The sequence below is a fragment of the Peromyscus eremicus genome, chromosome 5 (genome assembly GCF_949786415.1).
Source record: "Peromyscus eremicus chromosome 5, PerEre_H2_v1, whole genome shotgun sequence".
Classification (NCBI taxonomy): Eukaryota; Metazoa; Chordata; class Mammalia; order Rodentia; family Cricetidae; genus Peromyscus; species Peromyscus eremicus.
Window position 1 is genome coordinate 126258064 of NC_081420.1, and position 72089 is coordinate 126330152.

A 72089-nucleotide genomic window follows, 5' to 3' on the forward strand; every position below is an offset into this window, starting at 1 on the left:
CAGGGTGTGATTTTGTGTGTGTGTGTGTGTGTGTGTGTGTGTGTGTGTGTCTGAAAGCCTAGCCAGAGAAAGACTCAAGGCTGCACTGGTGTCACGAACGCCCAGTGTAGTCAACCTCTAGTAAAGACTTCCTGCTGGCTTGAATTAGTGTCTGAGTAGTCTTCGCAGCTGGGTACTTCACAACACCCCTTCTCACTGTGTTGTTTTGCCCGCCCCCATGTACACTTGTTAGAATATGAATGCTAAGGGCTTGTCTTAAGGAAGAAACGCAACCGACCAGAGAGACGTAGAAGGGACAGGCAGAGGGCAGTAAGAAGAGAGACTGAATGAGGACAAAGAAGAAGGACAAGCACATGGGAGTGTCATATGAAGCACATAATTTTGTATACTGCTCTAAAATTTAATTTAAAAACTTTATTATAACTTGGTGCTTTAGGAAACTGTTTCTCATTTCAAAGCTCAAGGTGTCTCCTCAAAAGAGTAGAATTTGGCAATTTTACAGAAATTTTATTAAATTGTTCCAACTATTGTTGGGTAAGATTATCTCTATTATCTATCTATCTATCTATCTATCTATCTATCTATCTATCTATCTATCTATCTATCTATCTAATATATATCATAAGCGAATAGATCTAGGCTTGTATACAAAGTTGAATATAACTGTTAAGTGGGGCTAGATTCTGCGCTAGAATCCCGGTCACAAAAATCCAAGTGAACCTGTTATTATTCATTTAATAACCGGTTGGGTCCATCCGCTGTCACTCTAGCTCTGGACATGAGGTTCTGTCCAATCAGAGGCAATAGTGTGAGGATTGTCCAATCAGTAGCAAAGACAACTTCTGCTGGGCACATTATTGTCTCAGACCAGCCATCTTGGGACCTGTCGCCCGGTACTATCCCCTCTCCGGAGGCCCTTCCTGGACACTTAGTGCTGGCCGCTGTGGCCTGGTGCATCTGTGGTGCGGTGAGAGCCATAGTGAGGACTCGTGATTCCCAGGAAGCTGGAGATGGTGAGTGAGGTGCATGCAGAGCGGGAGGGCAGCTGTGCACTCCGTCGCCTGCGGTTGTGGGGTCGGGGCTGGAGGCTGGACAGCGGGCCTCCTCCCGGGCTTGAGCCCTGCTGCAGCCTTCTCTGCGAGCTCTGCCTGGAGTGTGTGGCGGCTGACCCGGGAGGGCAGCTGTAACTGGTCGGAAAGCGCCACTGTCCCGGCCAGGACCGCGGTGGGACGGCAGGCCAGTGGAGCCGCCACGCGGGAGTCTGGAGCCAGTGTCCCACAGGAGGACTCAGAGCGCTCTCGAGCTGCCGCAAGTGCGGACTGCTGTGTCTGCACCGGGTACCCAGGTCAGAGCCCCTAGTTCCTACTCAACCTTCGCAGCATCAGGCGGGGGATTCCTTCCCCTGCAGCTCTCTGAACCTAAGGGACTGTTGTCATCTGCAGCAGTGACAGCCACCCGGCTCTCCACCCCCTAGAACTCCACTCGTGTTCAGGTAGTTTCCCGGACTCTCACTACCACCGGGTCCCATCCGCAGCTGTAGCTCGGCCTCTGCCTGGGTTTGTGTCTCTCTGATTGTCCCTCTGAATCTCCGAGATCTCTCATCTCTGAGCTGCTGTGACTGCCGCTCTGACAGTTTTGAATCTAGTCCTGTATGTCACATACCTCTTTGGCTTGTTCGTCTGGCCCATCTTCCTCTGGGTCTCTCAACACCTCTTCTGCAGGATGCGTTTTCTTGAAAAACTGTGTCACTAGGACAAGAGTTCAAATCCAGGTGACAATATTCTTACTGCTTGATGCCGATCACCCCCTCTATCAGCTACTCTGTGTGTGTGTGTGTGTGTGTGTGTGTGTGTGTGTGTGTGTGTGTGTGTGTTACTGAGGCTCAACCAAGGGATTTGCTAGGAAAGTGTTTTGCCAAGAGTCACTTTCCCAGTGTTGTTTGTTTTAGTTGTTGTTGTTGTTGTCTGTTCTGTTTGGGTTTTTTGTTTGTTTGTCTGTTTTTTGAGAGAGAATCTTACAGGGAGCCCAGAGTGGCCTTGAACTTGGACCCCCTGCATTGTTCTTCAGAGGAGTTGAGATCAAAGGCTGGAGTCCTCAGGACTCTGTCCTTTTTTGTGGAGGTAAACAGTGGAGCCCAGGTCAGGAACTGTCATTTTTCAAGCCTCCAGGTACTAACTGCCCTTCTCTCCACAGGCCCCAATTACACACGGGCCTCCTGCACATATGTCCAGGGGCAGATCTGAGGCCAGCTGGAGATACACAAAAGCCATGAATGGGTCTGCCCTTCAGGATCCCTAGACCTTGCCAAGAGCCCTCTGCATACAAGGTGATGCCTAAGGAATCCCAGATGCAGTAGCAAAAGATACGTGTAGACAAGTGCGGAGATGGCAATCCCCCCAAAAATGCGAAGAGCACTGATAGATCAGTTGGCTACTATTAGAGCCCCAGAGCCAAGCACTGGGGGGTGAGGGTGGGATTCTTCAGTTCTACTTCTCACACGTGGACAGTCATGACCGTAGTGAGCAGACACTGTTGGGGGGGGGGGGGGGATATGACTCAGAAGCCCAGGAGCTGTGGCATCTACAACAGGCACACTCCTCCAGTCTGAAAAAGGCCACTGCTGAGGTCCTGGTGTGCCAGTCAAAGGAGGCAGAGGGGAGAGATAAAAGAGGCTAGCTAAGAAAAACACAGGAACTGCACTCAAAACCCAGCCAGGGGACACACGGCTTCTCTGTCTCGGTCTCCTGTATGTCTGCAAATGCGTTCCCACAGCCCTTTCCCTGCCCTTTCTGATTGTATTCTTCAAACAGGCTCTCACTCTGTAGACAAGCAGGGTCTGGAACTCTATGTAGCTCAGGCTGGCCTCAAGCTAGAAGCAATGCTCTTCCATCTTCCAAGCACAGGGATTCATACACATGTACCAGCAGCCCATGGGTCCCTGTTCCTTTCCGTCTCTCCATCTCTGTGTGTGTCTGTCTCCTTGGGTAACTTATGTCTGAGTGAGTGAGGAGCCCTCATCAGGGACTGCACATGGACCAAGTGGTTACCTACAGTGAATGAAGGATGGCAGGAGCTCTGTGCAGAACCCTGATCCTCCTTGTTTGTCTAGCTGTCCCCACTCAGTACAGTCTTGAAGTGAAACAAAGGAGGGACCTATATGTGGGTTTTCAAACCTGCTTCCAAGTCAGGAGTGGTTGTGCAGGTTACAATTCTTGATACCTGGGAGGGTGAAGCAGGCGGAACTAGCAGAAGCTCCAGACCATTGTGAGCTACAGTTCAAGTTGGAGGTGACCCTGGACAACTTAGGCATTATGTCAAAAAGCAAAAGTATGTGGGAGTACAGTGCAGTGGTAGAGTACTCGCCTGGCATGTGCAGGACTCTGCCTTCTGTTCCCAATGACCTTGATTCTGTAGAACCTCAGAGAAGCCAGTTTCCTTCTGGAGAATCAGAGTGTTCCTCTGGACAGTGGGGCACTGTCACTCCTGGCTGGCATTGTGCTGGGACCACAGTCAGGGAAGAATGAAACTGCCTCTGAGTGGTGAGCAGTGCATCACATCTCACCAGACCTCTAATGTGGGCCCTGGAAGCAGGAGGTGGTGTGGGGTTGGGAGAACTGTCCACTGCACAATGGAAAGCCAAAGCTGGGGACAGGGCCAGAGGTGGGTCTCCCCTCCACTGTCTGCCACACTGGCCTGGGGAAGGTGTCTCTGCTGTACGCTCAAGGAAGCTTCAGGTGGCTGGGATGGTTCTGATGGACCTGTCAATGAAGATAGACGAGGAACAAAAGGGTCCGAGAGGGGAGTAGCTGTGGGATGACTAGTGAGAAGCGCAGGGAAGACCGGCCCATCACGTGCTGTAGGACCTCAGGATCATCATGTACAAGAAGGGCACTATCAACGTGTGGGCATGTGTGGTGGTCTGAATGACAGTGGCTCCCATAGTCTCATAATATTTGAATGCTTGGTTCCCACTTGAGGGACTGTTTAGCAAGGATGAGTAGGTGTGGCCTTGTTGGAGGAGGTGTGACCTTGGAGAAGATATGTCGTTCTGTGTGGCCTTTGAGGTTTCAAAAGCCCACACCAGGCCCCATCTGGATCCATCTGCCTCCACCTGTGGGTCAGATGTGAGCTCTCAACTACTGCTTCAGAGAGACATGGCTGCCTGCCTGCCACCACGATGGCTGTGGACTCACCCTCTGAAACTGTATGCAAGCCCTCCACCGAAGTTCTTCTTCTGTAAATTGCCTTAGTCATGGTGTCTCTTCACAGCAATAGAACAGTGATTAAGACAGCATGGCAGTGCATCCCTGTAATCCCAGCACTTGGGAGGCAGGAGGATTGTGGGTATTTAGGGTCAGCATGAGCTACAGAGTAAGACTACATCTCCAAAGAAGTACACAATTGTTTGGACCTGAACTCCAGTGTAACACTTCCCAGCTGTGCAGTCCAGGTTAGTGGTTTATTCCCTTGGAACTGGTTTTCCTCTCCCATAAAATGGAGCCAAATCCATGTTTCATGGGGTGTTGTAAGGGTCAGGATTAGTTCCATCCTGTCAGCACAGGCCTGGCAGAGCATAATCTCTCAGAATAAAACGGGCCTCTGTGGCACACTCCTGTAATCCTACCCCCTTGAGAGGCACAGGCAGGAGGAACAGATGTTTGAAACTGGTTAAAAGTACATAGGAAACCTTGTCAGAGAGACAGAGGGAGAGAGACGGAGGGGACAGGGAAGGTTGTTGTTCAGAGGCAGAATCCTTGCTTAGCATCTGCAAGGCCATCATGGGCTCTACTCCAATCACACAAACAAATAACCGTTCTCAAAAATCCCAAACACCCTGACCCTGTCTGATAAAAAAGAAAAGAAGGACTTTCAGGATGTGGAAGGTATTCTTTTAAATGAGTAATCCTTACAATAGCGTTCAGCTATACCTACCACAAAAAGGACTGCTCCCATTCTCCTTCAAGGAAGGATTTGTGGTCCAATTGCCAGGGGTGTAGATCGATGACATTGTCCAATAGTTGCTGTTTGGAAGTCCCTTGGACTGGGAGCTGAAGAGCTGTCAGGCTATGGCTGGGATAGTAGAGTCTGTCTGTCCCATGCTCTACGGACTCCTTGAGAGGAGGCATCTGTCATAGCTGATTGTCCTTCCATCTGTTTCTGCCTCCTGTCTTTCCTTAGATGGTACACTCACCAGCCTTTTGTCGCCTCAGGGCCACATTCATGCTGGCTTTGAGAGGACAAACTGCCACCCAGGCTGCGGAGGCTTGGCTGTCTGGCACCTGATCTTTCAGGGCCTTGGGTCCCCTGTGGTTATCTGCATAGTGACCGTATTAAAATAGCACAGCTGGGAGTTTAGATTGGCATGTCAGCCTCTGTCACAGCCACCTGGGAGAGTATTAGCCTCCACACAGCTCTCCATCCTACTGGGTAAAGATCCAGGGCTCAGGCACCTGCTCTGTTCGCTCTGGCAAGGGAGCCTGTACAGTGCCCCAGCCTGTCTTAGAGCTTTCCTGGAAGGTGGGTTTCCTTCCTGAGAAGGGCATGGCAAGGTCCCGCAAAACGGGTCCTGGAGGGGCCTGGCGGTCTTCCTCACTGCGACAGTGAAAAGCCAGCTGGTGTCATGGCACCGTTGCAGTGATAAGTGAGCAGCACCTGTGTGACCAGCACCTAGGCCCCAGGGAGGCTGACAAAAGGAAGGTGCTTGGGCTGAGAGACAATTGCATTCCCTTAGAAGGTCATTGCTTCTAGGATGTATCGTATGTGTGAGGAAGGGTAGCCCACAGACCTTGCTACTCCAGTCAGCCACAGAGAAAAGAGAAAGCACAAAAAAGAGGATCCTAGTCCCCATCCACCCATCCTCATGTCCCCATGCACTTGTCATCCTAGCACTGAGGAGGTGGATTCTGGAGTACTGTTTTGAGTTGGAGGGCAACATGGGCTACCTAGAAAGACCCTATCTTCTACCCTCACAAACAGCAATAGAGATTATGGATAGGGCACACTTTTTTTTTTTTTTTTTTTTTTTTTGGCTTTTCAAGACAAAGTTTCTCTGTGTAGTTTTGGTGCCTGTCCTGGATCTCCCTCTGTAGCCCAGGCTGGCCTCCAACTCACAGAGATCCACCTGGCTCTGCCTCCTGAGTGCTGGGATTAAAAGCATGCACCACCACCGCCCAGCTTAGCACATTTTTAATTCTACCTCTTGGGAACTGAGGCAGGTGGATTATGACTTTGATGCCAGCCTGGGCTCCACTTGAAACCTTGTGGATGGAGGGAGGCCAGAGAAACAGGTAGGCAGGTAGACACAGGATGATGCATGCCTGTCGTTCCAGCACCTGAGAGATGGCAGCAGGAAGAACGGGCGCTGTGAGTTCTCTAGTCCTGTGAGGAAAGGCATGCTCACTGCAGGCATGCTCACTGCAGCATTCGGTTCCTACTGGGAGCAATCAGCAAATGAAAGGTCAGAAGAGGTGCCTTGCTTGGCTTGAGCGCTGAAAGACAGAGTTCTCAGGGGACACCACATCTGAATGCCACTTGCTTTCTCAGAAAGACAATTCCAGCACAGTAATTTAATTCTGTATGTGTAGAGCATCAAAGACAATGCATACCAAAGGGAATGGTGTGAGGTTCTCTGCAAGCACTACAGCCAACAGAGGAACCATCTGTGAGTGCCAAGAAGGAAATCTGGTTCCGCACAATTTTATTAGCCAGACTGCTTCAAGCTTCTGGAGTCTGACCCGAGCTGTTTTGACAATAACAAGCACAGTACAGTTTTGGAAAACAGGTATACATTCCCTTCCATCGAGGAGAAAAGCCTGCATTTCTAACTTTCCAGTTTCTCTAGTGCTATCTGTGCTCTTCTACATCTCCCTGTTTCTGTTTTCAAAGAAAAAATAGTGGCTATTATAGAGCCCATGTGAAAGCATTGTCTCTATGGCTAGTCTAATTAATATAGGCAAGCATAAGAGAATTATAAGAATAGGTAGCAGAAGACCAAGAGAAAACCACCTTAATCATGATGGCCATTCAAAGGTCACTTAAGAGATTTTGTCTATCTCTTTATGCAAATCATTAATTTGACCATCAGTAGTATAAGAAAAATCTAACACATTAAAGCAACATATGCCAGGGAATTGTTGACAAACAAGATTATGCTTGAGCAACAATTAATCTATAGTAGCTCTATTTTGTAAAACTATGGTTCTCAATTCACCATCTCTTGATTAATTTCTGCTAATGTTTGCTGTGATATTATTAGTTTTACTAATCACGCATGCCATCTTTGAGACCTCTCTTTGTATTCCAGTAACTATTCCTAGGATAGGCAATAACAAAGCCATTGAGACTGCAACCATTACAACAGGATCTAATATGTGCAAAGAATCATCACAATTCTCAGGGTGAGTTCCCTCTCTCTCTGGTTTTTCTAGACAGGGTTTCTCTGTGTAGCCTTAACTGTACTTAATTCTATTGATTGCAAAGGTTTACTGAGCAAAATGGGTATAACATGGCCTAGCCTACATAAACCTTTATAACTTTCAGGAAGGGCAGTGTAAGTAGCATTTTCAGCGCCCCCCCCCCCCCACTGGTTGGGGTCCACAGAGGTTTCCTAGTGATATCTGAGCTTACTTTACACAGCAGGACTGCATAAGGGGATGGATTGACCACGTGCATGGTTACCAGGTGTTTGGAAGGGTCTGCACTTGGCTGTGCAAGGGGGAGGACTTTTGCTCACCCCTTGGCATATCTATAAAAAGCCGTTTAGCAGAGACAGAAGGGGATGGTGTGTTTTTACCCAGGCCCTCCCAAGGCTATCCTATGTTTCTATCTGTCTCTCCTCTATATTTCTATCTAAATATTTCTCACTTCTCAAGAGTACCCTGGGGGAAAAGTAAGAGCAGGTCTCCCACCTTCCCCATACAAAAATGTCCATCCCAAATGCAGTTGTTTACCAGAGGGTATGGTATGATTAGAGGTAAAATTGCAATAAAGAGAGATATAAGTACATTTAAAGCATAAACAATGTGATAGAAAAATACCATAGATTGGAATATCAGAGGAAGCCTTGTGTATATGGGTGTGAATGGATTCTATTTTGTCCCCCATGATTTGTGTATAATGCATATGAGTGATCCCTATGCCATATAAATTTATTTTTAAGAGCCAAGGAATAGATGGGTCTCCTCTGACACAAAAGGATTGTGTCTGTTGACTGCCATGTGCCAAATGAAGCCAGAGGTTATTGTCTAAACCATTGGCAATAGATAGAAATATTCTAGGTATAATAATACCAACTTTGGTAAGCAATACACCAGATATTCCTTTTTTCATCTTCATACAACTATAGTTTCCACCATCATGGCTTTCTTAAGAGTACTTAATTATGCTAAAATCCATATTATTGCATTTGGACTGATCCCATTAGATTAGTCTGACCAAAATGTCCCCCATTCATGGTACTAAATATTTTTATACCATCTTTTATCCAGACAACTGGTCCTAAAAGATAAAAATAATCCTTAGCATGGCAAAACAATCATATTGTCTTCTATTACAGGTATGCATTTTATTCCCCCTGAAAAAAGACATTTGGATTCTGCATTGACATGCTGAGAGTTAGCATGTAATACAGTCTGTAAATATAACAGTAATATTTTTGGGTCAGTAGTATTGTATCCCTGCTGTTTCCCTAAAATCTCAGCTTGATGAGTCTTGATGTCTCCCCAAGTTATCAACTTCCTCATCCGCTTGGAGTGTCTCCTCTTGATGAGTTTACCATCTATCCTCAGATGCTTCATTTGTCTAGGGGTCTCCAGAATGCTGTCCTGGTTGAATTCATCAAAGCATGAACCATCTGGGACTTCATTCATTTTCTGGAAAAACATAAGCATACCCATTCCCTGATGTTAGAAGAACATCAGTTGCTTTTCATTGATTAGTCTCTAGATCTCCCCATTTAACACATACTCTAGGCTGTGCTTCCTTTAGGGCATCAGAAGAAGCATTATCCTTTACAGTGAAAAATTTTAAACTTAACATAGCTAAATGTAGCATAGTATATGGGGATTTAGGTGGGTGTATATACCCTTTTCTTTTAAAAATTTGACATTTAAATATTTGATGGTACCATTCCACTATAGATTGTAAGGGACTCTAGTAACATGATTAATATTCCATAAACTGCAAAATTCTCAAAAATGTGGTCACCCCTGAAAACTTAATACAAAAAAGAGATATTACATAGACTGAGCAGGTTGTCTTTATATATGTAGATATATTTAAGAACACATATTTATATATACACTCATATATGTAACAACAATTAAAGAAAAAGAGGCCATCCATTTGAAAGCGAGCAAAGAGGGATACATGGGAGAATTTGAATGGAGAAAAGGGAAGGGAGAAATGATTTAATTATAGTATAATCTCAAAAGATGTTTAAGAAAAGAAAAAGCAAAATGATTGACATTTATTTTTTATCTATTTTTTTACTTTTTATTAAGAAAATATTTTCATTCATTTTACACACCAATGAAAGATCCCCCTCTTCCCTCCTCCTGCCCCCAGCCTCCCCCTCCCAACCTACCCCCTACTCCCCCCCCCCACAAGAAGGCAAGGCCTCCCATAGGGAGGCACATCCAGTAGAGGCAAGACCAAGCCCTTCCCCCTGCCTCAAGGCTGCATGAGGTGTCCCATCATAGGTAGTGGGCTCCAAAAAGCCCCTCATGTACCAGGGATGAATTCTGATCCTATCACCAGGGGGCCCCCCAAGCAAATCAAGCTAGACAGTTGTCTCACCATGCAGAGGGCCTAGTCCAGTCCCATGCAGACTCCACAGCCATTTTTGATCCAACTTTCATGAGTTCCCACTAGTTTGGTTTAGTCGTCTCTGCAGGTTTCCCCATCATGGTCTTGATGCACTTGCTCATAGAATCCCGCTTCTCTCTCTTTGACTGGACTCCTGGAGCTCTGCCTGGTGTTTGGCTGTGGATCTCTGCATCTGCTTCCATCAGTCACTGGAGAAAAGCTCTGTGATGACAGTTAGGGTATTCACTGATCTGATCACTGGGGTAAGCCAGTTCAGTTCAGGCACCCTCTCCACTATTGCTAGTAGTCCAAGCTGGTGGGTCATCCTTGGGGATTCCTGGCAACTTACCTAGCAACGGGTTTCTCTCTATCCCCATGATGCCTCCCACTATCATGGTATCTCTTTCATTGTTTTCCCACTCCATCCCTGTTCCAGCTTGACCATCCCATTCCCTTACCCCTATCCCCTACCCTCTATTGCCCACCCAACCTACAGAATGGGAAAAGATCTTCACCAACCCCACATCTGACAGAGGGCTGATCTCCAAAATATATAAAGAACTCAAGAAACTAGACATCAAAATAATGAACAATCCAATTAAAAAATGGGCTATAGAGCTTAACAGAATTCTCAAAGGAAGAATTTAAAATGGCTGAAAGACATTTTAGACATCAGGGAAATGCAAATCAAAATGACTCTGAGACACCATCTTACACCTGTCAGAATGGCTAAGATCAAAAGCACTGCAGACAGCTTATGTTGGAGAGGATGTGGAGCAAGGGGAACACTCCTACATTGTTGGTGGGAGTGCAAACTTGTATAGTCACTTTGGAAATCAGTGTGGCAGTTTCTCAGAAAATTGGGAATCAATCTTCCTCAAGACCCAGCTATACCACTCTTGGGCATATACCCAAGAAATGCTCAATCATACCACAGGGACAAATGCTCAACTATGTTCATAGCAGCACTATTTGTAATAGCCAGAACATGGAAACAACCTAGATGCCCCTTACCTGAAGAATGGATAAAGAAAATGTGGTACATATACACAATGGAGTACTACTCAGCAGAGAAAATCAATGACATCATGATGTTTGCAGGCAAATGGATGGAACTAGGAAATATCATCCTAAGTGAAGTAACCCAGACTCAGAAGGACAAACATGGTATGTACCCACTCATAAGTGGATACTAGATATAAAACAAAGGATAACCGGACATCAACCCACAACTCCAAAGAAGCTAGCTAAGAAGGAAGACCCAAAAAGAGATGCATGGATCGTCCAGGGAGGGGAAAATAGATGAGATCTCCATGAGTAAACTGGGGATGATTAACACTTATTTTTAAATTACATGTAGGTGTGTCTATGAGTTAGCATGTGCACATGAGTGCAGTACCAGTGGAGGCCAAAAGAGGGCATCAGCTCTCCTGGAGCTGGCATCACAGGCTGCTGTGGTCTGCCCTATGTGGGTATTGGGAACTGGACTCAGGTCCTCTGCAAGAGTAGGAAGCACTCCTAACGACTGGGCATCTCTCCAGTCCTAGTGTGTTTTTCAGTCATAAAAGTCACATTTCAGGGTTGGAGAGATGGCTCAGTGGCTAAGTGCCACTAGCTGCTCTTCTAGAGGACCTGAGTTCGATTCCCAACACCCACATGGCAGCTCACACCTGCTGTGACTCCAGTTCCAGGGGATTCAACATGCTCACACAGATGTACATGCAGGTCAAACCAATGCACATAAAAGAAAAATAAATAAATCATTAAAAGTCACATTTCTACTCAAAACCCACATGTGAATAAATAAAAAAAAAAAAAAAGGAAATATTTTTTTTAAAGACCAGAGAGGTGACTCAGCAGATAAAGGTGTTTTCTGCCAGGCCTGATGACTTGAGTTCAATCCCTGGTATCCAAATGTAAAGAAAGAACCAACTCAAGCCTCAAGTTGTTCTCTGACCTACACACACACACACACACACACACACATACACACACACACATGTGCACACAGCCCCTATCCCTGCCACATATAATTAAATGTCATTTATGTATTTCTTAAAAAGAACTTATAAAACACACCCACATGTCTAGTAGCTGCTTATAGGACTACACAGGTAAGGTGCATTATTTTGGAACGTTCTCTTGGACAGCAAGCTCCCCCCTAGAGCAAGCCTTTTTACTGCATAGGAAATGCAGCAAAGCTCCAGATGGCAAGGGCTCCTTCAGACTGCCTCTATGCATAAGTTCCATGGAGAGGTCCCTGTTGACTCTGAAGGATGTGTTGGGACGTGTTGGGATGTGTTGGGTAAGTGAGAAGACAGCTTCCATAGCGTCAGACCCACAGAAACTTCAAGTCTGTCACACAGGCTTCATCTGCAGTGTGCCCACTGAAGATCTCAGACCTTCCTACACCATCTGCTGTGATTTGGACAGCAGAGTTCAAGTTTGATCTCTGAGATCAGTATTTAGGGGGTGATGGGAAAGCAGAGCTTAGCTGGGGTTCTTTGGGGGTCACTGTCCTTGAAAAGAACTAAGGTAGGACTCATGGGATGCTGGTGAGGTCTTACCAGTATAGACTGTAAAAGAATAAGCCTGGTGGATGGAGAGATGGCTCAGTGCTTAAAAGCACTGGCTGCTTTTGGAGAAAACCTGAATTCAGTTCCCAGCATTCACTCTGGGTGGCTCATAACCACATAAAAACTCCAGCTCCAGGGAATCTGATGCCTTCTTCTGGCTTCCACCAGCACTGAGCCCATATGGACCTAGAATGTTGAACCTAGAAGTCTGGCTTAGTCCCCAGGGGGCACTATTGGGAAGTATGGGAGCCTCCAGAGGTGAGGCCAAGAGGAAATTGGTTTATGGGGAGTTCTTCTTTCAGGGTTCAAAGCTTTGGAGATGCTTGATTGCTGCATGGACCTTCCAAAGCCCGAGACACAGGAAACTTTGGCTTATCTCATGTATTATATCAACCTTGGCTGGCGAACACACCTGCTTCAGGAGTTTTGTTATGTGTGGAGAACTAAGTCCACATCTATATATAAATAGCTGCCTTTACCTTGGCTCCTATACATTTCCAGTTTTCAACATCTCTGGTTTTTTGTTTAGGGAACCAAGGATTAAATTTTACAGTTGCTTGTACAAAATTACAGAGTTCTTGAGCGCTCTGAATATTTTGCTCCATAAGATTTTAACAAATATTTCAATAATTGTGTAAAATGCTTTATCTCAGAGAACTGGGAAGAATCCATATTAATTCCACTCTCTCACTTGTTGTTGTGAACCCTTGAATAAGAGGACCAAATTCCTGCCCCTAATTTCTATTTAAAGAAAAACTTTCTTACTTAGTCACTGTTCTATTGCTGTGAAGAGACGCCGTGACCATGGCACTTCTTATAAAGAAAGCATTTAATTGGGGTCTTTCTTACAGTTCAGAGGTTTAGTTCATTACGGTCATGGCAGGGAGCATGGCAGCACACAGGCAGACATGGTGCTGGAGAATTAGCTAAGAGTTCTACATCTGGATCCACAGGCAGCAGGGAGAGAAACTCTGGGCTTGGAATGGGCTTTTGAAACTCAAAGCCCACCCCCAGTGACACTTCCTCCAACAAGGCCACACCTTCCAACCCTTTCAAGTAGACCACTCCCTGCTGACCGAGTAGTCAAAGCTATGGGCCTATGGGGGCCATTCTCACTCAAACCACCACACTTACCTTCTCCAAGGGTTGAACCCCTCACATTGACTAGTTGTGGGGGCTCCTGCAGATGCTTCAGCCACACCAGTAGAGGAACTATCTGTAAGAGCTAAGAAGAAAATCTGGTTCATATGAGTTAGTTAGGTAGCCAGGCTGGTTCAAACTTCTGACCCAAAGCAGTTTATTTTTAACATATTTAAACACAGTACAATTTCAGAAAAGTTTCCTCATGACATTTATCACAATAAAGTTTAAGGCATGACTACATCAAACTCCTTTGCAAAGTACATGGGACCTCTCATGAGAATGGGCTCTATTGACTGAGAAACAGTTCTCAGGAGTCTGGGGAGTTTGGGTGAGACCTGGTTCTACACAGTAGCGAAGATCACCAGGCTATAAACAACACTCACAACCTTCTCGGTGGGAAAACGGTGTACATTCCTTCTGTTGAAGAGAAAAGCCTGCTTGTACAACATTCCTGGTGTCTCTAGTGCTATGTGAGCACCAGGACCTTGTGCCTTTCTACAGAATGGAATTAATTTGTATGCAGCTCTTAGGGCCCTAGGTGACCCCAGGACTTAAAAGCACATACTGCTAGCCTGTGGTGGCAGGGTACGCCTTTAATCCTAGCACTAGGGAGGCAGAGATAGGTGGATCTCTGTGAGTTCCAGGCCAACCTGAAACTACACCGAGAAACATGGTCTCAAACAAAGAAAGCATGTACTGCTCTTGCAGAGGGTTTGAGCCCCATTCCCAGCATCCATGTGGGGAGGCTTACAACTGCCTGTACCTTGCAGCGCCAAGAGATTCAAACTCTCTCCTGACAGCTCTTCTGGCAGCAATGGGCTACTACACTCACATACACAAGCACATACACGTGCACTATATTAAAAATAAAATAAATCTTTAAAACACATACACAAAATCACAGCTGTTACTTCAGCAAGGACAAGAGTTTATTTTGAAACCAAATATGAGTGATCATGATTTTGGAACACTGACTTACTAATTACCCCAAATTCCATGTTTCAATATGGTAACAATTTCATGAAGCTTTTGTAGTAAAACCAAACCAATGGGTGGAAGCACTTGAAATACATTGGTGGAAACATCAGGTAGGCAGTTTTCAGGCAAGCAGGGAAGACCTCAAGTATGGATCTCAGACATCATCTGATAAATTCTTAGCCTTTGGTTGCTAGAAGCTTTTGCTCTGGTACATGAATATATTACCAAGGTGTCATTTGGAAGTCATAAGGCTATCAAGTCAGACACAGAGACTGGCAATGACTGGATATTAGGGGAGGGAATGATACCCAAGGAGATTTGTAGTTGGACTGTGGAACTGCACCATTCAAACCTTTCCACAATCCAAATTAAAGTTCTAATCAGCCAATCAGTTTTCATAGAGGGCAAGGTGTAGCCTGGGAGTGGTGGCTAATGCCTTTAATCCCAGCACTTGGGAGGCAGAGGCAAGTCAATCATATGTACACACTGTTAGTATTTAGGCATCTTTATTGGCCTGCCCTTAGGATCCTAACAGGACATATCCTCAGCTGCAGCCACTAAGAGCACACCCTGTGCGCATGCCCTATGTTTCCTTATAAAAGGCCAGCTCTGTACACTTGCCCTCTCTCTCTTTCTCTTCCTTCACTCTTCTCCCAAAGGCATCTGCCCCCTTCTTTGCCCCTTCTCTCCCTCCCTTCAATAAAACTCCTACATGGGTCCTGTTGTATGGTGTAACTCCTTCCTGCCTTTTTAAAATACAACACATGCACCACATTCATGTCATGCCTGGTGCCTGGGGAGGTCAGAATAGGGTGTTGGATCACCTGGACCAGATGCTACAGGTGGTTGTGGGCCACTGTGTGATTGTTGAAACCAAACCAGGGTCCTCTGAAGGCCAAAGAAGTGCCCTTAACTGCTGAGCCTTCTCTTCAGCCCCAAGGATCCATATTTCAAGAGCATTATCTAGTCTGCAATAGATGCTAGGAACAGATCTCACAGCAGTGCAACTCTGGGCATAGATTCTATTATAATGCTGTGCCACCAGCCTGAGTATTTGTATTTTCATCAAGGTTTATGCTTTCACAGATTTGATACTATTTTTATATGGCTGGGCTTATAAATGTCTTCCACTTGAACTTAATAACACAAACCTTACACACATGAATATTATTCCTTGGATTTTGTTTCCATTTGAACTGCATGGAAAAATCTACAGTCCTAATTTCTTGAATCACTGCATAAATACAGAATATATTTGTATTGATTTTTTTCTTTCTCAAAAATACAGACTGTGTTTTCTTTTCTTTTTCTTTTTTTTTTTTTTTTTTTGTGGGCAACTTGACACAAGCTATAGTCATCAGGGAAAGGGAACCTCAATTGGGAAAATGCCTCCATCAGGCTGTCCTGTGACAAATCTGTGGGGCCTTTTCTTGACCGATGATTGGTGTGGGAAGGTCCAGCCCATTGTGGGTGGAGCCACTCCTGGGCAAGTGGTCTTGGGTTGCACAAAAGAAGCAAACTGCACATACCATAGAGAGGCCAATAACCAGAGCTCTCTGCTTCAGTTCCGGCCATGGTTCCAGCCTTGGCTTCCCTTGATGGTGGACTGTCACCTCTAAGCCAAACAAACCCTTTCCTCCCCAGGTTGTTTTTGGCCAGTTTGTTGTTTGGTTTTATTTTCCTACAGTAATAGAGAAGCTAACTAAGCCAGAATACAAATTGAGCTGCACCTTCTATAAGATGCTGTTTAAGTGCACGTCACAGTGAAGACTGAGGTGTCACTTTCTGTTCCCAAGACTTCATGGTGCTTGGGTTGAAGAGACATCTGTCATTACAGGGATCAGTGTCCTTTGAGGATGTAGTGGTGGACTTCACCTGGCAGGAGTGGCAGGACCTGGATGCTGCTCAGAGGACCCTCTACAGGGATGTGATGCTGGAGAACTACAGCAGCCTGGTGTTCGTGGGTGAGTCTGACCCCTCTGTAAATCTATTAGCAACTCCTTTCTGCTTGGTTGAGAACTAAGAGAATATGGCTAACTGTTGGTAGTAGCTCAATAGACACTTTAGGAGAGAAACTTCCATGCATATTTATGTAGGACAGTGTGTCTTTGCAATACATTTACTGAGGTGCAATGATTATCTGATGGTAGTTGGTGAGGCTGTGAGCTCAGGTATTCTTTGTATGTAGATCATTTAAAATTTCTCTGACAGCTATTATGAAATACTCAGGTAATTTACCAACCATAAATTCACTGCTGAGCTGCTGAACATTACAGGGTTTTCATTCCTTCCAAAGGCACCCAGTGGCTATATATATATATATATATATATATATATATATATATATATATATATATATATATATATATATTCTGTGTCTTTGTCCTGTATCTTTTCCACACTCTAGCAACCAGTACTTTACAGCTTTGAGTTAAATTATAGCTTGTAAGCATGATGGGAACATGCCAGGTTTTGTTCCTGTGCCTGTCACATTTTACTTATGTCTTCTGACATTGCTGGGGAGACAGAATAAAAGTTCCATGCATTTTCATCTCTCCTGATGAATGAATGAGTTTCCTGCAATAGAGAGCAAAGATGAATCTCAAGCAGCTCTCACTGAAAACTGCACCTAAGGCAGTGTTTACATCTTTATGCCACAGGAGGATAAGCAGACACATTTCCTCATTGGAATCTGTTGAGTGATTGTGTGAGTCCTGTGAGGGAATGTTACCAGCCCCTTTACCTTCCTGGGAGCCCTAGATATCTGCTCTCTAGTTCTCTTTACCTCATTACCATGACTGCTGGTTAAGGCCTCCTACAGCTCAGCATCACAGCTGCAGCTCATCTCAAACTATTCCATCATTTAAAAAAATCCCCCCAGCTGTATCCATGTCACTGTTCATGTGGTTGTGTATACATGCCACATTCTCTTTACCATTTTTCTGTTTTTTATTACCCACTTGATTATATATCCTGGGTTTTATGGACAGTCCTACAGCAATGATGGCAGTGCAAATTTCCCTGCAAAATGTTTCTATAATCTAAATGTATATACTTATACACACACATACTCAAAAGTGGGAGAGTATTGCTCTTTAGTATTTCTACATTTTGTTTTGTTTGTTTGAGATAGATCTTGTGTTTGCCACACTGAGTTTGGATTGCGTATCTAGCAGACTTTGAATTTCTGATCTCGGAACCCAGTATGTGAGACCACTGCTGGCTTATTTGGTTCTTGGGATTGAAACCAGGGCTACTTGAAAACTAGGCAATGCCCCACCAATGAGCTAAATCTCTATTCCCTGGATCTATTTTTTAAAGAAACATAAACTACATCTCTTTTTTCTCTTTTGGGTAGGTATTGGGGGTGTTCAAGACAGGTTTTTTCTGTGTAGTCCTGGCTGTCTTGGAACTTGCTTTGTAGACCAGTCTGGCCTTGAGCTTACAGAGATCCACCTGCCTCTGCCTCTCATGCATTTCTTATTATCAATACTAATTTATATTTATGCCATCAGTTTCCTAAATTTCCAATTGATTTTTTGTTTTGTTAAGAACTTGTGAACCTTTGTTTACTGGGGACTCAGCAGCTTAACATTATCATTGTCTGTAGAAGTAACCATCTTGTTCAATAAGAAACACAGAACCAATGCAAAGAAGAAAGCCAAGAGGTCAGAGCTAAGAGCTAAAAACCTTACCGTTCCTCTCGCAGTGGTCATACCTCTCCGAAAGAGACCTACTTCTTGTGTGTCTGTCTTTATAAAGACTTTCTGTTCTGCCTTCTCATTGGTTGTAAACCCAACCACATGACCACCTCGTCACTGCCTGTCTGTACAGACCTCCAGGTCTTCTATGGTTGGTATTGAGATTAAAGGCATGTGTCTCCAATGCTGGATGTATCCTTGAACACACAGAGATTTACCTAGCTCTGCCTACCAAGTGCTGGGATTAAAGACGTGCACCACCACCGCCCAGCTTCTGCGATGGCTTGCTATTAGCTCTGACCCCCGGGCAACTTTATTTATTAACATACAAATAAAATCATGTTTCAGTACAAATAAAATATCACCATAATTGTCTGGGTTAACTTTTACAGTCATTCTAGTAGCCATGTACAAGGTCACAGTTGAGAACTCCAGGAAAATTTATGGCTGGTTCTTTTTAAGGCCACTTTCCATGTCTAGGATGCCCTAAGTAGCATTTAGTTCAGTTTTTTTGTTTGTTTCTTTTTGTTTTTTTTTTGTTTGTTTGTTTTTACTGTTATGTTAACCAGCCACCCAGCTCCCAAATAATCACATGAGACTTATTCTTACTTATGAATGCCCAGCCTTAGCTTGACTTACTTCTACCTAGCTTTTCTTAACTTAAATTATCCTGTCTACCTTTTGCCTTTATTTATTCTACATTCTTTTCTTTCCTTCTTACTCCTTGGCTGGTTGTGTGGATGGGTAGTGGTCCCTGACATCCTACTCTTCTTCTCCTACTCTCACTCTTCTCTTTTCTGTCTTTTCAGCCTAAATTTCTCCTCCTATTTATTCTCCCTGAATGCCAGCCCTGCCTATCCTTTTTACTGCCTAGCTATTGACTGTTCAGCTCTTTATTAGATCAATCAGGTGTTTTAGGTAAGCAAAGTAAAACAGTTTCACAGAGTTAAACAAATGCAACATAAAAAAATGCAACACATCTTTGCATCATTAAACAAATATTCTACAGCATAAACAAATATAACATATGTTAAATAATATTCAACAACAACGTTGTCTTTCCAATTTCTTCTCTTTGTCTCTTCTTGTCATCTGCTTATTGAAATTTTAAAAATTATTTTGTGTAATTTATTGTGCCACTTGAGAGTAATATTCCAAAGAGTGAAGAACATGAGTGTAAACTAACAAATTTGAATGCACCTACCATAGCCCAAATCAACAATGGGACTGTCTTTCTTCAGTGGACTTGGCACCACTTAATGATGAAACTTAATCATTTCTCTATGATTCCCCATTTGCAGGGCACTGTACAAACAAACCTGAGTTGATCTTCAAGTTGGAGCATGGATTTGGGCCTTGGAGTAAAGCAGAAGCCTCAGTCTGGAATTTTCCAGGTCTGTGAATGTATACTGGGCAAAGAAGACGAACCAGAAGAGAGGTCACTGGGTGTTGGTCATAGTGTGCTGTTTTCACCAGTCCTGAAGACAGCTGGTAATATGAACCAGATACACAGCATTTGTGGTCCTTGGAGAGTCTCCCTGTCAAGCCACTTTGCTGATTCTGTTTTTGTTTTTATTTTTGTTTGATGGTTTGGTTTGTTGGTTGGTTTTTCAGGACAGTATTTCATTGGGTAACAACCCTACCTGTCCTGGATCTCACTCTGTAGACCAGGCTGACCTTGAACTCCCAGAGATCTGCCTGCCTCTGACTCCTGAGTGCTAGGTTTAAAGGCATGCACCACCACTGCTCAGTGAAATATATATACATTTTTTTTGACAAAAATCCCATCCTTGTTTATATCTTAGGCAAATTTTGTTACTTTAAGCAATTCTCAGTTGTGCTTCCTCATTGTTTTTGTAATAGGTTTTCTTTTTACTGTTAACAAAGTAGATTTTTATTATGTGTTTGTTTACATATTCATTAGATGCTTGGATTTCCCACACCTGTTAGCAGCTGTCAATGTAATCATGGTAACACCAAGGGTAATGGCACCAGTACATCTTTACAGAGCTCTGACTCAGAAGAGAAGAGTGAAGACAGTTAGAGTCTGTCATGATTTACCATATTAATGAGCTCAGATCAATGATGAAGTAAGTGCTTTCAAGGATGTTTACCAGGAAGAGATTAAAAAATACTTGTGGAGGACTGTGGGAGTTCAGCTCCCACTCTCCCCACCACCTTCTAGGGTTATTAGGAGGAGGAGAGAGAGATAAAAAAAAATATTAGGTAGAAAGAGAGACCTAGCTGTCGAGAAGAAAGACAGAAATATAGGATAGCTTTGGGAGGGTGTGGATCAATACCCAGTAGCCTCAAAGGTTTATTCAAAGGCTTTTTATAACATGCCAAGGGGAGAGGCAAAAGATCTCCCCCTTGCAAAATCAATGCACACTGTACAACCAAATGTAGACCCTTCCAAAAACCTGGTAAACATGCCCGTGGCCAAATCATCTTTTTACGCAGCTCAGATTCTCTGACCCTGAGTAATTTGGGCCTCCACAAATTCTCCCTTCTTAATAATACAGAGCTTAACTCTACGCAGCTCTGAATCAGGTTTTCCACTAAGAACTTTCAAACAGCTGGAATAATTATAACAATACTCTTGCTCCTTATGGCTACTATGCCTCCTAGTAAAGGAATAGAGGATGATAAAGATGGAATAACCTTTTTGAAATGGTATAAGATGTCTATAGCATTCTTAGCTACAGCAAGCCCTTTATTTAAAATCAATAAACTCTGTATGCAGCCTCATCAAATAAATCAATAAACTCCTGATGCAACTGCACCAAAACTAAAGACTCCTTAGCATCACCAAACCATTGTTCATCAATATCAACAGCTTAACATAATTCTGGCATAAACATTCCTATACATAATTACAATTCTCACAAACTTACATCTAAAAGCAAACTCTAAATAGAGTTATTTACAGTTTACAAACTTTACCAAACATCCAAAAGCAATTTTTAATAGAACTATACAAAACATAGGGTACATTAGCATAAGTTAACATTAATCTACTAAAGTGTCAAGAAAATACATTTTTTTCAAAATTAAAGAGACTGAGGAATATTAACTCCCCATTTTCTCTATAATTTTTTAAACTGCATCTTGAGCTTGGTTAGAAAAAAAACCTGAACTTCTCAATTTCTACACAAAACCAGTTCCATTTTTTACACAAACAGTTCCATTTCTACACAAACTCAGTTCGTGAATCACCACAGTTAATAAAATATGTATGCATACACAAAGCAGTTCATAAGTCATAACAGCTGATAGAATCTATATGCATATGTAAAGTCAAAATTGACCCATTGCAATTGAATCACTCCTGTCCATCTCATTTCTTAAGTCTAAAAAGTTCAAAAAGACAGTTCTGGTACCAGTCTTAAAGTTCCATTGAAAGCTTTCTGATACCAGTCTTAAAGTTCCAAATATGAAGAAACCCACAACCAAAATTTTTTGCAGTTGCCCTGAATGCAGCAATTCAGTTCAAACCAGCATCTCTGTAACTTTCACTCTCAGCTACAGCTGTACTTTGCAGTCCATAGCCTTCCCTTAGGAAATTTTGATCCAAGGCTAAACCTGTTTGCTCCACAATAGCTGGCTGGTGCAGAGTGCTCTCAAAAGAGACCTTCTTATAGCCAGCAAACAGGAACTGCACAGCTTTGGCTGCTTGCTCAAATAGCAGCAAAGCCTTTGTCCCAATTTGCTTTTTTTTTTTTTTTTTTATTTACAGTCCTGGTCCTAGGGCTGAGGGCTCTCAACTGCCTCTTGCCTCTGAGGCTAAGGTTTCCCCAGATGCTATGAGTTACCACTCTCATTCAGCAACCTGGTCTGGGGAGGAAACCCAGCCATGCCTAGTCACAGCTGATGCACCCAGCTGTGTTACCTGCTTTGCCAAGGGTCTTGCTCTGTGCAATGCTTACATGCTGCTGCTAGAGTCTCAATCCCTGTACATTTCATTGTGGGGAGGATTTCAATACCTCTGCTGCTCTTTTCACACCAGGGCTCATTCCACCCTGGCGTTCTGTCAGCCAGCATCTTCCCTTGGGTCCTGCACCAGCTTCTGCCAGTTATACCCTTAGGGATGCTGCCTGGCCTCTGCAGGGACTCTGCTGTCCTTGGAACACTCTCAAACTTGAAGATGCCTGCTCCCTGGCCCTCCTGGTGCATGCCCTGCATCTTTCTCTGGAGGCTTTGTCTTTCACACAGCTGCCACAGCACCCTGTGCTCTCATTCTCTAGCTACCCATGTGGCTCTGCTATAGTCACTGGGGCCTGAAGTCTCTGCTTCACTCTCCAAGCCACAGCCACTGCCTGCTGTTGGCCTCTCCCACAAAGTCTCTGCTGGACTTGTCAAGGTTGCACATAACATCAGGCCATGTCTGACTGGCTGGCTCATGGCACTCTCCTCCATGGCTCTTTTGCAGTGGAAAGTGTGCAGAACCCTGCTGCTTGTTGCTTACAATGGAGGCTTCTGAAGCTACTCAGACTGCTAAGTTTACTGTGGCTGCTAGTTCTTGGATGCTGCTTTCTGCACCCCAGGTCTTGTCCGTACTCAGGGAGGGGGAACTACTCCCTTAATATAAGTTACTTTATATTAAATCTTCACCATATTCCTAGACCTAAAGCCTATATTCTCCCCCAATATACCTAAGTCTACACAATATCCTTATAAGCCTATATTACCCTAATATACCTAAGCCTACATTTCTCAAACTAAACTTGTGACTTACTTTATTAGAGAGAAAGACACAGAAACAGAGACAGAGAGAGATACTTATTGCAGCCTAACTTTAACTACTTGCTTCAGTTTAACTTGAACTACTCTGCTTTATATTTAGAATTTTACTCCTGTAGAATAGAATACCACCGACTCAAATTAATTCATTAATTCATTACCAGGCATGCCCCCCCTCGCAGTTCCTTCTTCTCTCTTACCCTTTGTACCTAAGTCCCTGTTGAGCCACCACCTGTGGGGTCCTTGGGAGTTCAGCTCCCACTTTTCCCACCTATTCTAGGGTTCTTAGGAAGAGGAGGAAAGGATAAAAAGAGAGACCTAGCCAACGAGAAGAAAAACAAGAACACAGAATAGCTTTGGGAGGGCCTGGATCAATACCCAATAGCCTCAAAGGTTTATTCATAAGGCTGTTTATAACATGCCAGGGGGAGCAGCAAAAGACCTCCCCCTTGCAAGATCAAAGCACACCATAGAGCCAAGTGTAGACTCTTCCAAACACCTGTTAAACATGCTTGTAGTCAAATCATCTCTTAATGCAGCCCTGCTGGGTAAAGCAAGCTCACATTTTCTGACCCTTAGTAATTTGGGCCTCCACAAATACTTGGTTTCAATTTTAGAAGGCACCAAGTGAACTTACTAAGTGCTCATTCATTTATTTTAATTGAACTTTGAAGTGACCATTTTCAAATCATACATAGGTGGTTATAAATTAAAGTCCTGGTAATGATCATGATTGGAATTAAGACACAAATCAGAAAATTCCTAGGGTCAGGTGTATTTAGTATATTTATTATTATTTTCCAAATTTAATATCTAATATATAAGTGGATATAAATTAAAAATGAGCTGCCAAAATGGTTCAGCTTCTCTCCAAGAAGCCCAATGACTTGAATTTGATCCATAGGATCCATAAGGTGGAAGGAAAGAACTGATTACCACAATTGTCCTCTGGCCCCCACCCATGTGCTATGATGAGGGAAACCAGCTCCCTCTTATTCCCCCAAGGTACTCTTGAGCAGGGAGAAATGTGGAATTTGTAGATAGAAGTATATAGAGAGAGACAGACAGAAAACACAGGATAGCCTTAGGAGGGCCTGGGTCTGAACCCACCAACCCCTTCTGTCTCTACTAAAGGGCTTTTTAAAGGAATACCAAGGGGTGGAGAAAAAGACCTCCTCCCAATACAGCCAAGTGCAGACCATTCCAGACACCTAGTAACCATGCACATGGTCCAGCCATCCCCTAATACAGCCCTGCTATGTAAGGCAAGCTCAGATGTCACTAGGATCCTTTGTGGGCTCCCATGGGTCCCTCCTCTTAATTTTTTAAAAGAGTCCTTTGGGTCCCTCAGTTAAGCTGAGGTCTGTCTTCGGTCATCCTTTTCAGACAGACAACCCTTATCCGTCTTGGAGGTACACTTTCCATCAAGTGCAGTCTGGCTTAGACAGGGAAGCTGGCAAGAGAAATTTGCCCATCCTTGGCTCTCAGCCTCGGGTAGGAGAGGGTACTGAGCTCAACTTAGCTCTGGCTCAGGTTCCTATTGAGCTTACAACCACCACAATGATCTCCATAGCTGCCTCACTTCCCAGTACAGGAGTAGAGGATGATAGAGATGGCATATCTTTTTTGGAGTGGGTCTTAAGATGTCTATAACAGCCTTAGCTGTGCCAAGCCCTTTCTTAAATCAAAAACTCTTGATGCAATCCACATCAGATGAACTACATCAAACTTAAAGATTTCCCTTAGCTTTTTACCAAACTCTGGGTCATTAATACTAGTATAAACATTATATATTTATAACTAGCATGACTATTTACCACATGTATTTACACTTCTTACAAACCTACATCACTATTTATATTTAAACTTACATTTTATAGGACAACTTTATAAACCTTAGCAAGTAGCTAGAAGTGTATGTATTCTTAGCATCAACTATCACTGTACATGTTTACCCTTTCTACAAGCTTAATTCAAAAGAAAACTATAGGACTGCCTTACAAACTTTATCACTCATCTAGAAATGATTTTTGACAGACCTATTTACATTATCTTTCAACAAGCCAGAGTACATGAATCAAGAATCACCACAGTTAAAATTGCAGGTGAGCTCAAAACTGCCTCATTTTTGAAGTTCACAGTCAGTCTTGATAACCTCCTTAAAGTTAACTGAGGGAGCACTAAATGCAAATCTTTGACAGTCTTGAGGGCTAAAGGAATGGTATAAAAACAATCCTTCAAATCCAAAATAATTTTATAAGTACTTTTTGGTATAGCAGTAGAGATAGGCAATCCAGGCTGCAAAGCTCCCATTGGTTGTATGGTTTCATTAATTCTCTTTAAGTCCTGTAATAATCCCCATTTCCCTGACTTCTTTTTAATCAGGAAAATAGAATTCCAAGGAGAATTAGAAGGTTCAATATGACCACCATCCAACTGCTTCTGTACTAACTGCTGCACAGCTTGTGTTTTTTATTGTGTTAGGGGCCATTGATCTATCCACACAGGCTGATCGGATTTCCAAGTTATAGGATCTGCATGGAGTATAGGCTGCTCAATGACCCTTCCTAAAAATTTTCTGACCCATCCCTATTAGCTTTTTCTTCAGGGGGTCAGGATGACCTTTCTTTTAACTCTTGGTCAGGAACTTCTTGTTTAGAGACGGCTGCACTGGGACTATATAAGTATACTCCCATACAGCTCTTAACCCCACAAATTTACAGGCAAATGAGGGACAATGTATGACCCTCCTCATCTCTCCAGAAGAGTTCATTGCTGCTCTGCTCAGGACACTGAGTTTGACCAATCCCTGGCAGCTGTGTGATAGCTTCCATTTTTTCCACACAGAAGCCACTGACTAGCGGTTATAACAGATGAATCTGCACCTTTATCTAGAGGACCCAAGAAACTTTTTCCATTTATAATTGAACTGAGTTCTGGATGTTGTGGACCTATGGCTTATAGCCAATAGGCATCTGAGGAACTGAATCCAGTTTCTCCTCTCTTATCTCTTTTGACTGGATTTTGTGTTTGTATCTGAAGAAGTAAAATTAACTGTGCAAATCTCTGGCCTGTCTTTATTACTGAAATTACCTTAGGTGAATGAGCCATCACTGTTATCTTTCTCACATAATCAGCATCAATTACTCCAGGAGCAACAAAGATTCTGCATGGTGGTACTACTTCTTCTCAGTATCAACCCTACAGAGCCCTGTGGCAAAGGTCCATAAACGCCTGTAGGGAGTGCCTGCATCCCCATTTCAGGGTCAAAACTGTATAAATGGAAGAGCTGAGATCTAATTCAGCACTGTCTGGGGTCGATCTCTAGGTCATAAATATATTCTTTGCTGGAATATTGACAGCAGAGTTACCCCAAAGGTCTATTTTGTCAGGGCCTAGGGAGAGCCCCTTCATCCATTTCCCTGAAATGGATTCTCCTGGGTATCCATCCTTGGTAGACCTTTATTTCTTCCTTTACATCTCAGGCATATCCCAGATTCTCTATCCACTCTTACACTGTTTCTCTTGCCAGGACATCTCCTAACATGGTGTCCCATCTGACCACACCCAAAACATCTTCCTGGGGGCCCAGCAACTCTCTTTTGCCTGGAATCAGAATGTCTTTGCTGGTACAGAACATCCTTGACTGCTTTTCTTTGTAATGCCACAGCCAGGACTATCCCTTGATTGTACGATGGCCCTCTATCTGAACAAAGTCGGATATAGTCAGAAATAGTTCCCTTCTTTCTAAAAGGGTGTACTTGTAGTTCCACCTTAACCCCTCTATTTTTTAATCTTTCTACAAGTGACTCTGAATACTTGCTTACCATTTTCATGCCCATTTTAACACTAAGGAAATCCTATTCTTATTCAAAATTTTTCTCGCACTGTATTCCTAGATTCTACCTTCCTTAATTTTTACAGATAGAAGTTAAGAGAGAGAGAGAGAGAGAGAGAGAGAGAGAGAGAGAGAGAGAGAGAGAGAGAGAGAAACCTTAATAGAGAAATATTTCTATGCTGCAGCCTTACCCAGGCACTTTTCAGCCTCTAGTTTTTCTTCCCAAGAATAAAATCCCCCACCTTCACTTTTACTACAAAACCAGACAGTCCAACTGCTTCCTGTGGGGCTTTCTCCCCAAGCTTTTGCCAAGTCCCTGTTCCCTGTTTCTGGCATATTTGAGGGAGATCAGCTCCCTCTTACTCCCCCAGGGTATTCTTGAGCAGGGAGAAATGAGGAATTTGTAGATAGAAGTATATATAGAGAGACAGACAGAAAACACTGGATAGCTTCATGAGGGCCTGGGTCTGAACCCATCAGCCTCTTCTGTCTCTACTAAAGGGCTTTTTAAAAGAATGCCAAGGGGTGGAGCAAAAGACCTCCCCCCAGCACAGCCAAGTGCAGACCATTCCAGATACCTGGTGACCATGCACATGGTCTAGCCATCCCCTAATGCAACCCTTCTGGGTAAAGCAAGCTCAGATCTCACTGGGAAACCTTTGTGGGCTCCCACACTATGGTATGCATGTGCCCACACTCTCCTAAGATAAAGTGATTTAAAAAACTAAAAGTAAGTTATAAACACTTGATAGTGATTGTGATGAGACTTGTGGTAATATTTGGAAATCGTGGGTTAAAAAAACTTGATCATAGTTATAAGAAAATGAGGAAAGAGAGGAACAGAGGCTTAAGAATAAGATGAAAAATCAGATTAGCCATGCTATGATGTCAATGATTAGAGTTAGAGTAAAGGAGACGAGATGTATTCACAGGAAAGGAGGAGCATGAGGGATCATAAAAACAGGTGGCAGGACAGGGAAAACGGGATGCAGAAATGGCTGGTGGTTCAGAGCATGTACTTCTCTTCTAGGGAGCCTGAATTCGATTCCCAGCACCCACATCAGGTGGCTCATAACCACCTGTAATTCCACGTTTAGGGTCAGATGTCTTCTGACCTCTTTTGACTCCTCCATGCGAGCACACACACACACACACAGACAGACACAGACACACAGAGAGAGACAGAGACAGAAACAGAGATAGAGAGAGACAGACAGAGAGAGGGAAACTAAAAATAAAGATTGAACAACAACAATAATAACAACAACAAAATCAAAAAAGAAAACCCAGAAAGGCTAGCTTCATTGGTGAGCTCTCCTTTTGAGGGTAGGAGAACCGAAGTTACAACTATAGATAGACCTAAAATTTGCAGAGACTAGCATTTCTCAGTACAGGTGATAACAGTGATTCTGACCACTGAATCAAGCAGCGTGTTTTTCTCTATAATTGCAGAATGGCCTTGGAGAAGAAATTGGTTGCATATAACCACATCTCTTGAATTCTAAAAGCAGATATCTCATACTCTAGGAACCTAAAAATGAATCATCACACGTTAGGGAGGCCGTGGACACTGACAGTTCCTATGCAGAGGGTTGCTGTTCATTTTTCTTTTTCACACGAACAGGTATGGGAACAGAAACTGCAGAAGCACTGAGGAAAATACTCGAGGCACTGAAGGTGTGTAGGGTTCGACAAGTCTCACTGTGGAGGCCTGAGTTTGATACCCAGAATATCCTTAATTGCTCTTCCAATTTATCCATTAAAGTCTCTTGCCAGCTCCCCCTAGGGTTCTCCTGTTTCTGCTTTCTGAGCCTAGAATTACCAACATTTAATCTAGCCCACCTGGATAATGGAATCTGAACTCCAGTTCTCATGCATACATGACCAGCATTTGATTAAGCCACTGAGCCATCCCCCAGCCAGTTATACTATTTCATTTAAGAATAAATTGTCAGCCAGGTGGTGGTGGTGCACACCTTTAAGCCCAGCACTTGAGAGGCAGAGGAAGTCAGATCCCTGTAAGCTCCAGGAGTTCCAGGACAGCCAGGGCTACACAGAAAGACCCTGTCTCAAAACAAATGAAAGAATAAATTGTCCTAGCCAATGTTGCCATAAAATTTACATGAGGAAACTAAGGTATTATATGTTTAAATTAATAAACAATATGGTTATTCATGGATGATATTTTTCATATTATTTTAGATGTTCAAAAAGTATGTGTCCCGATTGAGACCATCCAAGAAAATGAAGAGAGACAGTGGTGTGAAGTGAAGACCACCAGCAGCGATATACCAAATAAAAAGATGGCTGAAGTAAGTACAATTTTTAATGTGGACTCAGACAACTTTTCATCCGAACAAGAAGAGTGGAACTGTTTGGGAGGTTTCCTTTTAATTTCTCTCAAGTCAGAATGCACTACTTCTCTACACTGAGCCCTATACCATTCAGGCTGGAGAAGAACCTGATGATGTAACTGAGAAACTCCTCCCATATTCTATATATCTTAGTCTCTATAACAAGAGTAAAAGAGAATTCTGCTGTATTCAAAATATTCCACTAGGAATATCTTTCTGTACAAAGGTAATATTCAATAAAGGAATGTCATATTCAAGAGACCTCTAGTTATCTCAGGGAAAATTTCAAATCCTTTGTTAAATAGCACTTATTGCTCAAGACACAGTTCATTTAGGATGAAACGCATCAGATGAAAAGTCAGCAAATAAAAGTACACAGATGAAAAAATCTATAACTATATTGTTCATGAGCTTTCATGTGAAAAAAATCACACATCACAAAACACTAGGAAGCCATGTTAGGACAATGTATACAATGAATAAAAAAAATTATTCTTTCTTAAGGCACAACTAAAGGTTCAACAGAAAATCCAGCAAGGGGAAAAAACAGATTCATGTGTCAAAACACACTGCCACAGGCCACAGCACAAGAGCCACACATATGGGAAACACTATGAATGTAGGGACTGTTGTGAACTTTCCCATGAGAAGTCAGTGCTCACAGAACAGCAGAGAACTCAAACTGAAGAGAAGATCTATGAGTGCAAAGAATGCAGGAAGGGTTTCTACCACAAGTCACACCTCTTTCGACATCAGAAAATTCACACGGGAGAGAAGCCCTATGAATGTGAAGAATGCCCAAAAGCCTTCTACCACAAGTGCTATCTCATCCAACACCAGAGAATCCATACAGGAGAGAAACCCTATGAATGTGAAGAATGTAAGAAAGCCTTCCGCCGCAAGTGGCTTCTAACTTTACATCAGAGAACTCATACAGGAGAGAAGCCTTATGGATGTAAAGAATGCAAGAAAGCCTTCTACCACAAGTCCCACCTCACTCGACATCAGAGAACCCATTCGGGTGAGAAGCCCTATGAATGTGGCGAATGCAGGAAAGCTTTTTGGCAGAAATCAAACCTTACTGCACACCAGAGGGTTCATACCGGTGAGAAGCCCTACGAATGTAAAGTGTGCAAGAATACTTTCTACAACAAGTCAAACCTCACTTTGCATCAGCGAATTCACACAGGTGAGAAGCCTTATGAATGTAAAGAGTGCTGGAAAGCCTTCTACAGCAAGTCAAAGCTCAGTCGACATCAGGCAACTCATACAGGTAAGGATCCTTATTAATGTAAACAATGCAGAAAAGCTTCTCCATGGAAGTCACTTCTCTCTCAAAATCAGATTTCATTCAAGTGAGAAACCCTAAGAGTATAAGTATCATAGGGAAAGTTTGTAGTTGAAATCAGCCCCCTGTGCACCTCACCAAACTCAGATAGGTAAACTCTGGGAACATAAAGAATGTATGGGACATTTGTTTTCTCTCTCTCTGTCCTCTCTCTATATGAGTGACTCATATGGGAAACTCTGGGTAATGCATGAAACCTGCTACATGCTGCTAGTCTTCACTTGAAATTAGAGAATATGCTGGTGAGACTGGTGGACATCAAGAATGTTTGAAAATGTTTTTCCACAAGTCAGGTCTTAACTCTAGGGACCACATACTGGTGCAACATACGAGGACTGTACAAATATAGGAAGGATTTCTACCCAAGTAGCTTCTTTCTGCATAAGCAACTCATACATATGAAATGTCATATGAATTTAAGGGCTGTAAGAAAGTTTGTATAATTAGTGAAGCCTCAGTTGACTTCAAGATATACAAAAAGGCTAGTAACCCTATGAATTTAATGACTGTGAGAAGGTTTTCTAACATGAAACATTGTCACAGTCATTAAAAACTCATACAGATGGGGGATTCACTGAGTAAAAACCACAAAACACCCAGAAGAAGAATTCAGATCTCAAACTATGAGATTATACACAGAGTATATACAGATGTGAGAGTAAATGCACAACAGATAATTTACCCAGTTCATACAGGGTTACTTGCTTTTTATCTTACCCTGTTTGGGGGCTGGTGCACAAGTTCGATGCAGTGTAGGGCTCTAAAGCTAGTCTGAGCATCAGAGCAGAGGACTGTGACTCAGAATTCCATGCTAAGTGGTTGATGAGGAGCCTCTGATTCTCAGGTGGTGGTGGTGGTGGTGGTAGGGGTCTTGCATTCCAGAAAATGGATGTGTGAACTTAGAACTTGGGTAAGGTGAGAAGCCCTTTTAGTTAATGTTTATGCAGCATACTGGTTGTATCACTGATAGTTTCCAATAGCTTGGAGACCATAGCCTTGGTCCTGTATGCAGAATCAGTTATGAGGATGGAGAAAAATACAGCTGCAAATGGGAATGACCTATACAGTGTCTGGTCTGGGTTCTAACAAATGTGTCTAATCTGTTACTTGTCTGTCAGCACAAAACAACAAAAGTGATAGAGTGCAGGTTTATGATGTAGAAAAATATGCTTCATATGTACATGAATGTATCAGGATTCATATTTGTTATTCTATAAATATAAAGATTTTAGAATAGGCATTTAGCCATACTTATATAATGGCAAACATCAAATCACTTAAAGAATCAGGGCCATTGAGTTAACTCATCAGGTAAGGTGCTTGCTGTGAAGATTGACCACATAAGTTAATTCCTTGGAGCCGTGTGACAGAAGATAAACAAATCACAAAAGCTGCATTTTAATCTATACATGCATACATGCATGCTCTCACATCTGTGCACACACTACATAAATCAAAATGAAAAATAAAGAAAATGATAGCATTTATGTAGCTGGGCATGTACTCAGTTAAAGTTTACTTACAAAGTTTGTATTGCTTGTCTCTAGGCCAGTGATGCCCAATGGGGTTAAGGCATTTGTTACCAAGGCAGACCACCTGAGTTCAATCCTCAGGGCCCATGTGGTATAAGGACAGAACTATTTCTCCACATGTACATCATAGTATGGACATGCATATAAATACACTGGCAAACACACACACTACATAAATTTTTTAAGTTTCCTACATGACTTTTTTTGTTTTCATTGAACATTTATGCATGGTATTCAATTATTTGTAGATATAAGCAGCCATGCAAGAAATTGCACCAAATTTAGAATGTGTCATTGGGCAATTTCAGCCCCCAACCCAAAAAATAATTCCACCAGTGGTGGTGATGCATGCCTTTAATTCCAACACCCAGGAGGCAGAAACAGGTGAATTGCTGAGTTCCAGGCCAGCCTGGTCTACAAATGAGTACCAGGACACGCAGGGATATATAGAGAAACCCTGTCTCAGAAAAAAAAAAATTCCTAGTGGTTATTTTTAATGAAAGTATCTATCTAAAGCCCCACTGTTTTGGTATTTATATTGTAGTCGAAGCTATTCTAATATTCATGTTCCTCCTCTGTTGAGACCTGCCAGTACCCGGTGCCCATGCAATTCAAGATTAAACAGAACCAGGAAACTCAAAGCTAAGCTGCTCAAGAGTCCCTTTGCTGACATTCTGTGATGCTTTTATTCTAGATAGCTCAGATTTCAAAGCAGGGACAGAAGCAATGAAAAACACAGATAGTATTTCTCATCACTGTCACCAGATGTGCTCAGATCTCTTGGCCAAATGAGGGCTGTTTGCTTAATGCCCTTGAATGCTCTAAGCTGCATTGCTAATGGGGGGTGAGGGAATCTTGCCTAAGGCAGGCAGACCCCTTCATCCCAGGGGAGCAAACAAGCAGGAAGTCTTATTATATTCAGTCTACATGTTACCCTTTCCCTGTGAACTCATTAAGAGCAATATAAAGTTTATATTGCTGAGTGAGATAAACGTGCAGTTCATGAAGCACTGAAAACACAGGTTAGATTAAAGCAAAGCTATAATAGCTGCTTGAGCTCCCTGAGGCCAGCTCCACCAAGAGAAGGTCATTATTTTATTGATCTCTCAAAAGTTGATCCAACTGTTGAGGGACCAAGTGAGAATCACCTGTAATATTGAAGAACACATACCAGGAGACTGTATCTTTTAGCAGTAAATACTTAATGGCAGCTCAGGTTTTGTAAAAGCTGTTCAAAGTTCCTTCATTTTTGCATTTAATTCTCCAAAGACAGTAGCCATGGCACTGGCAGTTTTGCTGAAGATACAAACTAGTTGGGAGATGTCACGCTGAAGGCACTGTCAGTCCCGGTGCTGGAAGCAGAACAGAGGCTCTGCCTGCGGTTTGCCTCATTCTTAGTTACTGCAGTTTGTTGTGGCACATCGATCGCAAACTTCCAGCAGCTCTGGGCGTGTTATCTAGGAATGGCAAGAGTGCAGGAATCCCGCTTGTAGAACAATATCGTAAGACTGGCAACAGTGCCTGAAAGTCTGGTCGATTAAATAAACAGGCCCATCCAGAAGGCAAAGCTTTATCTGAAAGTAAAGATATATTTCTTTCTACAGTATAGTTAGGGGTACATAGTTAGTACATACAGTGCATAAGCAATGAGGAGCCCACATCAAAAACCAAATGGGTGAGGCTGGGTTAAATATCATAACTAAATCACCCTGTGTAGTGACATTGTCATATATGCCTGGAAATGAAAGAGCTGTCACACTGAAAACATGTTCCTCATGATGTTAGCTGTCACTCATGTTTGCACTGTACAAGGGAGTTGTCAACCATCTGTCTCTATTATTGGTTCAGCTGTCATTTACCTGGGGACATTAACATAATCATCATAGTTTGCTGACAATCCAACCAGGTGTTTTAAAGTAGATGATGAACAGATTGTCCCTCCTGAACACAAAAGGAGGTTTTGTTCGTGGTATCTATAGCCAATTTAACCCAAAAATGTTGTTGATTAGGAGTAAGTGGGTCCAAGTATGTCTACTTTTAAAGTCACATTAGCATAAAAAGTATTCAGATTGCTCTCCTTAAGTTTTGCACAAGTATAATTCCCTGTATATAAGATAAATATGATAAATTGTTGAGCCAGAAAAAATATCAAAGAGTTAGGGCTGTTTTCACTTTGCCTAATAATAGCCATTTCTAAAAGTGGTAATGAAACTGTAAAATATTAAGAATCAGTCACAGGATTAAGTGGGGTGAATCATACTTTAGAAATATCTGTGGAGCATACAGCTCACTTTGTTGTGTTGACAAAAAGGCATTTGTGAAATCTCTATGGATAGTCCATTCCCTGGCTGCCCTTCTGTGACTGGTACCCATCAGTGAAGTAGGTAGAAGCTCTCTCCCTCAAGGGGCAAAATGTGAAAGACTTTGAGAACTATCCACACAGTGGATTTAAAAAGGACAATAGTTTACTTTAAGCATAACTGTGGAAACATATACAGGAGACTATATAGAAGGAGATAGAAATTGGTCTCTCCCTCCAATATTGTCTCTGTAATTGAATTACATTTGTATTTAACACAACTATAAACAATTCTGGGCCTATTAAAGACATTTGATGATTTATGAAATAATCATTAACTTTTATATTTTAATTATCTTTGTTTTACAATGAATTAATAACTCTTGTAAGACTAGGATTTTATAAATTAAGGAAGTTTATCTTTGTTAAGATGTTGAGCCTTAAAAACTATTGTAGTTGAACTTTTTCATCAGATGGTCAGTTCCCCAATAATAACTTGGAGACTTACTATTAATTATAAAAACTTGGCCAATAGCTTAGTCTTGTTTCTAACTGGCTCTTGTAACTTAAATTGACCAATTTCTATTAATTTACATGCTGCCATGTAGCTCATGGCTTGTTACATCATCTCCTACATGTCATGCTTCCTTCACTGGCAACTCCCCCTTTTCACCTTGAAAATCCTGCCTAGCTATTGGCCATTTAGTTTTTATTAAACACAGTCACAAGGACATATCTTCACATGGTGTAAATGAATAGTCCACAACAAATTATCATTTTTGAGTTGAAGCTCTTTTAGTACCAAATAAACATTAAACCATAAATACAGTTCATAGTAACTGGGAACAACCTCTCTTAATCTTTCTATAGTGTATTTTTTTTACAAGATCTAAGTTAATTTAATTAATGTTTTATATTAGGTAGCTTATTTTATCACAAAGCATATACTTACAAGAGAGAACAGCAAGATTGGTTTTCATGAGGAGACATTTATAATAATAAAAAGGTGTGCAACTAATCTTTACCATAACTTTTGTGATGACTTTTTTTTATATGGGTAAAGCTTAACAAAGTTAGCAAAGATATAGTGATTAGCTTGATTTGACATACATTTTAAAATCGGTTTTTGTTACTGTGGCTAGATCATCATAACATTAGGAAACTACAGGTCTTAATCCTCAAATATATATCATCCATGAGATCCATCTGCTGTAACCTTTGGGAACTTACACAGTCCTGCTGCTTGGCTTTAAGCTTCTTGGGTTTTGTTTTCCTCTGTTAGCTTTCTTTTTTTAGGACAAAATTGTTTTATCATACCAAATCCATCGATATCCCAAATGCTCTTTTTGAAAGTCCTTTTTACCAAAAACTTACCTCAAGCCAGTGAGGTGGCACTTGCCTTTACTCCCAGCATTTGGGAGGCAGAGGCAGGTGGATGGATCTCTGTGAGTTTGAGGTCAGCCTGGTCTACAACATGAGTGGCAAGATAGTCAAAGTGACAGAATAGGGAGAGCTTGTCTCAAAAAAAAAAAAAGCTAGGTGTGGTGGCACACACCTATAATCCTAGCACTTGAGAGTCAGAGGCAGATGGATCTCTGTGAGTTTGAGGCCAGCTATATAGGTGTGAGAGAATGAGTCATATATATACACATATATATACAAATTTATTATTTATTTTTGTTTATTTTGCTAAATAACATTTTTGTTGAGGTTTTAAACAAACTTTCTCTGCTTGGAATCTTACAGCTTTTTAACCTCCTCTCCTTCTCAGGGTCTTACAGATCCTGAGAGGGGAGAATGCTCACATTTCAGCAAGAGCTTAAGAGATAATGATGACCTTCAATGGGGTAACATTTTTGTAAAAAAAAAAAAAAAAAAAAAAAAAAGTAAGGGAATACTCAGAGAGCTAAATGTCTGTAATTATATCTAGCCATCTTGACCTTTATATACAAATTTCTCTTTATTAAAAATAACGTATCCATGTGGTTGTTGCATACCTTTAATCCAGCACTTGGGAGGCAGAGGCAGGTAGATCTCTGTGAGTTCAAGGCCAGCACTTGGTCTGATCTACAGAGTGAGTTCCAGGACAACCAGAGCTATGACACAGAGAAACCTTGTCTTCAAACCCCCTCCCCAAAAAAGTAAATATCATATCATGAGACATAACAGCAATAAGAACATTAACAAATCTACCATTTGTTGTGAAACATTTGTTGTAAAACAATAAGGAGGTGTTAAGCACTATCTTTTTGGGTGGGGGAGACTTTACCCAGTATATATAGCAGCCTGTTTATAACACACACACCCCTTCCCGTTCTTAGGTAAAAATCCTGTATCCCCTAGTTTCTCTAGAATATCTTGAGGCCACATGAATTAGAGCCTAATTGCATGTAAGTAGCTGGGAAGAGTGACTGGACACTCAGGTGAAGTTCCAATGGCCTTCTCTATCTCCTCTTTTATTGAAGGAATATTGACTTGATTGCCTTTCTATTACTATAAAGAGACTTATAGAAGAAGTAGTTAATTGGGGCTTACAGTTCCAGAGGGTGAGTTCATGACCATCATGGCAGGGAACATGGCAGCAGCCAGGCAGGCATGGTGCTGGCACAGTAGCTTAGAGCTCATCTTGAGACAACCACAAGACAAAGAGATAACTGAGAATGCTGTGGGCTTTTGAAACTACAAAACCAGTTGCCAGTGACACATCTCCTCAAGCAAGGCTACCCCTCATACTCCTTCCCAAACAGTTCCACCAATTTCTCAAGTATTCAAATATATGAGACAATGGGGACCATTCTGATTCAAACCACCACATTCCACTCCCCAGCCCCTATAGGCATGTGGATGTCATAATGCAAGATGCGTTTAGTCCAACTTCAAAAATCCCCATGGTCTTTCAGCCACCAAAGTCTCTTCTGAGACTCCAGGCAATCTCTTTACTAATCCCCTATAAAATCACAAAGCAAATCATACTTCCAACATAAAATGGCGCAGAATATACATTACCATTCCAAAAGGGAGGAAAGCAGGACCAAAACCCAGCAAGGAAAACTCCAAATACTGTAACTGATGGCAAAGGGGTCAGACAACTCCACCCTCCCAGCTTTGTTAACTGAAGGACACTCCTTTCTCTTGGATTGGTTCCACTCCCTGTATGCAGGTCTCCTTGGCAGGTATCCATGGCTTTGGCACAACATCTTAGGGTCTCCCACACATTCCAGGCTTCACTTTCACAGCTTCACTCAATGACCTCTCCAGACCTTCTTGCAGGGACTCCTCTGCCACATGCCTGGCATGCCTTGCCTTGTTTTTCTTAAAGCAGCTTTCTTTAACTACCAAGGAGAATCCCATGATACCTTTATCTTACCAATAACATATGTCCTCCATGACTCTAAAAGAGGACCACATGGCTGATGCTACTAAGTTCAGCTGACAGTAATTTTTCATATTGAATACAGACAGCTAGAGAACATAGGAAGTTGTACCATCTGTATCTTTATAAATGAAAGAAGGAACAAGAGCAAATGTATCCAGGCTTGGTAGGGCAGAAACAGAGTGCGGCAAGCTTTCTCATTGACTTTCTTTGGATCACCAGCCCTCCAAAAATGACACGAAGACTTATTATTAATTATGAATGGCCTTAGCTTAGGCTTGTTCAGAACTAGCTCTTTTAACCTAAATTAACCTCTTTCTATTGATCTACTTTTTGCCATGTGGCTCTTTACCTCTCCTCCATTCCATATGTTCTACTCTCTCCCTGTCTCACTGGTGAAAACCACATGCCGAGATTCACCCCCTCAGTTTCTCTCTCTGCCTGGAAGTACCGCCTAACCTCTCCTGCCTAGCTATTGGCTGTTCAGCTTTTTTATTAAGCCAATCACAATGACATGGCATGTCTTCCCACAGTGTACAAATATCCTGCAGCACAAGGACAGACCACAGGCATAATGCAAGGAGTCCCCAAAACACAAATATCCTCCCAGTTAGTGGAAGCAGCTTGGAGACCCAGAGTCATTGCAGGCTCCATGTTATCTTCTTAGCTGCCTTTTGCTGTTTGAACTGAGTGTAGAGCCCGTTGACATTCTCTGCTAGTATTGTCAAAGGACAGCATTTCTAATAACATCTCTCTGAGGCCAGATGGAGACACAGTCTCTTCATGCCACCAAGTCCTGACATGAAGGGATTCAGCAGGTTCAACACGAGTCCTGGTGTCTTAGTTAGGGTTTCTATTGCTGTGAGGAGATACTATAATTATGGCAACTCTTATAAAGGAAAACATTTAATTGAGGTAGAGGCTTACAATTTAGAGGTTCAGCCCATTATTATCATGGCGTGGAACATGCAGCTTGCAGACAGACATGGTGCTAGCTACATCCCCATCAGAAGGCAACAGAAAGTGGACTGAGACACTAGGTGGTATCCTGAGCATAAGAAACCTCAAAGCCTATCCCCACAGTGACACACTCCCTCCAAAAAGGTCACACCCACTCCAACAAAGCCACACCTCCTAATAGTGCCACTCCCTATGAGATTATGGGGCTAATTACAATCAAACTGCTGCACCTGGCCAGCTTGTCACAGTCCTGGGGATCAGTTCCTCTGTTTCAGCTATCCCTCTCAACAATCCCATCATGCATGGATACATAAGTCTGTAAGACAAGATGGCTTGTTTAAAATCCCTAAGTATCTTGTAGGGAATAGGCTCATATTCTACACGTATTCTTCCTGATGAAAATTATCAACTCTTGGTCTAAAGTGTTAGAAATCACCAAGGCTACAGGAAATGAGGTTAGATGTGCCTCCAAAACCCTTTTACTCTTAAGCTGTACAAATCCCTGGGCTAATGCAGGAACTTAGGAATGCAGGGGAGCAGCTAGCAGAGAACTTTTCATCTTCGAATCATCAAAAGAGTCAGAAGACTGGAAAGGAGGAAGGGCCAAGAGCTTAAGGCAGAGGTCATGTACATCTTCTCTCTTCCTATCTGAAAGGGTTAGCTGTCTTGTGGTGTTTCCTTATACAAGAGTCATTTGCAATGGCTGAATACTGCAGTCCAAAGATTACAAGGAGACCAGACATTTAATGGCTCACTTCTCCCTGCTGATGAGCCTGTTCAAAACAGCACAAATACCTTTCTAATGCTTTCTGGACACTCAGGAGGCAGATGCAGGTGAATTTCTGAGTTCTGAGTTCTTCAAGGCCAGCCTGGTTTACAGAGTGAGTTCTAGGATAGATAGGGCTACACAGAGAGAAACCCTGTCTTGAAACACCAGAAAGAAAGAAAGAAAAAACAAAAGAAAGAAAGAAAGAAAGAAAGAAAGAAAGAAAAAGAAAGGAAGAAAGGAAGAAAGGAAAGGGGAGAGAGAGAGAGAGAGAGAGAGAGAGAGAGAGAGAAAGAAAGAAAGAAAGAAAGAAAGAAAGAAAGAAAGAAAGAAAAAAGAAAGAAAGAAAGAAAGAAACTCAAAGTAACTAAACTGATGGTAGAAAGAACATACTAACAGATATGCTTAGGAGACAATAAGTCATACAAGCAGAATTTAGCTAAGGGAAAACTGCCCCCCCCCAATACACCAAAGATTAGTGTGCTAACTAGATCTGTTAGGAGTAAGGAAAATTTAGGATGCTAGGACGTGAATGTTTATGTAGCAGAGTTGACAGCCGTTAGACCCTGATGACCATTCCCAAAGACATACATCTAAAGAGCAGCACTGGGGGGCAAAATGGGGTTACAATGGTCATTAAGTCTCCTGTCCTCTTATCAGAACACCATAATTCTTCCAGGTAGACAAGATGACCCTGGGTAACAACTATTCCAAAAAAAGAAAAAATTTTTTGAAGAACAACACTGGTATGCTTAAAATAATTCTGACAATATATAAGACCCATGCTGTGTACATCTCCTGTCTGCCTAGGTGGCCAGACTTGCAGTCTCCTGTCTCTGTTTAGATTGAAGTATGATCTAGGACTAGGAACCAAAACAGATTTAAGGATGACAGTGCTTGTAGAAGACATAATCCTAAAGTGTATGTACGCTAGGAAATTCTTTTGTTCATGTCCAACTCTTCTTGGGCATTAGCCCAGCCAGACAAACGCTAGTAAAGAGCTTTTCCTTAATTAATCTCTAATGTAAAGTGGTTCCTCCTCACTACAGAGGCATATCATTTCTGTAACACGTTAATCCCTGATGCTTTTATCATCTTGCACAATAAGTGCATAAGCTCTCCTCTTTTGCTTTGGGTTTGACACATGAGTACCCAGGCATACTGGAGTAGGCTCCTTGTTAAATTAAAAAACCTCATACCTCGCTGGTGTTCCTCAATAGATTGCATATGCTTCAGATATAGCTCTGTTTCAAGCACCACATATTAATATCCATCAGTGACCAGTGCCAGACAACTGTTGTATTTGAGATTCACCTGAACTAAGGGGCCTCAAGGTTATGTTGCTCAAGAGTGCCTTAACTGGCATTTGTGATGTTTTTATTCTGGATATCTCAGAGTCAAAACAGGGACAGGTAAACAATGATGAACATATACACAGTATTTCTCATCACTATTACCAGATGTGCTCAGGAGCCAGAAGGTCTCATGACCAAATGGAGGCTGTTTGCATATTGCCCTCAAAAGCAGTGAGTACTGCATTGCTAAGGAGGGGAAGAAACACCTTGCCCACAGCATTCCTTTGACAGGCAGAGGCATTGCCTCAAGGGGAGCTGAACAGTGTTATACAGGAAGAGAGTTCAACAGCAGGTTAGTATTGGAAAGTCTATTATATGTAGGCTACACCCCTCCATATTGCTGAATGCTAAGATTGTAGACATGTGGCACAAGCCTGTAAGCCATTAGTTAATATGTGAACACTGTGAGTAAACCATCCAGCATTTCATGCATGAGAACTTTGTGAGAGAATATGTCAGTTTGTGTAAATTGAATGTTTGCTTTCAGATGGGATTGTCAATGTGGTATGGAAATTAAGGTATTCAGCTGTGTGGCAAGAGAACATTCTGAGGGTGGCTATGTTGCTGGGACACACCATGCATAGCACTGTTTTCCCTGGGGGTACAAAGTGTGAAAGGAGTCATGGATGCTTGAGGAAACAGGGACCTGGAAATTTATCTACTCCTGGTAGGGTACCGACTGTGCAGACTGCTTCGGAGCTATGATGAACTTACAGAAACCATCAAGTACTTAGAAAATGTATAGATTATTCTCCTAGCTTGAAGTCCTTCAACAACCTGTACAGCCAAATAGTGCCTGGGGAATCATACTGGCTTAATGAGTTAAATGAAGCAGTTGCTGGCGTCCATGCTGCTATATCCATCATAGCTCTTCTGATGGAACAACTGATGAAATCGATGAGGTCTTTTCATTACTGTTGACTGTGCAAGACTTTTATAGTATCCCCTTGATTGCCTGAGATCAAATGCATTTGTTTGGAATGGATGATGGTAAGTCTTCAGGGATCCAGTCTACACTGTTGAAAGATTTCTTTATATAGTGCTCACCATTGAAATTCTTAACAAATATTTAAAAGGACCCAGAAGTACAACTAACATAAAAATTAAGGCATTCAAATTAAAAGGCACACCTTTTAAGAGTTAACATGCTGGATAAATGTGCAGTAACTGAGCTATGGTCGTGGAGGTCACAGAGGCCCTCAAACAAAAAAGACTGTTGTCACTGCTATGATGTCTACACCACAACTAGATGGTAAAACCCAATTGCTGAAGATGACACATGCTTTGCTTGTAGGACACAAAGAAGTAAAACTGTGATGAGGCTGGATAGTGCCCACAGACTCCATGCTGGCTGCTTGGCTATGTGCCAGGCATGATGCCTGCTAGTGCCATGGTTGCATGACACTGTGACTACAACCAACAACTTTCTGAATGGATTTTAGGCCTACTTCACAGGAAGGAATTTGTGTCTGCTGCTGTAAGCCAGGGGAAAGCCTGTGGGTGAGGAGTCCCAGGCCTCAGTGGGCAAACAACTGCTATTGTTTTGTTGAGTGGATGTGACCTTATCAAACTGTCTCCTGCATATTTGTGCTTATGCCCATAGGTCACTGCTTCTGTCAACTACAGTCCGCCATGGGAGGAAACTTCCTCTTTACAGTGGTGTACCACAAAGCCTCATAACCACCTGAACTCCTGAGACTAAGTGACTATTGTGACATTCTGATCCAATGCTCAATCACAGATGGAGGAAAATAATCAGACATCTATGTCATCCATCTAAACCTCAGGGAATGTTCTGGAAGAGGTGGCTTGAAAGAATGTAAGAGCTGTAGGAAGATTGGAGTATTTCATATCAATATCCTCTGAACTGAAACATTTCCATCCTGGAGGGAGGCTCATTAGTTCTCAGGAAGTAAACTCACAAGTGTCAGAAAGTCCCTGAAACTTACAAGATTTACCAGGTCCCTTTCTCTCTGAGGTAATATAGGCAGTATCAAACACTAAGGAGAAGAGGCTGAGTAGTTGAGATGTCTGGAAGACACTGATCTGATGAACTGGCTGCAGGTTACTCAGAGAAATCTGGGGCTGTAGCTTTTGTGAGGTTTTCCCCATGCTGGTGTGGGCTTGCCAGTGGCACATCTGCCTTTGAGTTGTCCATGCTCATGTAAGTCTCTCATTACTCAGGCATCTTTAAGTAATCCTAGTAATCTCATTTGTTCATCAAGTTGGATTTAGTCCATTGTTAATGCCCTGCCTAACATGAATGAATGTTTATTTTGTATTTCCCCAGGGAAAGTCAGAAACAGCATGTGAAGATGAGCCTGCTTAACCTGAACCTGAAATGCATCAGAATCTGTCCAGAGTATGGAGATGGTGTGAACCCCTACTGATCACATCCATTGATAGAGATGTGTGGGCATATGTCTTAGTTAGGGTTTCTACTGCTGTGAAGAGACATGACCATGATAACTCTTATAAAGGAAAACATTTAATGGGGTGCCTTGCAGTTTCAGAGGTTTAGTCCATCGTCATCATAGGGGGACATGACAGTGAGCAGGCAGACATGGTGCTGGAGCTGAGAGTCCTACATCTTGATTGGCAGGTGACAGGAAGTGAACTGAGACACTAGATGTGGCTTGAGCATATATGAGACCTCAAAGCCCACCCACACAGTGACACACTTCCACCAACAATGCCATATGAATTCCAACAAAACTAAACCTCCTAATAGTGCCACTCCCTGTGAGCTCATGGGAGCCAATAGCTACCACAGTGTATAACCTCTATTCTCTCCAATCAGTTTAATAAACAGTCCAAGTCCATAGGATGTTAGCAGTAAATAATTAATTAGTGGCAGCTCATGTTTTGCTTGAGTTCTTTCATTTTTGTTTGTAATTCTCCTAACACAGTAGCCATGTTTTAATGTATGAGCTCTTCTCATTAGCAGTTTTTATGTTTGCCTGTCATTTTGTCCCTCTTACTTCCTGTCACAGGGTGAGACAGTCAGCCAGAGTAGTGGAGCTTTGAAAGAAACTTTGAGACAAACATGTTTGGGTCTGAAGTAAGCGGGCCCAGTGGTAGTGCAGAAGCACCAACTGTAGGGATGCAGAGGAATGAATGGTTAGCACAGAACTTTTCATCTTCTGAATTTTCAATGGAGTCAGAAGACTGGGATCAAGGGAGCCAAAGGTGGAAGGCAGAGCTCCATTACATCATTTCATTTCTTTCTGAAAGAGCTGTCTGTCCTGTGCTGTCTCCTTGTACCAATAGGGCACAAATCATTTGCAATGGCCAAATACTAAGGTGAAAAAACTACAAAGAGATCAGACATTTATGTGATCACCTCCACCTGCTGAGGAGCCTGTCTGAAAGAACATAAACATCTTCCCATTGCTTCCTGGGCAATACTCTCAGCCAGTAACAGTGTTTGTCTATACATACTGACAGCTCAAAGAAATCTCGCTTTTGTCCTCTCTCCCAGGATGCTTTTGGCATTGTTTACAATCTGCACGTGTGGCCTGCCCTTTGCCCTAGCATCCAGGAATGGGTCCCTTGCATGATTTATAATTTTGTTTTTACTTCCTTCTTGCATTATGAAAAAAGAAGTTCTTTAAAGAAAAAAATTCTCAATTCTTAGTTTTGTCCCTTTAAACAAAAATTCAAACTTTTTAAACTATTGCTGTTTGACAGATTGCTTTACCATGATTTCCTATTTTAAAACTATAAAGACTTTGAGTAAAAAATCAGATCTAAACCATAAGTATACTTATGGGAGGCTACAGTTTCAAAACTTATGTTCAAATTATTTGCAAATGAGTTAAAATTCTGGAGCTTGGGTATGTCCTGAACAATGCCCATAAGTCAAAATAATTGTTTCTCATAAAACATCACTGGATGCTTATTTTATATTTAAAGTCATGGTGTGTATTTAAGAATTGAGAGCTGTGATAGAGCCTAGGGATTTCCTCAGTTCACAGAGACTGACCTAACATGTAAGAGGGCTTGGGTGTCATCCCCAGGCCACACACACCCAGCAGGGGTGAGGTTGGGGCATACCTTTAACCAGTAGTTCAGAGGTTGAAGCTTGAGGACACAGTGTTGTTCCAATTCTCTCCTGGCCTTCCTGGAAACCACAGCTCCAAACACAAAAATAAAGTTACATGTTTGCTCTTCTAGCATATTTATTTGTTTCTTTGCTTGTTTTGTTTTGTTTGAGATATGTTCTCCCTATACAGCTCCTGGAATTCACTCTGTGGACCAGGCTGTCTTCAAAAGCACAGAGATCAGCCTGCCTTTTAACAGGGCTGGGAATAAAGGTGTGTGCCACCATGCCAGGCACTTCTAGCTTTTTTCTTTGTCCTTCAATTTCTTTTTTTATTTTTATTTTTTTATGAGTATGAATTTTTTGTGTGCATGTACATCTGTACACTATGTGCTTGCCTGGGTCCCTTCAAGGGCAAGCAAAGTGTGATAATGAACGTTATGTTTAGAGGATAATTTACTGTGCTAGACTTCTAAAAACAAAATTGCTTTTAGCTTGTATAAGTCATGAGGAAGTTGCTTCTACATTGAATATACCCTGTCAGGTTGCCCAAGATTGACAGCTTCCTGGTATAGTTGGGCTATTCTTAAAAACTTCTGATTGTTGGAAAATATTTCATTGCCTCAGCTATTCTTACAAGGTTCAGTTCACAAGATTAAATAGTCTAACTGCTAATTTCTACTTTTGTATGAAACGCTTGCTTGCTTGGAGGGCTGAGGCAGGTGCTGAATGTCTGTTACAAAACCCAGCCTTTTTCTCTGACTCCTTTGCCTGCTTTTGGGACTTTTTTCCTCACTGGGTTACCCTGTCCAGTCCTAACATAAGGAGATGTGCTTAGTCTTATTGTAACTTGATGTGCCATGTTTGGTTGATATACCTGGGATGTCTTCCCCATTCTGAAGGGAAACAAAGGAGGCGTGGATCTTGTCAGGAGGAGAAGTGAGAGGGACTGGGAGGAGAGAAGGGAGAAAAAACTGCTGTGGAGATATAATGTATGAGAGAAGAATAAATTAAAACTTTTTAAAAATAAAATAAAAAACAAAATAAAGCCTTGCCCACACCCAGACTGAAAGAGTTAATTTGTGTCCCCAAAATTACAGCTTTGTAGGTTTTGCCTTTAAAATCCTTGGACTAATAATAGACAGGGTTTTACCTAGAGAACCTGCTCTGGTTCTGTCCTGGTCAGTCTTTTGTAATAAAAAGCCTCTAATTTTCTAAAATCAAAACTTGAGTCAGACCCACAATAAGAGGAAGTAGCATTCCCTGGGACTGGAGTTACAGACAATTGTGAGTTGCCATGCAGGTGCTGAGAATTATATCCAAGTCATCTAGAAGAGCAGGCAATTCTCCTAACCACTGAGCCATCTCTATAGCCCCTTGTTTTATGAATTATTGTGTAGGTGGGGGGACCCCAAGGGTATCCCACACATGGTGCAGAGAAACATGCTGGGCAGATGTAGAGGTGGGCTGTGGCGAATCAGGCCATGTGGGCATAGTGGTGGCCAGTAATTTACAACCCAGAGGCTGCATTCAGGTTGAGAGTATATTATAATAAAGAGATGAAGAGAAAGATAGAAAAGAGAAAGACAGAAAGGGAGAGAAGTTGTAGGTGCACACCTCATGGGAGGAAGAGCAGAAGAGAAAGAGAGGGGAAGGGAAAGAGATTTCCTTAGAATGAGGCTTTTATGTCAGGACACAGGGCGGCACCAAGGGGTGGGATTTCAAGGGCCAGATTAGAATATTAAAATTCCTCCATTTTGATTATTATAAGAGGTGATTTATGGGAGCAAGTGGGAGAACAAGGGCGCCATATTCTCGATGCTTCTTCAAGCTGACAAGGGGTGAAGTGGGAAGGGGGAACCGGGAGTCATGCATGGTGGAAGAAATCAAGAACATTCCTTGAGGGAGTGAGGAGGCAGGTTGCATCAGTGGTGTTCCAGGAGCTTGGTGGAAAATGGCACGCCAAATCAGGAGTATAGAAGCCATGTCACCTGCTCTTTCTCTGAAGGTCAGGCGGGAACAACAAATCTGCAAAATATGCTCAGAAAATAGCTGGGGTCTGGAGATTGTTAGTTTCATCAGACCAGATTTCTTGACGCAGTATCAAAACTTTTCCCAGGAGCCTGTAGTTATCTGTAAGACAGCTGGAATGGATTTATATGATGGTAAAGAGGTTAAAATCCATTTAAGGATTCTTAAGAACTCTTTGTAGTCAATGTTCTATCAGTTTTGTTTTTTTTTTTTTAACTTTCCAAACACCGTTTACTTCACTAAAATCTGGAGAGAGGCAGCGAAAAGGTACCTCAACACCTGGGCCACCAAGCTAGGAGTGTACATTGACAACAGCAACATACAGGGCCAGGGTGCTAAGGGCCAGCAGTCCTGTCACTACTGCCCGGGCCAGCAGTGCTGTCCAGCTGCCCAAGGAACAAAGATGGACAAGGGTCTCCATGACAAAGGCCTTGTAGACACTAAGAAACATCAAGAAGAGAACTGCAGGCCGGAAGGTGTGGTACAAGTCATAGCGTGTTATCATCCAGACCTGGGCTGCTGCCACGATGTAGTGGACCAGACTGATGTTGGAGTCAATGCTCATCTGGATGTATTTCCAGTCAAATTCAATGCCTCGGGCTCCCACCCAGAGAGGAATGCAGCGGGACATAATGAGCTCAGCAGTGGCCCAGCCCAGGGCAGCAACCATGATCTTGTATTCCCCCTTGCCTGCATTCCGCGACATGACAAGGTTTAGGCCTATCAGGTCTGCCACATCCACACTGGCTTTCATGAATTCCCCAATGAAGTCATAGATGCCACCTTCCCAGGTGGGGAAGAAAGTGGCCAAGAACAGCATCTTGCATAGCTGCACAAAGAGGTAGGTGACCCCGGCCTGGACACATTTCCAGAAGGCGTTGTACTCGGACAGGCCGCTGCACTTGTACGTGATGAAATAGGGAAAGTAGGCGAGGGCAAAGCAGTTCCCGAAGTGGAACAGGGTCATGACGCCGGCCGCCCGGTCCCGCCAGCGAGGAACTCGCCCGGCGGCGCCTCCTCTGGGCAAGGGGTCTCCTGTTCTATCAGTTTATCAAAGCTGCATTTATCAGTATTAAAACTTTGAACCTCTGGAGTTATATCTGAAATGGGTCTATCCTGTACCATGAAGTCTGTGAATGAGGCATATATATCTGTAATTGGAGAGTATATGTTTATATATATATATATATATATATATATATATATATATATATATATATATATATATATATATAAAATCTTGGGATTGGGGCTGTTAAACTGATACCCTAGTCATCAAACACCGTCAGATCTGATCTGAAATGGATAAGTTTAAGAAGTGAGAAAGCTTTCCAGCTACCTAGGCAGCAATCCCAAATCTCTCCAAGGTCATTGGGAGGGCAAAAGCCCCAAAGGCAGCACTTGTTTAGCTGATAGATCCAGAAGATCTGGTAGTATTTTTTTCAATGGAGTAGAGAATTGGGGAGACTGACCTACCTTGACTTTGCAGTATGGGGCAATCGGTCCTCCAGTATTCCACTTATTCACAGTCTGGACAGGATCTCAGCATTTTGCTTCATGGCCTTTCCATAAGCTTCCAGGTGGAAGTTCTTTCATGGCCATCTATCTTATTGGAGAAGATATAGGATGCTGCCAGGAGCTGACATGTCTCTTTATCATAAAAAGACTTTTATATTAAATGCCATATTCTCAGATCTCCACAGGTGTTTGAGGACTGTGGGAACAAAATCTGTTAGATGTATTTATAACTTTGAGAGCATATATATGACTTAAACTGAACGTACAGGTTTCCCAGTTAGTTACAGCTTAATGATGTTAGCAAGGACATGGAGGTTCACATTCTTAAGCCTGAATAGACCTTGAGTAAAGAGAGACATCCTTTAAGCTGTTGACAGTGATATCTGAGTCATTACCTTTTTGGGCAGTGGGAGTTTTGAGATAGGGTTTCTCTGTGTAGCTTTGTGCCTTTCCTGGAACTCCCTCTGTAGTCGAGGCTGGCCTTGAACTCACAGAGATCCGCCTGCCTCCGCCTCCCGAGTGCTGGGATTAAAGGCATGTGCCACCACCACCCGGCCCTCTATTACCATTTTTAAGACCCTGTAACTGTAGTTCTGATCTTGGAGTACAGCTAGATTATAATCCTGAATAATTTATATAGAAATAATTATTTCTTAAGCTGTCTCCTGAGAAGGTAAAGAAGAGTGACAGGGGAAAGATACCAAGGCCGAATGAGAACAGGAGAATAGGGGCTTATGAGTCAGGGTGCAGCCCAACTTTGAGAAAAGGACCTTCTGAGAAGAGGAAAAGGACCCTCTTGGTGGACCAGAAGCTCTATCCTAATTGATTTTTATAGAAATAATAATTTCTTAAGGTTATACAATACCTCCCTAGTTCTGCATAAAGAAGGTCAAATGTCTTATCTTATTGCAGAACCATTTTAATTAACAAACATCAATGGGTATTAGATAGCCAATCAGTCCTCTATGCCAGGGGGTTTCCTTTTGACCTGGCATTTCAGCCTATTCTGGACAAGGAACATGGGACAATGTATTCTCGTTTGAACTGCTTCTAGCTGGCATTGGGGCATTGTTTCAGGGCCCCGAAAAAAGGTTGAAAAGCGAGTCAAAGACTGGGAAATGGGGCATTTGTCAGAAGCATGTGGTTATCTGACCAGGCTGTAGAAACAGGGAACAATTATGTTTGGCTGGACTGGTCCACATCACATAGACAAGAATCTCTGCTGGCGTACATGCAGGGAAAGAGCTGCAGGTTGTGGTCCACAACTGCTGCTTCAATGTTTCTGTCAGCCTGCTGAAATATGGATAGAAACAAGAGTTAAAGTGTGTGAATTCATTTGGAGCCTTTTGGCCCATGGCTTAGTAATTGGGAAGAGCAGGGGTCCCAGGACCAGGAGAGAGAGAAAAAAAAATACCAACCTTAGAATAGACAAGTAAGGAAGAAACAAAAGTTTTAAATAAATTAGTATTATCTATCAATACTGAAATCCAAATCATGGAAAAGCAGGTAACTAGTAGCCAAGAAAAATTTAAACTCCTGAACTTGTCACCCAAAGCGTATCAGATTATATTAATGTTAAAACCTGAATTTAAAATTTTAATATAATGATACCGCCTGCATGTGGTTCCACTGATGTCCCAAAGGGGATCGGATACATCTGAGCTCCTGCTGAGGAACAAATGGTAGTCTGTGACTGGACCTCTGCCCCACCCAGCCAGAGAGAGGTAGCTGTAGAACACCAGGCCAAGGCCAGAGGACTTTTACTTGGTCTGTAAAACAATGATGAAGCAAAGCGTGGTGGGAGGTGATTCCCTAACCTCCCTCCATACAGACTGCCTGAGCGCCAGGTGCCTTGCCCATGCTGCCCTTAATAAAGATGGCAGTGAGGTAATATGACTTGCCTGCTTTAACCTTAGCTAAGATGGCGGCTAGACCAAGTGGTTGCTCTTATTTAAGGTGGTGGCTTGTTCACATGATTGCCCTTATTTAAGATGGCACCACCTGATCACGAGGTCACCCCTATCAAATATGGCACCTGACCACATGTTGATGTGGGTTTTTTTCCTCTAATAAAGTGAATAAAAAACAGATAATTTGAAGCATTTAAAAGTCAGTCAGAAAGAAATATAGATGGCCATATCAATCATACATTTCCATTCGAGGAAATAAACTTTGTGAAAGAAAGACAGAGAAGTAGCAGTGCAGCCAGGTAGGAGAGAGGGACCTCCCAGTCTGCAGCATGGTAGGAGCAGCAGCAGAGGAACCAACCCAAGCCATTGGTCAGTGGCAGTGGTGGGGGCAGGGAGCCATAGGCACATTTTTTCACAATGAAGTATAAGGCCCAGCAGACTGACCCATGGGGTCCCAGAGGGTCAGCGAGGGCCAAGGAAAACAGCACAAGATAGCCAATGGACCTATGTCACAAGGATATGAGCCATGGAATTGAGAGGGCACAGGCCATCTCCATATGCTGTGGCATAGGGATGGGGGCAAAGGGCTCTGAGCCCAAAAGACACGTGGTACCAGCAAGTGAAACAAGACGAATCTGACTTTCAGTGTCCCAGAGAGTCAGCAAGGACTAATGAATGGCACAAGATAGCCAGTGGACCATTGTAAGAAAGGCTATGTGCCGTGGAATTGAGTAGGCACAACTCGACTCCATATGCAATTACATAGGGACAGGGGCCGGGGGGCTTAGAGACTGAAAGACACGTGAAAGGATGATAGGTTTTGTCATATTTGTTTTCTGCATCCCCTGAACTGTAAGTCAGAGCTCACAAATCCAGTTTCTGAAAGTTGATAATATTTTCCTGGAAGGGAGAGGGCCATTAATCGTTACTATCTCTAATACGTGTGAATACATGCAGGTATATGAATGCCAGGTTTGGGCTTTAGAGAGTCATGAGATCAAAGATCAGGGATCTTAAAATGAATCTCTCTGGTCACAGGTTGAGAAACTTAAGCCCTATGTAACAAGTGAATATTGGTCACTTATTATTTCTCTGGTCTACCAGGGTCAGAGTTTATTTTTAACTCCAAAGAAGGTAGATTAAGACATCATTCCACTTTGTATTTGGGCAGATAAGTAACTTCAACAGTGTTCTGGTTGGCTTTGTGTCAAGTTGACACAAGCTAGAGTCATAAGAGAGAAAGGAGCCTCAGTTGAGGAAATGCCTCAGTGAGATCCAGTGTAAAGGCATTATCTCAATTAGTGATCAATGGGGGAGGGCCCAGCAAATGGTAGGTGGTTCCATCCCTGGGCTGGTGGTCCTGGGTTATATAAGAAAGCAGTCTGAGCAAGATAGGGTAAGCCATCCAGTAAAAAGCGCTCATCCATGGCCTCTGCATCAGCTCCTGCCTCCAAGATCCTGCCCTGTTTGAGTTTCTGTCCCAACTTCCTTCACTGATGAACTGCAATGTGGAAGTGTAGGCTGAATAAACCCTTTCCTTTCCAACTTGTTTTGTGGCCCTGGTGTTTCCTCACAGCAATAGAAAAATCTAACTGACACCAGTCTGTGTTGAAAATAATAATATGTCCATTAATACTCAAAAGAATGAAAGAATTTGCATACATGAGGTGTGAATTGTGTTTTCAATTTTTTCTACCTTGAGCAATGAGAACATGCCAAGTGTTCTGAATACGGTTGTTACAGTCCATTGCAACATGGATTGTTCTGATATGTATGGCACTTATAAAAGTTTAATTTGGAGTCTGGGATAGCTGCAACATGAAAGCTAGGAGTGGGACATCACCAGGAGGAAGTAACCAGCAAGAATGAACCAGAGGGCACAGGTAGGGGGCGGTGGGGGGGGTGGAATGAAGTAGGTCAAAGTGTAATAACATGTTGTGCTGGCAAAATGGCTCAGCTAGTAAAGGTGTTTTCTGTCTGAGGATGCAAGCCTGACAACTTGAGTTCAGTCGCCAGAACCCAAATAAAGGTAAAAGAAAAAATCAGTTCCACAGAGTTACCTTCAACCTCCACACAGACCATGACATGAATACCCACACATACATCATTTACAGTAATAATAGTTATGAAAGTGTGACAGATCTAGTGGTCACACAAAGTTAGAACATTAGTAATTACCTCCAATTATTAAAAGGCACTCTATGAAAATGAGAGTTAATATGTCCCTTTTTATTTAATTTACTTATTCATTATTTAGCTGCTGAACTTGGCTCATCAGTACATTACTCAATACTTAACAGAGAAGTTTCTTCTTGAAGTAGATGGTAATTAACATAGAGATCCACAAATGGACTACATGCAGAGAGTGAGCAACTTGGAGCACTCAGTCCTAAATAAGATGTCTTTATCAAAGCCCTCGCTGCAAGGCTCAGGTTCTATGTGGAAGAGGAGTGAGAAAGTTGTAAGACCCGAAGTAATGGATGACCAAGGAAACAGAATCTTCCAGACACCACAGGGCTGATGCACATATGAACTGACAGAGACCATGACAGCATGCACAAGACCTGCACAGTTTCAAACCAGACAAAATCCCAGCACATAGAAGGGGGAGTGGGCACAAATCCCACACCTAACCAAAAAGCTCTCTGCAATTGATAGCTACTTAAGTCCTCTCTCTTTTATTCCCTCCCTCCTTTCCTCCCTCTGTCCTCTACACCTGCATTTCCAGATGAACACAAGCCCTTCTGTCACTATCTACATGAAACCAACTACAAGCTTTTGCAATATGCCGCCAAAAGCATGGGGCAGTACTCCATTGTATATTTCTCCAAACAGCTAGACACGGTCATCAGAGACTGACCATCCTGCCTCCAGATCCTAGCTGTGGTGGTACTGCTTGTCCTAAGAGACTAAATCTTGCTTCACAGTCCTCACAACACACACTCACTCAAGGACCTTATTAGCCACCTCATTTTTCTAATACTCTCCCATCCAGGGCACAGCTTCTCTATGCTTGTTAGAACCCAACCTCATATTTGAGCCTGTGCACTCCTCACCCACACAAATCTACTTCCCAATAAAGGTGATAGAAAAACTTTTGGGTTCTCTCTCTCTCTCTCTCTCTCTCTCTCTCTCTCTCTCTCTCTCTCTCTCTCTCTCTCTGTGTGTGTGTGTGTGTGTGTGTGTGTGTTCTATGTGGATCCCAGCAGTGTCAACATATCTAATAAGTACCACTATCCTTATTCTTACCCAGAGTTTTCTATTTTTGTTTTAATGATCCACAAAGTCCCTTATGTCCATGATACCAGTCACTTTCCCTTTCCATTTGATATACTTAGTAAGTAGCAAGTAAATTTTAATTTTTCCTTAATATTTCAATAACCTACACCTGCATATTGCTATAGAGGTGATGAGATTTCCTAATAATTAGCAGTACATTTAAATACCCCCATCTTAATCATTCTTTGTATCTTGAAAGTAAATTTGAAGTCAAACCAGTTTGCCTGTATTAGTCAGGGTTCTCTAGAGTAACAGGACTTATAGAATGAATCTCTCCATATATAGAGAGAGCCAGGACTTATAGAATGAATCTCTCCATATATATAGAGAGAAAGGGGTTTTATTAGAATAACTTACAAACTGTAGTCCAGCTTATTCAATAGTGGTTGCCTATGTGTGGAAGGTCCAAGAACCCAGTGTTGTTCATCCATGAGAGTAGATGTCTCAGCTGGTCTTCAGTATTTGCCAAAAGAAGTAGGCAGAGAGAGCAAGTGTCCTTCCATGTTCTTCTCTGAGATGCCAGTAGAAGGTGTGGTCTAGATCAGAGGTGGTTCTTCCCACCTCAAAGATCTGGATTAAAAGTAGATTTGCCCACTTCAAATGATTTTTATTAAGAAAAAAAAAAATCCGCCGGGCGGTGGTGGCGCACGCCTTTAATCCCAGCACTCGGGAGGCAGAGCCAGGTGGATCTCTGTGAGTTCAAGGCCAGCCTGGGCTACCAAGTGAGTTCCAGGAAAGGCACAAAGCTACACAGAGAAACCTTGTCTCGAAAAACCAAAAAAAAAAAGAAAAAAGAAAAAGAAAAAAAAATCCCTCACAGGCGTGCCAAGCCATTTCGATTTTAGTTGATTCCAAGTGTACTCAAGTTGATAACCAAGAATAGCAATCACATTGCCCATGCCTGTAATCTCAGCATCAGGAGGCTGAAGCAGGACAATTTCAGCCAGAACTACATAGGAGTTCCAAGCCAAGCCAGCCTGAGCTACAGTGTGAGATTCTGTCTGAAATATATGAGAGAGAAAAAAGCCTTAACCCTTAGAGGCATAGAGTCTTGGCATAATTCAAGTAGCTCATATTAAAAGTGGGTTCTCTCAGTTTTTGAAGGTCATGTGCATTCTCTCATAGTGTCAAAACTTTCTCTGTTGTTTCAGACAGAGAAAAAAACCTCCATCCAGCCTGGGATTGTCAATTTAAAATGTCAGGCCACAGTAGGGGATGACTTTTTCAAACTTGGATCTTTGAGGATGGGGGAACTATGAGGCAAACCCTGATCATCATCATATATATAAAACAGGGACACTTTCTGGTTTGTTTGCTGGTATGATGTGGCTTCACAATGGTTAAGCACTGAACTACACTCACACTCACTTTATTGGTATAGAGAGTCTCGTGCAGCCCAGGCTGGCCTTGAACTAATTACAAGGGCTTGAACTCCTGATCCTCCTGCTTCAACCTCCCATGTTCTAGGATGACAGAGTGAGCCACTATGCCCAGCTTCAGGGTTACTTTTAAGGGTGTCCACAAACAATGAAGATTAGGAATAACCTCCTAGCATTAAACCAAGCCTCCATATCTCTGGAGGACCTGAGGTCCTCTTGCAATCACTATGAACTGTTCTGGATGACACTAGATGTTTCACCATCTGGAAGGTGGGCATATTTGCTTTCCCTTAGTTAGTAGCTGCTGTGGGAAGACACCAAGCAGAGCATCACCAGGTCACCTTAACAGCAAAAGTCCCCATATATCCCCTCTGCCTCCTAGTCAATCAAGAAAGGCAAATCTTCCAAGGTGTCTGGCAGGGAAGCAGGGGTGGCCATGTTGCACACATGCGAGTGACATCATACAGGAGCTTATGCATGAGCCACTGGGACTGGATCCCTTTCCCTGAGGGAGAGAAGGCAAAGCCTTGATGCCCCAACCCCTGCACTGGAGAGTGCAGCCAACTCCAGGAGAGGGGAGAGGGGAGGGCTGCTGGTCTTTTCAGCTCAGGGACCAGCCCAGCAGGAGTGGTCATTAGGCAGCATGGCTCTAGGCTTTGCATGTCTCTGACAGGATTTGCACACCTGAAGAGCTAAGCATGTGTGGCCTGTGCTCAGCTCTCCTCAGGGACATTGGTGCCCTGCAGTTCTCTGAGGGTGTTAAAAACAACCCCAAATTAGAGACCTTGGCCTCTAATGTAGCCCTTTATAGGACTAGAAGTAAATCTCTGAATTTCTCAAATATCTTCACCATCTTCAATTACCCTGCTTTGTTGGATTGGCGGCACACTCTGACTCCATGTTCACCAGGAAGCCTGATCTGGCCCAGTCCAGATGAGGATCTCTCAGCAGACTTCTTGCACAACCTGTCCCCACCCCACCCACCCCACCCACCCACCCGCGCGCGCGCGCGCGCGCGCGCGCGCGCACACACACACACACACACACACACACACACACACACACATATCCCATTTCACCCTACATACACCTTGCTGAAGCTCAACTCCCAAGCTATGATGTGGACTCTCTGATGTCTGGACATTTGCCTCTATAGAAATGAGGCTTGCCGGGCGGTGGTGGCGCACGCCTTTAATCCCAGTACTCGGGAGGCAGAGCCAGGCGGATCTCTGTGAGTTCGAGGCCAGCCTGGGCTACCAAGTGAGTTCCAGGAAAGGTGCAAAGCTACACAGAGAAACCCTGTCTCGAAAAACCAAAAAAAAAAAAAAAGAAATGAGATCTTTTCTTATGTGATCTTTTCCAATGAAAAATGTCATGGTGACTGATGGGTGGGTTACCTTCATCCCTCGGAAGCTGTGACCCCTATAAGTCCTGCACACCCTGGTTGGCTTCACTGGGGAAGTGAGCACCCTAGCTGCTCCAAGTCACATATATGGGACAACAGTTGGTGGGAGTCACCAATGGAATTGTTGTGAGGAGAGTGACAGGAGCATGGTGAGTGGCATTTGGATTGTTTCCAGGCTGGCCTGGGTTGAGTTTGGCCAGAGGCGTTGGAGCCAGAAGTGAACCCGGGATCTCCGGGTACCACCATGGCCTCCTCTTTTCTCTTTCTTAGAGTCTGAGACTCGAGTAATCCCAAAACAACAAGAATATAGAGTATCAGGACAAATGAGCCTGCTAGGCTGTCTCTAAGCAGCTGGCTGCCTGGTTGCAGGGTTCTGCATTGTTAAGGAAGTGAGGTCACTCCTGGGAACCCCTGCCTGAGTCCCCTCTACCACGGACTGGCCCATGGGCGGGGGGGTGTACCATGACCTTAGGAGAACCAGGGCTTGGGTAGTCAGGAAGGCAAGGATTCGGCGAATGACAGACAGACAACACACTCAGAAGTTGTTTGAATCTGCTGCAATTTTACTTCTGCAAATCAGTAGTTTATATACAGAAAAGAAAACTATCAAGTCATACTAGGAACAACAAGAGCTTGGCAATAATTCAATTACATCATCTTTAAAAAACAGCAAGCATACAATTATTAATCGGTGCTAGACATATCCCTTCACCCACAAGAACTTTATGACCCAAAGAGCAGTCTGTGTTTTTTAAAGAGTACAGTCCCTAGACTTGTGTAGACTTCTTGCGGTTGTAGCTGTATCCCTTATCTTATCCCAGCCGTTTTTTAGTTTATAATACATTTTATTTATTTATTTATTTATTTATTTATTTATTTATTTATTTATTTATTTATTTATTTGGTTCCCATGGCCCATTTAGCCAATTTGGATGCTGCAGATCCTCTATACGTCTTTTTTATTTTTAGTTTTCATCATATATCTTTTTTAATGTAAAACCTTTTTACCTGTTGGAATATGGACTCTTGTACTTTTACGCCTGTAAGGGGAAAGAGTTCTGCTGTAGCCTTTAAGTTTCCCATGCTGAACTTCCTCAACAGAGGGGCCCACCATCTGTCTCTTATGAGATAACGTTTTCTATCATAAATCACTTTAGTTGGGATTCCTAAAGGATTCCTAGCGGGTGAGTGTTCATTCCCTAGAAGTGCCTGAACTATTATACTTTCTTTATCTAGCAGCTTGGGGTCTTTACAAAATAGCTCATTCTGCTATATTTAATTAAGATCCATGTCCAGCTTCCCCTTTCCTCCATAGTTCACAACCCAAGCATTCATTAATTTTGGCTGTGCTTCATAGATTAATTAGAACATTATCAGAAAAGCAGTTATACAGAACCCATAGCCCAGGGAGCTCATGATCTGTGAAGTACATCTTCTTTGAGAAGGAAGCATAAGCACTCTGCCAGGGACCTCCAGGGAGCTTAGTCCTGTGGGACATGTATCTCCCGTCCGCTATTATTGACATAATTGTTCATGTCACAAAGATGACACTGGAGTTGGTGTGACACCCCTCCTCACACAGGGCCATCCCAAAAGTCTACTAGGTCCCCTCCCACCTCCCGGGTGCCCTACCTGACACAGTTAAACAGGCACTTCCCATTCCACTGTTCCCAGGGATGTCTGGGTACAGGAAGCACCTCAGCTTTGCAATCTGAGTCCCTACTGTTGACCTGCATCTGTTATGCTAATCCTAAACAACCCTAATTGCCCTGGACCACCACAAACCCTAGATGTGTCTCTCTTCTAGACTACTTTGTGTGTGTTCTGTGTGAAATATGAGCACAAATCATCTGGGTATGTCAGGACTCCACAAGCAACCAGAGAGTGGGGCTTTTTTTTTTCAATTTTTAATTTATTTTAATTTTTATTTCTATTTATTTATTTATTGAGACCAGGTTCCTCTGTGTAGAGCTGATGAGAGTGAAAGCATATTGGCGCTGTCTTGGTCAGTGGAAGACTCATGAGCCATGGTTACCAGAGTTAAAATGGGCTTTATTAGAGAGAAGAGGGGATAGAATGGGAGAAGCCAGGTAAAAAAAAATTTTCCAGCTAAGATAGGAGCTTTCATTTCATTGCTCCCTTCCATGTGTCTCACTCCAGACCTACCTGCCTGTGCTTACAGGTCTCTGATCTTTGCCTTGTCCCTAATTCCAAAGAAATAAGTTCTCATGCACCACAAGCTTTTCTCTTCCCAGTTCCCTCTTCTAACTCACTGCTCAGCTAATGGTACAGGACCACCATAGAACTGGAGTCCAGAGATCATCAAGTAAGAAACTGTAACAGCTAAAATGTATTTATACCTCCAGATCCAAAAGTGTCTGGGCTTTATAAAAACAGACTTTAATCTGGGCTCTGCAAAAACAAACTTTAATGTAACTATCTATTACTGTGAAATGCTTTTAACAATTGGTCACGAGTCTCATGGATGCTAAAATAGTAAAGGAAACAGGTGCCTTAAAACAATCTGTCTCTGATAAAGCTTAACATGTTCCAATCTCCCTGTCTCTTCCATTAACACTAACCAATACAAGCAGAGCACTGAACACCACATATGATCACTAATTTTCTCATGGCTGCTTCTTAATATGTTCAAATTTTTCCCAAGCTCCAGAAACCAGCTTAAATCCATCTGGACAGGTCGGACCTACTTTAGGCTTTTCCTGTTTCACTAGCATCTTGTCAGAGACAAAAGCTGCCAGAGTGCCAAGCCAAGAGGGATGCACGGCTCTAGAGCAACAGACAACAGAGAACACACCATCCCAAGATGCCTGTCTACCTCAAAAGCTCCCTTCCCTACACCTCCTAAGAGCCAACCGACGCCCTCCAAGTCAGTTGGAAGCAGTTTTTGGGAGAAATGATGCCCCATACCCACTCATCTGCCTTCTTTTATAAAAGGTAAGAGTCCGGGATGATAGGAATTCCAACCATGCCCCATGGTCATGCGTGCCCAGTGGAACACTTACTCATCTCCACCTAGTCATTTCTGGGTCATAGTCCTGTGTGACCCATGCCCCATGGTTACATGGTCACGTAGTCTCACAGACGTGACTTGGTGATCTCTGCACATGGGCCTGTGTATGCAGATGTGTCCTGGCCTTTATAAGGTGGCACCATGTTCCCCCATCTCTCGTTCTCTCTCTCTCTCTCTCTCTCTCTCTCTCTCTCTCTCTCTCTCTCTCTCTCTCTCTCTCTCTCCCTCTCTCTGTGCCTCTCTTTCTGTCTCCTCTCTGCCAGGCCTGGCTTCTCTGTCCTATCCCCTCTTCTCTCTAATAAAGCCCATTCTAACTCTGGTAACCATGGCTCGTGACTCTTCTGCTGACCAAACCAGTGCTGATATCCTTTCAGAGAAAAGATTAATAGCTAGGCAAGAGAGAGAGCAAGAGAGATATTCAGAATTTTTTTCAAGATGAAGTAAAAGAGAAAGTTACCATCAGAAAACACGGGTTTCCTTATTTATTCCTCAGATAGAAAAAGTTCAGCCCTGGCCGCATTTCTGGATTTTTTTTTTTTTTTTTTTTTTTTTTTTTTTTGCACATCCTGGTGCTGCCTGGAGGATGGCCCTCCAGTTAGCAGTACTGAATGTCTTCCCTTTTACTTTGCTGTTCTACTTCACATGCAGCTTTACATGACTCCTCACTCTGCAATGGCTCCAGAGCAATTAAAATTATACTACAGAAAGACAAAATTTTTAATGGTATGAACTCTTCTCTTTGGTGAGCTCTCCTCAAAGCTCTCAACACTTGTTTCCATACCATCAGTTTTAATTGAACCTGAGCAGTTGCCTGAACCCAATGGCGATGCCGTTTAATTAATACCTCTGTAGCTAAAAACTCTGCGAGTTGTTTTCCTTCACTTTCACTCGGTGTCCTTTTAACAGGCATTTTAATAACTACATATACCGTTTCTCCTCAGATGGAAGTTTCCCACGACCCTGCCAATCCTGGAGTCCTCTTACTCTGAGTGTGAATTTCCTCCAGTCCTTCAAAGTGTCCGGAATTGCTGTTCTTCAAGCCTTGTGTGGGTGTCAAATGTTGTTGTATGGGTGGATACTGGTGAGGTTACTGAGGTCATGGCAAGATTCTTCTGTGATGATCCTGGTACAGAAGCTTGCTGAAAGAATATTAAAAGAGGACACGACAAATGGTTGGACTGGTTATTGCAGTTATTATCGGAATTATTGCATTGACAGCTACAGCAGCAACAGCGGGAATGGCGCTTCATAAAGAAGACACTGCTGAGTTTGGCAGGGAGTGGCATGGCCACCCTAAAGAACTTCGGACTGAACAAAATAAGATAAATAGTGAGATGGTTAGTGAGTTAGTTGATTTAAGACAAACTATTGTATTGTTAGGAAATCCTTTAGAAATGTTAAAGGAGCAGATGAAATTAAGATGTGATTGGAATGTTTCATCTTATTGTATTAGACCTTTAAAGTTTAATGAAAGCAAGTAGGATTGGGGAAAGGCTAAGATGGATTTGATGGGTCACCGTAATACTTCTCAAATGATTTATGACTTATTTACAGCAAGAATTAAGGAAACTTTTACAAAAACGTCACCTGATATGACAGGAGCAGATGTTATGGAAAACCTTGCAGATATGATAGCTTCATTTAACCCTGTAGATTATGTTAATAGATTTCTTATTTTAACCTGGGTTACTCTTGTGCTAACAATAGTAAACTTATTAGCTTTAAAATGTTGTTTGGCTTACCTACATAAGAGTGTAAAACAGAAAGATAGTGGAAAAGCTGTGTATGTTGTGAGGATACATAACCTCCAAAATAATTAGTTGTATAAAAGAAAGGCGGGCTGTGGGAGAATTCCCCTGGGCTATACCTAATCTGGCTCTAGTGTGGGAGCAGCTAGCCTTTACCTGTCTTTTGTTTCTCAGTTACCTGCTGTTTCTCTATGTCCTCTATGTGATCTTGTCTGAGAGTGCTGCGGGCCGCAGAAATATATCATAAGAACTCAGCTGGTTATGGCAAAGTCACTACCTGGAGGGATCAGGGAATTCCTCCAGAGGAAGCCAAATCCCAAGGAGGTTTTGGTGTTACTTGGCTTGTTATATATCAGCTGTCTTCTGTTATGAAAATCATGTGTGCCTTCATAGTTTTCCCAATTGACTTTTCCCTAAGAAGGGCTAACAGTGTGGACTGATCACTCTCTGGACACATACATTCCAGGTATTTGGAGAACAGCCTCGGGAAAGGCTTTCTCTGGAATCAGATATCTCCCTTGCCACTTTCAAGGACTACAGGAAACACCACCCAGGTGGGCGCCCAACTTCTGAGGATAACAATGATAATAGCCCACCTACAAGTCTCCTGACTTAAATTCCACAAGGAGACAATAATTGCGGGGGGGGGGGGGGCAACTTCCGAGAACTAACAATGATAGCAGCCCACAGGCAAGTCTCCTGACTTAAGGTAAATTCCACAAGGAGACACTGCCTAGGAAAGGTGGACGTTAAGTAATAGCTTTACACAATTTAGCTCGGACCCTCCTTTTATATACCAGGACTTCCAGGGCACAGGGGAAAGAAGAGAAAAGAGAATAGAAGAACTAGATGGGTAAGAACTTGAGAGGAACAAACTGAGATGGGGAAGAACTAGATTGAAGGGTTAGAAGAGAGGACTAGAGGAATGAGATGGAAGATGAGGAAGAGCCAGATCAGGAAGAACAAGATGAGGAAGACCCAGATGAGAGAGAAGGAGATGGGAGAGGAGCTGAAAGGGGAAAGAACTAGATAGATGGGAACCTAGAAGGGACAGAACTAGATGAAGGAATTAAGATAGAACCTAGAGGGGACAGTAGATAAATATAGAGAGAAATCAGGCAAGAAAGGAGCTAGACATGAGAGCAGAATAGAAGCTGTGTAGAGAGAGAACAATCACAGAATAATAAAGTGTATGAACTAAGGAGTTTTGTGTACATAGATTCATTTCTTTTCATCAAAGATTAATTATCAGCTGGTTGTAGATTCTTCCCAGACCCTGGGAGGGGACTATCGAGGGGCTGGATCCCCCTAGTCTCCAATATGAGAGTTTCCCAAGGGCATATGCAAAACTTGAATGGGAAAAAATCCAGCAATCTGTGATATTCCTTAATAGAGTATTTACATTTGACATTGTCCCTTTGGAGACTCAGTCAGGCTGTTTTGAGGATATGTAAATCAACTTGCTAAAAGTGTAAATTTGGAGAACAATAAAAATGCCCTTGACTAAGGAAAGGTGTCTCAGTCCCTGAAGAGGCTGATTCCCCCTGCTGCTGGAAAGGCTAAGACAGCCTAAAAGTGTGCTGAGTCTTCTTTCCATGGATGGGTTGAACCCACACCCATACGACAACACTAAAAATCAAAATTTTAAATGTACAATTCTACCTCACATTGTATTTTACTGGAACTTGCTGTTTTAGGAGGATTGCTTCCCATATCAAAGCTCAGGTTGCCACCTCTAAGAATAGAGTTGGAAAATGTAACAAGAACTTCATTTCCCTTATTTGTGAATAAATTCTGTATGTGTATATAATTCATATACTTAAATATTCTTATACACAGCTGGGCAATGTCTCAAAAACAAGCAACAAGCAATGAAAAAAATAGCCTAATGCATAAAAGCTAAGTGTGGGTGTTCTGTTGGGGCTGGGTGTTGTTCCCAAGTCGCAAGACCCGGAAGAGACCACCAGAGACACAAACTCATCTAAATGCAAAAGCAAGGTTTATTGGAGCAGTTCAAGCTGCAGCAGGGACCTCATTAATCAGTTGTCATCAGATGGCCAGATGGCCATTCCTGACATCCTGACTTTGTACTTTCTGGTTCCTGGAATTTATGTCAGCAGTTCTGAGAAATTGAAATTCAGGCTGTTTCAAACTGGGGTTAAGGGCTTGCTTAAAATGGAGGTGCTTTGGTTCTTCATTTCCCCTTCTCATATGCCTAATGGAACCCAATCATCGGTTCCTAATGGCCAGCTCGTAGGTGTGCCTTGTCTTCACAGGCATATATTTTTGTGTTTTCTGTACCGTGAGCTGAATTGTACCCAGTCTCTGTCACATGTACTGGTGCAGCCAGTTGAGGATACAAGGCCAGAGGATTAGTACCAGAAGCAAGACTGTTAATGGGCTTATTAAAGTGGAAATTAAAGTAGTTAACCAGGGAGAGCTGTTGAACCAAGACTCGAACCATCCCTGGCTGGTCTCTCGGTTGCACTTTCGTTTCTCAAGTTCCTCTCTAATAATGGCCATGTTATCTTTTACCTTTCCTGGTATGTCAATGAGCATTTTAGTTGGCCATCTTGTCTCTATGCCAGGGAGTTTCCTTTTGACCCAGCATTTCAGCCTTATTCTGAACAGGGAAATGGGACGACGTATTCTCTTCTGGAACTGGTGCGAGCTGGCATTGGGGCATCATTGTCAAGGACCCCAAATAAGCTGTACTTATCTGGGGTCTTTCCAACCTCTGAGAAGTGGCTCTAGGTTTTACAACTCTTTTAATCCTCTGAGGCCTACATGAACTATCTTACAAAATGACATAAAAGTTTTAGATACATTAGTATTATCAATCTGTACTCAAATCCATATTGTAGACAAAGCAGGTAATGGGTGTAAGGATTATGTCCTTAATTACATCACCAGCCTGCGATGGCATCCCAGCCTAAAAAGCAGGTGTGCCCTCTCTGTGCTCTCTCTTTCCACACTCTCTCCTTCTGTATTCTCTCACCTCCATGTTCTCTCTCTCTCTCTCTCTCTCTCTCTCTCTCTCTCTCCCTCTCCCTCTCCCTCTCCCTCTCCCTCTCCCTCTCCCTCTCCCTCTCCCTCTCTCTCTCAATAAAGCTCTAGAAAGGTAACCATGGCTCATGATTCTTCCACCACTGCAACATCCAGTGCTCTCTGCCGTCAGCATGGCCACCAAGCTATGAATGCAGCCACTTAACCAACAATAGGTATCTGCAAAACAGCAGAAGTGGACTCATACCTTTGAGTCCCACCAAGAGCTACAAATTTTGGTTAAAAGCTTGTGCATTTTCCTTCTGTCCAGAGAGCCAGGTATAAATTGGACAGAGATTTTTGGCCTGATGAGAAGCACTTCTAGGTTTATCTTTAGATATATTTAGATGATATCTAAAATAAATCTAAAATGATGAGCTTGTGACTGAACAGTAAGCAGTCATTGTTCTACTAGCTCATCAGAACTCCATTAAATGTTAAACTCTGAACTGTTATATCATAGAAGGGGAGAGCAATCTGAAACATTTGTTATCATAAATCATTTTCTGAGATCCTTAAAGCTTAGAAGCTTTTATATCCTCAGACATTTTTTTAGACCTGTATTTAAGCCTTTATGACTTTTTAAAATTTTTATATCTTAGAACATTCTCTTAAAAATGAGCCAACAAGCTGGCTATAGATCTAGTTGTCTGATGCTACTAAGCTGGCAAAGTTATAACTAGCCTAGTCATCAGTACTATCAGCTCTGAGAAGGATAAATTATATCTGAGTGCAGATCAAGCAGCTTTCAATTCTATAAATGACAGGGACCAATCCATACCCAGGTTTCCATAGTATTGGAGGCACCAGTCAGAACAGCATCAATCTTCTTCTGCCATCAGGCCCATAAGGCAGAGGGTTTTTTTTCCTGTGGAATGGGAACACAGAAGACTGACTTTACTCTGTCCAGGCAAAAGAGTGTAATCAATTCCAGTGTCCTGCTGCTTGTCCACAGTCTGGGCTGGGTCCTGGTGCCAGGCATTGCATTGGGACATCTTGCTCTGTGGTCAGCATTGTCATAATCCAGGCAGAGACATTGTGGTACCTCATATGTAATCTTGAGTCACTGCTAGGATCTGGAAGTCTGTCTGATACAATAAGCTTTTAGATCAGTATTTAAATGCCATATTCTGCAGATCTCTGAAGTATGAGGGCTGTCCAGGTATATCTGAATAGACAAACTTTGTTTCTAGTTACTTGTTTTAAGCTCAACCCTGAAAACATATGCAAGAGACTGGGTAAAGCTTATCCCTGTAATATTAAATCAGTACTTAGCCTGACTACAAATAAAAAAACTTGATCATTTATGACTATTTACTTGTGTTTTTTAAGAGTCTACAATAAGTATCCTTATTGTAAAAATGTAAAAAATGGTTTTAAATTAAAGATCTTCTAGCACCAAATATAGGTTCAGTAAAGAGACTAAAACAAAAAATCAATATAAAACATACATATGAATCAATTTATCCAAATAGCTTAAGCTTAACAAATTTAGTAAATACAAGGAGGCTAGATAACATTCTTAGACCTGAATGTACCTTGGGTAAGGAGAAACATTCTCCAAGTCACTGGTTTTAATCTCTCTACAAACATCTGACATGCAGTTGGTCCTAGGCTACCTCTGTAGAAAGGTTTTTCAGCCCCCAAAGGGTGGAGACTCATGGAGTCAGAAGCTCTTTCAAGCCCTTTACCAGACTGCTTAGGTTATTGTCTTGCTGCATCACAAGAGAAGAACATCCCAGTTTCTGGTTAATATTTGCTGTTTGTGGCTCTGACCCCAATTTTTAACCTTTTATTTTAAGTTCAAATATTAACAATATAGACCATTTTATAAACTGAAAATGTCCCATAGCCTTATAAATTTAAATATTTTAAAAACTGTTCTTACCAAATGTCTTTTTTTTTTTCCCCTTTGGTTTTTCGAGACAGGGTTTCTCTGTGTAGCTTTGTGCCTCTCCTAGAACTCACTTGGTAGCCCAGGCTAGCCTCGAACTCACAGAGATCCACCTGGCTCTGCCTCCCGAGTGCTGGGATTAAAGGCGTGCGCCACCACTGCCCGGCCAAATGTCTTCTATAATATCAACAATAAAGTACCTTTTTTACTTTAAGGCGGAGAAAACATGGCATCATCACAATCTGTATAAAGTAAAACCAAGCTTCAAAGTACAAACAATTCCAAAGTTCAATATCTTGGATCTACTTATAATTTTTTGGTTTTTTTACTTAAACACTTGCATGATTTCTTTGACCCTACCTTTGGCAGCACATACATAGCCTGCCTGCTCCATTTTATTATGGCTGGTGCTTCCAGTGAACAATTAACTTTTAAATTCAGTATTTGCAGGATAAGAAACCACAACAAACACAGTTCACATCCCCTCTGACCTTCTACAACCTTCCATGTACTTTCAGTCCATTTCTTTGATCCTTCAGACATTTACTCCAGATAATTTCTGCTTTTTCTTTCTTTTTAAACATAGAAACTCTAACCAAAGTCTTTCTTGTGATTTTCCTCAGTAGTCTAGAATATATTGTAAAGCTACAATATTTTAAGCAAGAACAGAAATACATCCATATACCATAATAAGAATAACTCTAAATTTGCATCAGCACTGTACCACAGACAAGAAACTGTTGGTTAGCCTTATAACATAGCCACAGTAGCTTAGCAACCATAGGCAGTGACATTCCATTCTATTCTTGGAGCTAAACCTCTGTCAAATTTAGTCCCAGGGCAGGTCTTGGGAGCCCCACCCATCAGCTTGGGAGAAGAAGAGGACAGGGAAGGCATGCACCATGGAGACAGAAGATTGCTGTTAACCTTAGATTTTCAAGTGCACAAGAGTGGCAGACTGGAAGGGACTCCCTGTCCCCAGCTGGGCCCACAGACCTGTAAGCCACTCCACAGCTGTGACCCTGGAGGAGCAGTTAGTTCTCCACCAGGCCTTGTTCAGGCACACTCTGTACTCCTTTGAGGCCCTTGCTGGCTCCTGCCAGCTCTGCTCCATGCTCCATGGCTCTCCACATGGGGGCCATGTCAGGGCCCCACAGTGCTCACAGCCCGCCCTAGCGCCCAGCCATACCTAGTTCCCATGCAGCCTCGGGGCCAACCTGGTACCACCTGTGCTGTGTTGCAAAGCTTCCACCCCATGGCTCCCTGAGGGAGCAGGGGCCTGGCCCCAAACCCACTGCATCTGAGCCCTGTGGTGCTCACAGCCTGCCTAACCCACTCAGTGGTGCCCCGGGTCCCTGCAGTAGCCCCTGGGCTTCGCAGCCGCTGCCTGCCAGACTCGTTGCAGTGCATTAGCAAACAAAAGATGAGCAGAAATATAACAAATCACACTGACGAACAAGACAGTCAGAAAAAAAGAAGAACAAGGGCCCTTAACAAAGTTCCGCAGCTGACAGATGGTCCAGGCAGCTGATAGGTGTCAGGAGAGGGAGCCTTGATATGCCAAAGACCGTATGAATAAGACGGGGACAAGTCAACAGATTCTCCCAATCCCCAGAGTTCTCGGATACACAGAAGGAACCCTCCTGGGTCCCTGGCAAAGTGGCCTCAGACTCGAGATCCCTGCCCAGAAGAGGAGAGGAGACATATCCCAACTCCTCCAGGTTTGCTTTTATGGCACATCCACCAAAGCGGAACCTCTCAGAAATGGACAGCTGCTGGCAGCAATCAGAAATTGAAAGGAGAAACAGAAAACAGAAACAACAAATAGGCAAGACAGATTCACTTGATTGGTGTAAACCTTCAGGGTCGGGGGATCTCGAGGGGCGAGGGGTCTCTGGGAATCATGGTCAAACCCCCAAATGCTGTGGCCAAGTTGCAAGACCCCAAAGAGACCACCAGAGACACAAACTCACCTAAATGCAAAAATGAGGTTTATTGGAACAGTTCAAGCCGAGGCAGGGACCTCGTTGAGCACGCTGAAGCGAGGGGGGGGAGTGAGGGGGGTGTGGGGGGTGTGGGGGGGGTGTTGAGGAGGTGCCCCTCCCTGAGGATGCACAGTTTTTAAAGGCAAAAACCACAAGGTTACCATATGGGGGGGGGGTTCAGTATGGGGACAATCCTGATTGGCTCGTGCCTAGGGACTTCCCAGAATTCTGCTGTTACCTCATGTCCAGTTTAACCCTGGTCATTTGTTAAGCCTTTTTTCTTGAGCTCTCTGCAGATTGGGACCTTTTGTGGTTAATCACTTTTCACCAGATGGCCATTCATGACATCCTGACTTTGTACTTTCCAGTTCCTGGAATTTATATCAGCAATTCTGAGAATTCAAAACTCAGGCCTGTTTCAAACTGGGGTTAGGGGCTTGCTTAAAATGGAGGTGCTTTGGTTCTTCACTAGATTCTCCCACGGGATGCTCTGTCTTAAAATACCTAGAGTCAAGAAGCTGTCGTTTGGATTTGTTATTTTGTTTTAGTCTATTATGCCAGGAGCTGGTGTAGCTGAGGCTGGCCTTGAACTCTTGATCCTGCTGATCACTTCTCCCAAGTGCTGGATTACAGGTATTAGCCACTGATGCTAAGCTGCAACATAATGATTGTCCTTTTTGCCCATGGGTTCCACCTACTGCTAGTCAGGGCCAGATGTTAGGACCTGAATAACTGACCAATTGCAGATGCTCTAGTGATGAGCACCTAATCTGGTATACAAGATAGCAAATGATATTTCACAGTCAGTCTAGGGCCTTTCTGTCAGACCAACCATCCTGGGATTTGTCATTAGGTTCTGTCCTCTCTCAGGAGGTCCTTTGTGGAGAGCCATAGTGAGGACTTAGGCTGTCCTTTTGGGAAGCCAGAGTTGGTGAGTAGGGCACATTTTGAGCAGCAGAGCAGTTGTGGCATCTTGGAGGTGACACTGAATAGCCCAGTCCACAGTGGGATTGTATGGAGGACCAAGCCCATTGTGAGCAGTGCTACCCCTAGGTAGATGTTCCTTGGTGACAAAAGAAGGGTAGCTGAAAGACAGAGTCTGGGGCCTATATTCAGTGTCCCAGGCTGAACTGAGGAGCCCTACCCACACCTCCCTAACCTTGGGTCTTGGGTTAAGACACACATTTTGTGCCTGTCCAGCCCTCTCTGTTCACCAGATCATATCCCAAAATGCCCTATGCCATAACCATCCTCCAGGCCCACCCCAGATCAGCACATCCTGTGCTCTAGCCCAGACAGATAAGTCTGCCCAATTCATCTTAACCTACTTGCACTTACCCACCCAAACTCTCAGACAGAGCTCAAGTTCCATATCCAGTGCCCTGGCCCAGTCTGGGGAGTCCTATCCATACAGTACCCAACCTTCAGGCTTGGGCCAGGACATACATGCTATTTCTGCTTGGCTTCCTCTGTCTTTCAGACCTGTTCTCTCCTGGTCAAAACCGGGACATAGGGGGTGGTGCAGGTGTGGCTTCTCAGACTGGATGTGGGGCCTGGCTCCACTTGATGCTTGAGGTATATAGAGGTTTGTAGTATATCCCTGCTGAGCTCCTGGCCTGGTTTCAGAGAGTAGCACCTAGCCCTAATCCTTCTTTTGTTTAACCACATCTTTTCTTTCTCTTGCCTTTCCTTTCTCTTATCGCCCTGTGTGAATCTTGTCTGAGAGTCAAGGATCAGAGAGTCTCCCAAGGATCAAAGGCCTATGCAAAACTTGCTTCAGGAAAGCTGGAAAATGGTGGTACCTGAGAAATCAAGTAATTTGCACTGGGCATTTTAATCTCTGGGAGCTCCGTTTAGGCTGCTTTGAAGGTACAGAAATTAACTGGCTAAACTGTGATTAGAAATAAAAATGCCTGATTTCCTTCTCAGCCTGTTTGTCAATTGTATATAGGAGGGCTACTGATTTTTTTTGAGTTGATCTTGTATCCTGCTATGTTGCTGAAGGTGTTTATAAGCTGTATCAGTTCCTTGGTTGAATCTTTGGGGTCACTCAAGTATACTATCATGTCATCTGCAAATAGAGAAAGTTTGACTTCTTCCTTTCCAATTTGTATCCCCTTAATCTCCTTATGTTGTCTTATTGCTCTGGCTAGAACTTCAAGTACTATATTGAATAAGTATAGGGAGAGTGGACAGCCTTGCCTCATTCTTGATTTTAGTGGAATTGCTTGACTACTGGTAATGGTCGAGAGACAGCCCGAACGGACCTACTCTGGTGATAGGATGGCCAAACACCCTAATTGTCATGCTAGAAACCTCATCCAATGACAAGAAACTGGATGCAGAGATCCACGGCCAGGCCCCAGGTGGAGCTCCAGGAGTCCAATTGGTGAGAAAGAGGAGGGTTTGTATGAGCGAGAATTGTTGAGACCAAGGTTGGAAAAAGCACAGGGACAAATAGCCAAATGAATGGAAACACATGAACTATGAACCAATAGCTGAGGAGCCCCCAACTGGATCAGGCCCTCTGAATAAGTGAGACAGTTGATTAGCTTGATCTGTTTGGGACCTGTCCTCAGTGCATGAGCTGGCTGTTTGGAACCTGGGGCTTATACAGGGACACTTGGCTCAGCCTGCGAGGAGGGGACTGGACCTGCCTAGACTGAATCTACCAAGTTGAACTCAATATTCAGGGGAGTCTTCACCCTGGAGGAGATGGAAATTTGTGGGTGGGCTGGAGGGGAGGGGGAGAACAAGGGAATTCGTGGCTGATATGTAAAATTAAATTAAATTATAAAATAAAATTTAAAAAATAAATAAAAATGCCCTAGGTGAAGGGCTAGTGCTTCAGTCCTTTGAGGATGGACCCCTCTGCAGCCATGAAAGACTATATTCATTGTTAAGATGCCTCTGAGTCTTCTTTTCACAGACCCGTGTGAACCCACACACCCGTGTTGTGACACACAGAGACACAGGTAGGAGAGAGATAAGAGGTCAAACTCACCAGGTAAGGCCAGAACACAGGATGTGTGGTCTAGGACGGACCTGGAGCACAGATACTGTTCAGTCATGACTCAAAAAAACAAATACACATGCCCAGTTCTCTTTGCAAAAACACAAATAAGATGAAAAGTCACAGAATAGCATGCTCCCCCTCCCCTATTCACCAGTCCTATAGAAGTGTTCACCAATGACAATTACCTAGTTGAAATCTGGGATATATAATTTAAAAAGAACAATCATAAGCTTCATCAAAGAATTAAAGGAGTTTAAAGCAGACAAAAGCAAAAGCCCAGTGAACTTAGAACACCAGAGTGATGCCCATGAAAACACAAACATAAGGATGAATGAACTGATGAAGACAACTCAGGATTTGAAAATCAAATTCAATAAAGAGAACTTAAGCTGAAATGAAGACAATATTGAAAACTAAATAACCCAACAAGAAAACTCAAAGGAAAGACTTATAAGTAGAATGAACCAAGCTGGAGCTAAAATATTAGGATTTGAAGATAGAGGATAGAAGAAATAAGAAAAAATAATATGAAAAAAAAAAACCCTTTCAGGAAAGACACGTGTAGAAAATGTGGAACACCATGAAAATACCAAACTTTGGATTTATAGGAATGGATGAGGGAGAAGAAACCTAGGTCAATGACAGACATACCCTTACAAGATCAGAAGAGAAACCTCCTTCAGCATATCTTTAAGACACTAAATAAACAGAACACAAAAAGAGTATGGAAAGCTACACTAGAAAAAAAACACAAGTCACACATAAACAAAAACCTACCAGGATAATTTGATTTCTCAGCGGAAACTTTGAAAGCCAGAATTGCCTAGAGCAATGCACTCCAGGTCCCAAAAGACCACAATAGCCAACCTAGACTAATGTACCCAGACAAACTGTCATTGTTAAAGGAGAAAGAAACTTTCCATGATGTAAACAGCTTAAACATTTATAACCCACAGACTGGCCCTAAAGATAACACAGGAAGCAGTGTTTGGGGCTGGAGAGAGGAATGAGCAGAGACAAGAAACTGTAGAAAGTAAAA

General features: G+C 42.8%; 2 protein-coding genes across 4 annotated transcripts; one reads left to right on the forward strand and one right to left on the reverse strand.

The window, feature by feature from the left end:
- The first annotated feature begins 881 nt into the window (after window positions 1-881).
- LOC131912005 (zinc finger protein 25-like) lies at window positions 882-44947 on the forward strand. Of its 3 annotated transcripts, XR_009379494.1 has the most exons (7): window positions 882-1013; window positions 16339-16465; window positions 19504-19596; window positions 28983-29092; window positions 29639-30407; window positions 42371-42586; window positions 43058-44947. XR_009379494.1 is itself a non-coding variant. In XM_059264481.1 (6 exons), exons 1-6 carry the CDS (start codon window positions 1011-1013, stop codon window positions 42445-42447), a joined length of 1179 nt encoding a protein of 392 aa, XP_059120464.1. In that variant the 5' UTR covers window positions 882-1010; the 3' UTR covers window positions 42448-44947. The 3 variants fall into 3 exon arrangements, 2 of the variants coding, with proteins under 2 accessions (XP_059120464.1, XP_059120465.1); XM_059264481.1 differs by having other exon boundaries at window positions 42371-44947; XM_059264482.1 differs by lacking the exon at window positions 42371-42586.
- A 2110-nt stretch (window positions 44948-47057) lies between these two features.
- LOC131912008 (BOS complex subunit TMEM147-like) lies at window positions 47058-47867 on the reverse strand. Its single transcript, XM_059264487.1, has one exon. It carries the CDS (start codon window positions 47805-47807, stop codon window positions 47133-47135), a length of 675 nt encoding a protein of 224 aa, XP_059120470.1. The 5' UTR covers window positions 47808-47867; the 3' UTR covers window positions 47058-47132.
- Window positions 47868-72089: the final 24222 nt, after the last annotated feature.

Excerpts from the sequence above, each read along its gene's own strand:
- LOC131912005 (XM_059264481.1), top strand. Across the intron at positions 16,466-19,503 it reads CAGCAGCCTGGTGTTCGTGG|GGCACTGTACAAACAAACCT; the intron begins GTGAGTCTGACC and ends CCCCATTTGCAG. Across the intron at positions 30,408-42,370 it reads ACATCAGGCAACTCATACAG|GTCACTGCTTCTGTCAACTA; the intron begins GTAAGGATCCTT and ends TTATGCCCATAG.
- LOC131912008 (XM_059264487.1), bottom strand. The coding sequence starts at position 47,807 with ATGACCCTGTTCCACTTCGGGAACTGCTTTGCCCTCGCCTACTTTCCC.